This window comes from Helianthus annuus, chromosome 11, assembly GCF_002127325.2.
Source record: "Helianthus annuus cultivar XRQ/B chromosome 11, HanXRQr2.0-SUNRISE, whole genome shotgun sequence".
NCBI lineage: Eukaryota > Viridiplantae > Streptophyta > Magnoliopsida > Asterales > Asteraceae > Helianthus > Helianthus annuus.
In genome coordinates, this window is record NC_035443.2 from 21,340,420 (window position 1) to 21,412,508 (window position 72,089).

The window sequence follows — 72,089 nt, forward strand, 5'->3', positions numbered from 1 at the left end:
GAGTGAGATGACATGATGGAAAATGAGATGTTATAAATATCGACAAAAAGCAGGGATGGTGGTCATTTGTTCGTAGCACAAAACAAACAAACGACACACAATGACTAATCAAAGTAAATGGGTCATAATAATGTATCGCGAAGACATGTTTTGGCCTATAAGTGGACACTCACCCCAAGAGTTCCCAGGTAAGAGTGACTTGTACGATTATGTGGATTTGTACGAACACTCTAGCCTAGACAGAAAACTCGAGATACAGGCATCCACCCTTCTAGATTGCACGTGTTCACATTATTTAGACCCAAACTTTGACGAGATTTTGAAAACTTAGAGGGTTCAGAACCTTATAACAAATCATCTAAGAATAGATGATTGATTTTCAAAAATCGTTTTGGAAAATTGTGTTCTTGTCTTGGTAATCACCTAAAGATAGGTGACGTGTATGTTTTAAGATCTAAACATAAGATAACTTGTGTTGGGGTCCTAGAAAAGTTACAGTCTAGGTCAAAGAATTACTAATAACCTAATTCCCTATAACCATTGGCTCTGATACCAACTCTTCTGTCACACCCCGACCGCGTAAAACAACAAACCGCGGGGGAAATGTCGGGGAGTGGAGCGACAGAATTATTATTTCACAACCATGGTAATTAAAGTTTCATTATATTTGGAATAAAAAGATTACATTGTCTTGAAAACAAGGAAACATAACATAATTAAACTAGTCTTGCATCTTTTATTGTCACTAAGGCCCGAGTCCGCCTAAGTGTATCTTGATCAACCCTATGCATTAGCTCCTGAAAACACATGTGAAAATAGGTACGTCAGCATAAAAATGCCTGTGAGATACATAGGTTGTGTTTAAGTAGGATTCATGACTTGTAAGTTAAAAGAAATGTTTAACAAAAAGTTAGCCATGAATCTTGTAAAATGTTTTCTTTTATAAATCATATGAAAATTGATAAGAAAATCAGATGATATAAAAGAATATTTGCATGGTTAATTAAAAAACCAAGTAAAAATGAATTTGTATAAATTATGTCGTTTGTAAAACAATGTCTTGTGAAATTATGTCATTTGTATAAAATGTATTAGGTTATTGTATAAATTGAAATGATTTAGATAACGCTACGATATGTAATATCACAAAAGCACTTATATATAGGAAGTCCAGCGGCGTATCCACCATACTTTTATCATATTGCACGCATCTCGTTACGTAAATCACTTACCAAATAAACCACCAAATGTGTCTTGTTTAAACCAATGTTAAAATGTTTATGTGTAAGCAATGTCTAATGTCAATTGTAAATCATGTATGGTATAATCAAATAGTATGTATGGCAAGCGAAGAGTATCAACTTAAACCATATGTATAATGTTAATGTGTAAACAAGTGTGATGTATGGTGAATAATAGTATTACTCAACCCCATAGGTAAAATGTACAAAACAATGTGTTTGATATAAATCAAAGTTTAAGTCAAAAGTTATGTTTTGCAAAATCAATGCTTTACTGATACAAACATTTATGCGGTAATGTTAAATGCATACATTCAAGCATTGAGACTGTAGGATAAACCTTTAAACACATCAAAGGTTTATTAAAATGTTTTCGGATTTTATCATTCCTTACTTCCAAACAAACCTAGGATTCCAGGAATGGGGGTTGTCAATTCCCTATGGTACCACTACATACTACCGAGCGGCATGATCAGTGTTAATGAATGTATTTTTGTTTCATTAAACAAACCAAATGTTATACTAAATGTAAGCATGTTATATGAAAACAATGTACTAAGTATGCTAAGTAAACATACGAAGCAGAAATGTAGTGTAAATCAATGTGTCCATATTTTGAGTAAACATATGCAACAAAAGTGTTTATGAAATCAATGTGCTAGCATGCTTAGTCAACATACGTAGCAAAGCATAGTGAAATCATGTACTATATGCGTACTAATGAACATAGCAAGTATATGTCATTAAAGCACGAAAAGCACGAAAGTAACAAGTAGGCACATGTGTATCACCCCAAAATATTTGAAAACTGTAAAAGAGGGGACTATGTACTCACTTGATATTGCTAAAATGTCTTGAAATAACAACCAAACAAAGCTTGAAGGATCACGGAATCAATTGGCACATAATATAGGTAACTACGTTAATAAACGGGACTTAAATCGGAAGATCGGATAAAATGAGGTTTCGTAAACCAAATAAGTATTGGAACTCATGTGATATGGTTTAACAAAGCCTACATTCTAAATCGGAACCTATCCTAAGTGCTTATGGCCCGTTATAACCCGTTTAGGTAGCTTACGCTACTTTAACGCGTCATTTGCGCAAAAGCGCAAACGAGTAGCCTAACTAGTCCTATGACAAGTATTATATGCCCTAACATGTTTAATAATCAGTTTATGTGGCAAAATTTAAGTTACATATGCTTAAAATGGAATTATGCGTAAAAAGGGCATTTTGGTCATTTTCCTAAGGCATATAAACTACCTGTCATACAACTAAGTAAACTAAGTGACCATAAGGTTTAACCTCGGAAGGTTATTCCCTATACAACAGTGGTCACAAAATGTGTTTGGTCGGATCCTAATGATCGACCAAATGGGTCGGGCTCGAAAGTCTAAGCGGTTGTTTAGACCGCTTATCTTATGACCCTATATAAGCACTAAACTAGAAGTGATGAGTTAAACATGTTAAAACATGTTTAACTAAGTTAGAAAACAAGTTTGATATCAAAACAAAGTGTTTTGATACCCAAAGATAGCTTCGTTGCAAAATACGCATAAACACGTATTTTGACCGAAACTATGACTCGTCACTACGCCTAAGTAACGTGGTAATCAGTAGGTATAGTCACAAGGGACTATGACCATCGTGATTACGCTCACGTTACAAAGTTCAAACGAACTTTGTGTTGACCAAAGACTGGTCAAAGCAGGAAGTCAAACACTGTTTGACTTTCATGCTTGAAATGCATAAAAAGCATGAAAGAAGCTTACAAGATGTCCAAAGCTTGATCAAGAACAAAGAAAACTAGAAGATTGAAGCCTTCAACCAGAGGGATTGCTTCATAGATCAGTTTTGAAAGGAAATGAGCATATTGGAAATGAGGATTCATGGGTTTATATAGTTTTTCGACAACCGTTAAGATCGTTCCTCGTAATTTGAGCTTCGATCTGGACCATACAAGTGCGGCACACTGTTTTGTATACCATGGGAGCCTAAAACTAGCATAAAGTATTGAGAAAACCATGTCCAAACCCAGATAATCAGTTGCTGTTTGCTAAAAAACCATTTTTGCAAATCTGGGGGTCTTTCGTGGGCCGCGAAGGCTGAGCCTTTAGGCTTCGCGCCCCGCCTAGACTTCAGACCAGCAACTTTTAAACATTGGCAGAACAGGCCCCTGCATGCATAAAAGTTGATTTTTGACACGTTTAAGCCCTGTTAACCCATTTTCAAGGCTCAATAATGATGTCGAAGTATTGGAGGCATGAAATATGCTTGAAATTATCAAGGATGTCGTTTCATTTGGTCGTACGGCCTCGTTATTCGGTTAATTACGACGAAACACAAACGGACGCGAAAAACGATCCAAATTGCGCGATGAATGGAATTTTTGCATCCCTATCACTGAAATAAAATATTTTAATGATTACAAAAAATTTTTGGATGTCCGAATATGTTCAGAACGTGAGATATGCGTGTAAATAAAAACTTATGCTCTTTTTGACGCTTTTAGTCCCTGATTGACCAAATAAGTTTCTTTTCGCATACCGAACCCTTCAAATCCTATTTCTAAGCTATGTAAAGGATATTTATGGTATGTTTAATTTATGATCATGTTCCGGAGTGTACGTTACTATACGAATGGGCAGACTTTTGCAGTTTGTCGCAAATAGTCCATGCGATCGAATAAACTTGTTTATGCCATACCAAACCCTTCAAAACTTATTTCTAAGTTATGCAAAGGTTATTTAAGGTATGTTAACCATATGTTGATGTTCCGCAGTGTTTGTCGCGTTAAACTGATTATGTTTACGCATCAGTTTGTGTATAACTTTCCAGAAAGCGATATAGAGTTTGAAATCGAACAAAAACGTGCAAAATGTCAAACATAAATAAACAAATATTGGGATCAAATCACATTATTGTATTGATAATTGAACTATTCAGAGTTTGTAAAATGATTATAAGCACAGATGTCACAATCTTAGGTTCCATCTCTTGAAAATGATTTCACAAAAACATCATACTCAGGTTAAATTCCATCAACAAGATAGTACCCATACTTGTATTCAACCTCATTTACAAAAAAATGTTCCTTTGGGTCTAACACCATTTATTCGATCATTGAAAAGCGGCGAGTGCTGTATAATGTTTATATCGTTATCTGAACCGGGCATACCAAAGAATGCATGCCAGATCCAAAGATCTTGTGATGTAACCGCTTCAAGCATCATAGCCGGCATTCCATGATATCCACTTGTGTGAGAGCCTTGCCATGCAGTTGGACAAAGTTGGCACTCTCATTTCATACAATCTAAACTACCGATCATCCTGGGGAGACCATGATATTCAGCGTGATGTTCCAAGATTTGTTGTATATCACGTCGGTTTTCTCAAGTATCTTTTCATATATAGTTCAATGATATACACACAAAAGTTGTGAAGACTTTCCCTAGCCACTCGTGCCGACATTTTTAAATAGTCATCCATTATGTCGGAACTATTGTCGTAAGTCAATTGTCTTAGGGCAGCCGTAACCTTTTGCCACGAGGTAAATCCTAAATTACCACACGCATCTGGTCTTTGTCGGAAAAAAGCATAATTATCCTCTAAATCCTTTGATATTCTTAAAAATAAATTTTTACTCATACGAAAACGACGCCTAAACATTCTTTCATCATACATTGGTTCGGGTGAGAAATAATCGTTTACCAGCAAATCGTTTGTGGTTTCGCGTTCATGAACAATATACTTCCTCCGTTTGGGCTGGAGTTGGGAAGTCCATTCATCTGCATCTTCTATAATAGCTTTCACCACCATCGACATTGCTGATAATAATTTCACCCCATTGTCGGATGATGATGACAAAACAAATTTATCATACGAATCGCTTGAACTTGAAGAATCCATTTTATATATATTTTTTGGAGTTTGATAGTGGTTTTTCAATTTTTGGATGGTAAAAATGAGTAAGGAATGAAAGGTTTATATAGGAAATAATTAAAAGATTTTTTTAAATAGTCGCTGGCCAACGGCTATGCCTAACGGCTAGCCAAACGGTCATCAAATACTAGCCAACAATGGCCCGCCATTTCACCCATCCCCCACCCCCCGCCCCATGCCAAAGGGGCGATGTCATGCCCAATGCTTAGCCGGTATGATGTAGCCAGTGTTGAATCCAATCCGTTGTCCCAACCCACGTCCAACACCCCATAGTCTTAACTTCCATATCACCAATATGGGAAAGAGCATTAAAAGTTTAATGTGCTTTTTCAGTCCAAAAAAGAAGCCCATGGTTGTGGGAGTATGGAGTTTAAACATTGAGTGCCTCCATTTGCCTTGTCAATAACACTAACTTCCATATCTCAAATAAAATCTTACTTTAAAAATTGGGAATAGTATTAGTTGAAAAGAATCAACTATGGTAAAGACGAAACCACTAAAAAAATGGGAAGCCAATTTTGATATCTTTGACTCTCGTCAGTTTTTATGGAAAGCTAAATTTATTTCCATGAGGGAAGAGTTACCTTAATTAAATTAGTGCTTGGAAGCTTGCCAAACTATTATTTTTCACTCTATAAGACGTCGGTTAAGGTTTTAGAAGTCCTGGAAAAAATTTCAAAACTTTCTTCGGGGTGGTTATTTAGGTATCAACAAAATACATTGGTAGCTTGGGAGAGAGTTTCAAAGCTAAAACACTTGGGGGCGTGGGGATTTCTAAACTTCAAGATACAAATAACGCTCTTCTTGCTAAATGGATTTGGAATTATAGGATAGAAGGGTCATGCCTATAGAGGAGAATTATTGACGTGATCCACGTTAGAAAAAGGGTTGGGCGGTTCTCCCGGTTATCAATACTTTAACCGGGATGTGGCTAAATATTGTGAGAATGGAAGAAAATTCAAAATCCCAGGTGTCTATTTTCACGAATTTTTTAAAGGTGTGCTTGGAGAAGGTAAGACCATCCGGTTCTGGATAGACCTTTGGTGTAATAATGGACCGCTTAAAAATAGATTTCCTAGTTTGTTTGCTTTGGAAAGAAATAAGTCTTGTGTGGTTAACGATGTGCTCAGGTCCCATAGCTTCGTGGGTGAACAATGCTCATGAAGATGTAAACACCTATCACACCTGCATACGGAATTAGCGGAGGTACAAAAATTACTGGGAGAAATATGTCAATTCCCGACGTCTAATGTGCTAAACACGTGGACTTGGATTGGAGATAGTACAAGTAACTTCTCCCTCAAATTGGTGAGGAAACTAAAAAATTAAGAAATTGATTCCAACCATCTATTCGTTACATGTAGCAATTGGATCCCATCTAAGTGTAATATCATGGCATGGAGAGCGGAGATGGATCGCCTCTCGATGACTATGTCTCTTGGAAAACGAAACGTCCTGCTTAGGGATTCTATATAACAACCCTCGAAAACACCCTATAGCATTCCGTATATGAGAAACCAGACCCGTATAACACTAACTTTTATAAAAATCAAATAAAATAATGTTTTTACGTCGCTTGCGGGCCGCGACAGGGACCACTTGAGTGTGTTGCGGGGCGCGACGGCCTGTTGCTTACCGGTCACCTATTTCGCCACGTGTCGAGCCAAGTGTCGAGCCTATGGGGCCACCCGGCAACCCTAGCCGTAGCTAGGGTGCCCTCGCGGGGCGCGAAAGGAAAGGGGAGGGGGCGTCGCGGGGCGCGAGAGCCTCTGAATTCAACTATAAATAGAGCAGAGGCTACACATTTCAGTCTCGCTCAATTCTCTTTCTCTCGTTACACATATAGTGCGAAAATAGCATTTATAATACCCCCTAAAACATGAAGCTCTGCCCCGTTGTAAGTATTTTAACCCCAGTCACTAATTCGTTACCCTACCCGATTGATTTAGGACCCACCAACGCATGTCGAGGCTCTACCTGACTAAGTTCGTTGGGGTACTATCTCGTGTTGTATGGCTAATGTGATTTGGGTTATTTTACTAACACGCGTGCATTGTATGTTTTTCATAGAAACTCAAGAAAATAATCAAGAAATATTTCTAGGAAGCCCGTAGAAGTACCTAAGTCTACAATGTGAGTCATTCTCTTTTTCTCACAGTTTGTGAGCCATATTACTTAACATGCTTTACAAAACCCTAAATGTTTATCAATTATAATTACAGTGATTAAGTCTTTGTATTCTACAATTGCTGCCAGTATTATGGGGTTTGTATACAGTACTTGATAACCTTCACAATTGGCCACAGGTATCCAATGTGTGATATGACCATGGTCACTGATCCGTCGAGTGACAAGTACTGAATGAGTAATTGGGTATATATACACATTGTAATCGCTCTTAATACTTTAAAGTTATAAAAGCTCATTTTTATAAACTAGAATGTACTCGCCAGTATTTCTTGCTGATAAAATGTCTTTAAAATGCATTTCAGGTAACTTAATGTAAAGCTATAAGAAGCCAGCTATGGAGCACTGAAGGCTTAAAGAAAGTGGCTATAAAAGTTACCTAAATAAAAGTTTATGTTTTCAGCAACTAGGGTTTATCCCTATAAAGATATTATGAAACATGGGTTTTATCCCATTTTGTTTATTATAAAAGTTTGGTGTTTTGAAACTCTGAAATTTATTTCCTAACTACGATCCTGATATCTCATTTCCGCTGTCAAATTAATAAACACCGATGCCACCAGCTGTTGCTCGCTGCTCCCGCTCCCGGGGTAGGGGTCGGGGGTTGCAACAAAAGGTGGTATCAGAGCCACTGGTTTAAGCCGTTTAGGTGTTCTTTTAATACCTAAATTTTAACCAATTGTGTTAGGAAATAACTTATGTGTTATTCTGTGTAAAAATACATATTATTATTTTTTTATTTTGACAATTTTCTAGTTTACAGTATGAGTGATTAGGGTACTTCTGACGCTTAACGTCAAATACCTCATTCGTCGATGAATGAAGGAACATCCTAGCCAACTCCAGGATACACCGCTGATTCGGAGGATATCTTTGTTTTCAAAGCCAAATCCGAAGAACCTTTTTCCCCTAAAAAGAGAGGTTGGTTTAGTAGAGCCAAATCGGAGAGGAGAAAAAGGATGAGAAATTTTCAACAACAAAGAATAGTGAATAGAGAAAGAAATGCCCAGAATCCAGAGGCTAGACCCTTATGGGAAGAAAAATGGGATAGGCAACTAGCTGACTTTCATATGTTTGGAAACGTAGAAGGAAATTTTAATCTCAACCAAGTAGCAGACCCACAACTTCTACCATTATTCCCTAACCAACCCATGGAGCTAGAACAAAACCAGGAAAACCAACTTCCAATCCCAGCCTTTGATCCAAATTAGATACCTAGAATTCCAACACCAAACCTTTAGATCAAGATCCGTGGTGGGACGACAACCGGTCAATTCATTAAATATTGAGTAACCCATATCCTTACGAAGAACCAATACCACGTTACCCTGAACCAGTGCCAGCCCCAATGCCACCAATGAGTCATGAGAACATGGCAGAACTTCGCCAGTACGGTGAAGAGTTGGTCGAAGAAGGAAATCGAATCCGCCAAATCGGAGAGAAACTCGTCTGGAAGTATGACGAGAACGAGATGCTATACTAGAAACAACCAGTCGCCTAATATATATATATGTGTGTGTGTGTGTGTGTTTTGTACTTTGAAAAAAACTCAACTAAAGTAGATATAAACTAATATATATCACCTATATAAATATATTGATGCATAGTTAATAGTGTTTTAATTCCAGTTATAGTTGTAATAGATGCATATATGTATATGAAAAGAGTAAAGTCGCAACGTTCGACGTTTTTGGTTAAATATGCTTAAGTATTTGTTTGTTTAAATTTTATGATATTAATACCTGATAAATGTTTACAATTCAGATGTCGAACGAAGTACATCAGGAAATCTAGAATAACAATAATAACGGGAACCAAGTGGATAAAAGTGCTATCGAACACATAGTAGCCCAAGGAATCATGGATGCTATGCCATATATTATCAACAGTATTAAAAAGGCAGAAAATAATTATGTAATCGGAAGTAAACGTGCACCCACCGAACCAAGTCACAGTGTGAACGGAAATCACGGACCACTTATCCAAGCTCCAATTCTAAAAAGAAGAAGGACCATCTCGTATGGTTGTTCTTATAAAGAATTTTTAGCCTGTAAACCGATAGAATTCTCAGGCAATGAAGGAGCCATTTTAGCCTTGCGCTGGATAGAAAAGACAGAAGCAATCTTAAAAATAAGTAAATGTGCAAATGAAGATAAGATCATGTTTGCTTCTAATCTCTTTAAGAATGCAGCATTAGAATGGTCGAATACCATTCTTCAGTCCAGAGGAAGTGACAGGGTATATAACATGGAATGGACCAACTTTAAGGAGATAGTTGAAAGGAAGTTCTCTCCTCCTAATGAAAAGGAGCAGATTGCCAATAAGTTCTTAAATCATAGAACGAGTGGGGTAGATTGCAGGGAATATACTACCACATTCTTTGAATATGCAAGGATAGTACCAACACTAGCCTTACCAGAACCAGTATTAATCTACCGTTACATCTGGGGATTAATCAGTGAGATCAGACATGTAGTCAAGGCAGCTAGACCACAAACCATAGAAGAAGCAGTAGAACTTGCTAACACTTTGACAGCTGAATTAGTACGTACACAAGAGGAAAACCGAAAAAAGAACCTAGCTCAAAAGATTACCCAGGAACTACGTTATGGTAACTCCTATCAAGGAAAAGGAACAGGTTCTTCCTCTGCACCCTACTGTAAGTTTTGTAAAAAGAAGCACTCAGGAAAGTGTGCAATGTCCTGCAACTTTTGCAAGTTCCCAAGACATAAGGAAGAAGATTTTAGGAAGAAAGCTAGTGCCAGAATATGCTACAATTGTGGAGAAGCTGGTCATATTAAACTGAACTGTCCAAAACTAGCTCTAGCAACAACCAACAAGGCTAAGGCAACCGAAGGACCCAAGAAAAATGCCAGAGCGTTCGTTCTGACAGCTGAAGAAGCCAAGATGATTCCGGATGTGATTGTCGGTACGTTCTTAGTTAATGATCTTTATGCTAAAGTATTATTTGACTCTGATGCAAACCAAAGTTTCATCAATACTTCTTTTTGCAAACTTCTCAATCAACCATTAACTAAACTTCAACAAGACTGTCTGGTGGAAACGGCCAATGGAAGTTCCATCAAGATAAGTGAAATCCTGCAGGAAGCAAGGGTAGAAGTTTTAAACCATAACTTTACTGCCAATCTTTTTCCAATGGATTTAGCCGGATTCGATGTCATATTAGGAATGGATTAGTTGGTAGCCAATTATGCCAGTATTTTATGTGATCAAAAGTCGATACAAGTGAGTACACCAAATGGTGAAAAGATCACAATTAAAGGAGACAAGCCAACGAAAACCACAAAGTTCATCTCTGTGATGAAAGCTGCAAGTTATGCAAGGAAAGGAGGAATGGTGTATATAATTTCAGTAATCATTAACACCAAAGGAAAAGAATTAAAAGAAATTCTTGTAGTATCTAAATTCTCAGAAGTTTTTCCAGAAGAATTACCTGGATTACCACCAGATCGAGAAGTTGAATTTAGAATTCACCTAATACCAGGAACGACACCGATTGCCTAAGCACCTTATCGACTACCACCAACGGAGATGCAGGAATTGAAGAAACAGCCTGATGAATTACTAGAGAAAGGTTTCATACAACTTAGTTCATCACCGTGGGGAGCACCGGTGTTATTTGTCAAGAAGAAAGATGGATCGATGCGTATGTGCATTGATTACCGAGAACTGAATAAGGTTACGATTAAAAATCAGTACCCATTACCGAGAATCGATGTTCTGTTTGATCAACTTCCAGGAGCCCGATTCTTTTCCAAGATCGATTTACGCTCAGGATGTCATCAATTAAAAGTACAGGAAGAGGACATTCCTAAAACTGCTTTTAGAACAAGGTATGGTCATTATGAATTTATAGTCATGTCATTTGGTTTAACCAATGCCCCAGCCGCATTTATGGACATGATGAACAGGAGTAAACTATACCTGGATAAATTCATAATTGCCTTTATAGATGATATTCTAATTTATTCTAAGAGTAAGGAAGAACATGCGGAGCATTTGCATATACTTCTAACATTGTTAAGAAAAGAAAAGCTTTATGCTAAATTCTCAAAATGTGAATTCTGGTTGCAAGAAGTGCAATTCCTTGGACACTTGGTTAATAATGAAGAAATTCATGTGGATCCCACAAAGATCGAGGCGATTACCAAATGGAAAGTCCCTGAGTCACCAACAAAAGTAAGAAGTTTTCTTGGATTGGCAGGATATTATAGATGTTTTATTCAAGATTTCTCTAGAATAGCCATTCCATTAACCAAACTAATTTGCAGATCAGTTAAGTTTGAATGGGGACCAAAACAAGAGGAAGCATTTAAGATTTTAAAACAAAGGTTAACCAATGCACTGAGACCCGCTTTGCAGGAAGGAACTAAAGACTTTATAGTTTATTGTGATGCATCTAAGTTAGGATATGGATGTGTGCTGATGCAACGTCAAAAGGCAATTGCTTATGCCTCTAGACAGCTTAAGAAACACGAAGAGAATTATACAACCTATGATCTAGAGTTAGGAGCCATAATTTTTGCCCTTAAGATTTGGAGACACTATCTTTAAGGTAGTAAGTTTGTTATTTTCATGAATCATAAGAGTTTAAGATATGTCTTCAGACAAAAGGAATTAAAAATGAGGCAAAGACGATGGATGGAAATTCTTAGTGATTATGATTGTGATATCCAGTATCATGCAGGAAAAGCTAATGTAGTAGCTGATGCTTTAAGTCGAAAGTATCATGAAAAGCCAAAACGAGTACGTTCTCTCTCAGACTAAATCTGCAGATAGATTTAAATGAGCAAATTAGAAAGATACAGGAAACAACAATCAAGGACGATACTGAAGATTTGAAAGGAATGATTAACGAATTAGAAAAAGGAGCAGATGGAATTTGGAGATTCCATGAGAAAAGAATCTGGATACCTATTCAAGGAAACATTCGAAACCGAATTCTAGAAGAAGCCCATAAGTCTAAGTGTACAATACATCCCGGTAGTGATAAAATGTATCAAGACCTAAGAAAGAATTTCTGGTGGATAGGAATGGAAAAGGATATAGCAAATTATGTTGCTAAATTTTTAACCTGTTCCCAGGATAAAGCTGAACATCAGAAACCTTCAGGACTACTACATCAATTGGAGATGCCAATCTAGAAATGGGAATTAATAACAATAGACTTTGTTACCAAATTACCCAAGACACGAAAAGGTAATAATACAATTTGGGTGATTGTAGACAGATTAACCAAATATGCTCATCTCTTACCAATGAAGGAAACTTTCAGTATGGAACAATTAGCCAAGTTATATGTAAATGAAATAGTTTCATTACATGGAATTCCTTGATCTATTTTGTCTGACAGAGACAGCCGTTTTACTTTTCATTTTTGGTCAAGTTTCCAAAAAGTAATGGGAACTAGATTAAATCTAAGCACAACTTATCATGCTCAAACGGACGGACAAAGTGAAAGGGCAATTTAGACAATGGAAGATCTGCTTAGAGCCTGTGTAATTGATTTTGGAGGAAATTGGGATGATCACTTACCTCTCATAGAATTTTCTTACAACCACAGTTACCATAACAGCATTAATGTTGCACCATTTGAAGCCCTCTATGGACGTAAATGCCGAACGCCAGTATGTTGGGCAGAAATTGGAGAAAAGCAACTATCTGGACCAGAGATTGTGCAAGAGACAACTGACAAAATTATTCAAGTCAAGGAAAGACTGAAAGCCGCACGAGATCGTCAAAAGAGTTATGCGGATAACAGACGAAAACCATTGGAATTTCAAGTTGGAGACAAGGTATTATTAAAAGTTTCTCCATGGAAAGGAGTTGTCAGATTCATTAAAAGAGGAAAGCTAAGCCCAAGGTATATTGGACCTTTTGAGATTATCAAAAGAATAGGACCAGTAGCTTATCAGCTACAATTGCCAGAGGAAATGGCAGGAATACATGATGTATTTTATGTATGTAACCTCAAGAAATGCTTGGCAGACGAATCACTGGTAATACATCTTCAAGATATAGAGGTAAATGAGAAACTTAAGTTTATAGAAAAACCGATTCAGATTGAAGATAGAAAGATCAAGAATCTCAAACACAAGAGATTAGTTCTGGTCAAAGTAAAATGGGATTCGAAAAGAGGACAAGAGTACACATGGGAGCTAGAGTCAGAAATGCAACGGAAATATCCACACCTCTTCCAGTGAATCTCAAGGACGAGATTTAAAACAAGGCGGGGAGCATATAACAACCCTCGAAAACACCCTGTAACACTCCGTATACGAGAAACCAGACTCATATAACCCTAATTTTTATAAAAATCAAATAAAATAATGTTTTTACGTCGCTCGCGGGCCGCGACAGGGACCACTTGAGTGTTTTGCGGGGCACAACGGGCTGTTGCTTTCCGGTCACCTGTTTCGCCACGTGTCGAGTCAAGTTTCGAGCCTATGGAGCCACCCGGCAACCCTGGGTGCCCTTGCGGGGTGCGAAAGGAAAGGGGAGGGGGCGTCGCGGGGCGTGAGAGCCTCCGAATTCAGTTATAAATAGAGCAGAGGCTGCACATTTCAATCTCGCTCAATTCTCTTTCTCTCTTTACAAATATAGTGCGAAAATAGCATTTATAATACCCTCTAAAACAAGAAGGTCTGCCCGTTGTAAGGATTTTAACCCCAATCACTAATTCGTTAACCAACCCGATTGATTTAGGATCCACCAAGGCATGTCGAGGCTCTGTTTGACTAAGTTCGTTGGGGTTCTATCTCGTGTTGTATGGCTAATGTGATTTGGGTTATTTTACTAACACGCGTGCATTGTATGTTTATCATAGAAACTCAAGAAAATAATCAAGAAATATTTCCAGGAAGCCCGTAGAAATACCTAAGTCTTCAATGTGAGTCATTCTCCTTTTCTCACAGTTTGTGAGCCATTTTACTTAAAATGCTTTACAAAACCCTAAATGTTTATCAGTTATAATTACAGTGGTTAAGTCTTTGTATTCTACAATTGCTGCCAGTATTATGGGTTTTGTATACAGTACTTGATAACCTTCACAATTGGGCACGGGTATCCAATATGTGATATGACCATAGTCACAGATGTGTCAACTCGTATTTCAAACCTCTATTTGTGTGCTTCGATGTAACTTGTTTGGATTATACGTGACTAGTTGACGTGTTTGATTGTAATGGAATACTATGTTTTGTTATACTATATGCTACGTAATTGTAGATCCCAAAACGTATCCGGATCACAGTGGTTGGTTGTTTTAGTTCAAAACACCTATTGATTAAGTGTTTGAACTATGAATAGTCAAGAAATGTCAAGAATGAAGATGAAGGTGAAGCTAATGGATTGATGAATACAACTAGTGTTGTATTGAATCCAAACAGAAAGATATAACAATACACAACCTTGGAAATCAGATTAAAGCTCAATAAGAATGTAAACAACACTTCTATTGCACCAAGAGCCAAAAGCTTCAATGTGTTACAATGCTTGGGGTATTTATACTAGCATCCTGACTAACCAGCAAATTTATAAATTTGCTGGAATCTTAACTACACTAGGTCAGGAATATTACTTCTAGATAATTACAAAACAACCCCTAAACATTCAAAAGACATACAAACTACAATTGAACTAATCCAGCACAAGTACCAACGATCTCATATGCTCTAACAATATCCCCCCTAGATCGTTGCGTGCTTGTCTTCTCATTCTTCTGCGGTAGTCTTTGGATCTTCAGTAGTAACCGCTGGATCTTCTGTTGTAACCACTGGATCTTCTGTAGTTTGTTTCTCTGGCTCGGTGGGATTTTCTTCCACAATGATCGTTTCTGGTGGTGCGACAACCTCCGTTGATGCTACTGGAGGTTCTTGGTTAATGACAGCTTCACTTGATTTTGGATCCTCCTTGGTGGCCTCATATGTGGATGAGGCCGGAGGTGTTGGTGTGACTTGAGATTCAGTGGTGGTTGGATTTGCAGTTGAGGCGGAGCTTCCTTCCATGGTTTTCTCATGTTTCTTTTTCCTTCGACCTTCTTTCTTTTTCTGCTCTTTCTCTTTTCGTTTCTCTATTTTATCTACCATGTCGAGCATATCCCTTTTTAGTCTCCAGGCACGCTCCACTGCTCGCTGAAACAGTGCTGCCTCTTCAAGATTCGCATTTCCAGCTCCGACATTGATACGACTCGCATTCAGCATGGTGAGATCAGAGAGCCCGAACTGAAACACGTCCATAGGATCCAGTATTCGAATATCAACATTATCGTTCGACCTTATTACAGCTTCACCGGTTTGACTATCGTAGAACCATTTCTTGAAATCCTTAAGAGCCACAGGGATTTCTTCCGGAAGCTTGACTCTGGTGACTACTTTAGCAGGGTTAATAACCCACGTCACCTTTCCCTTGCCTGTTACTGGATCAAAAGAAGTTTTGGACACTCGGCGTCTTGGGCGCTGTGGGGCATGATTAGGGAAGTTCTTGTCGCATTCGCTTGTAATTAGACGTTCAAAGTCTCTTCCGATGCCCCTGTCACCATGGTTGAGCAAATTCAGACGCCCAAGCTCTCTTAAATCCCACCTTGGGAGCGAGAAGAGATCAAACCCAGTTGCGAAATATTGTATCACACCACCCCGTCTCTTTACAACGAACATGCCCCTTAGATTGTCATACATCCAGCTTATTATTTTCTCAGTCTCTTCCGATTTATCAATCTTTATCACTTGATGCAGATCAGGGAGCTTTTCTCGTTCTTTTCTGAACCACTCAGGATGTTCAGGAGCGAAAGTCTTGCCATCTTCTTGCTCATATAAAACCTCGTCTTCTAGCCCCCATTCAACGAAGGTTGGTGGCATAATTTCTCGATCTACTGCCTCTTCGTCGCTTTCGTTTCCCTCCAATGCCTTGTCAACCGATTCCAATCTCTTTTTCTTCGCTTCGGCTTCTTTTTCTTTTCGAGCCGTTTCTTCTTGAATGAAAGCTTCAAAATCGAAGATTTCATCAAATGTAAACATCGGCTCAATGTTTGCTTTTTCACATATTCCCCTCATCATTCGGTAGAGCTTCTCTAAGCTGGATTGTTGAAATCTGACAAACTTGGCTTGCTTGGCCATGTATTCTTTCATTTCCTTGTTTTTCTTTCTTTGATCCTTGAGTTTCTCTATTAGGATGTTTGTATCATTGACTTGATTCTTCAACAAGCAAATTTCTTTCGCCACAGAAGGCCCGGTGTCTTTTATGAGCCTATCATACAGATCTTGAAATGGACGTAGTCTTTGAGGAACAACGGGTGGTTTTGAGATTCTGGTGGGTTTGACTGGGGAAACCTTTGAAGTACCTTCGCCTGCTTGTGTCTCGTCAGGATCAACAAGAATTTGATCAACGAAATCATTGAGGTCTTGAACTTCTTCAGGAACTACTTCGGGCATCTCGGAAGAAGATATTTCTTTACGTTTCAGGCTCTTTTCTCGTTTCTCTTTCTCCTGCATTACATGCATGGCTTTTAGATCTTGAATATTTTTGCGTTGCTCTTCAGTTTGTGCCGCCCTGATTGCAGAACTCATTAAACGTTCAGAACCTCCTGTTGTCTTTTTCTTCTTAGGAGGTTCTTCACCTGCAGGTTGCTTGCCCTTTCGTTTTTCTTTGCTACTTCCTTCTTTGGCGGCTGCTTCGGCCTGTGCTTGTGCTGCTCTCTGTTGTTTAGCTTTGACCCCTTCTTTGTACTTCTGATATGCAGCTTTCACGATGGGTAGTCTTTCAGCTCTGTACATCCAGTCGTGCAACAAAACCCATTCGTTGGTTTTGATTTCAGTATATTGTCTACTTGTGGGCACGTGGAATTTGTAGGTATTTCCGTCATTGGGGAGGTCTTTGTGCTGATCATTTATGAGCATCTGAATAAATCTCGGATACATTGCCCAAGTCGCTCCATTTGCATTTTCTCTCATATAATTAAAAATTAATCCGGAGAGATTGAATTTTTGATTTGTGCATAGGCTCAGCATAGCTGCAGACCATTCCAAATTTAAGCCATCAAACCCGCCTTTTCGATGCGCTAGACTTGTCGAAATTACATAAACAATAAACCTCCAATCCTGAGTTAGACCGCCCCTTTTAATCTCCTTCTTATTTCTGAAATCCCCTGCGTATCCCATTCCTTTGAAACCGTCAAGAATATCGTCTTGACTCATGCTTTGTGGTTCATTATCGTTGTCTTTGAGCTTCAGAACTTTACGTACCCTTTCCTCTGTCACTTCCACTCTTTTGTTGCGTACTGTTGAAGAGATTCCTGGTTTGTTGTTTATTGACTCCAGCTTTACGTTCTCCTAGAATTCTCGAATGTGAAGAGGATAGACAGGAACGGAAGTCTCTACTGCATGACCAATTCTGCTATTGCGAACCCATTTCGATACATCTTCGAAGTCAGTTGGTACTTGATCGAGATTTATGCTCTGGTTATGCTTGAGGGTTTTATCCCATTCGAGCACTTTCACCATTCTGCACAGAAAACGAAGCAAGTTAGAGTGTGCGGATACCGGATAAACTATGTACGAGACAAGAATTTACATAAGACATATATAATTTAAAAAGAAATCAAAAAAAATGAATATATACAATAACTTCGCTACCAGATCAGATTGTTTCATCGCTAATGATGGCCATATACACAGATTACCGGATAGATAAGCCATATTCGCTGGCGAATTTAACGAAAACAAGGTTTTTGACCCGGAACTGATCTGACAGCGAAGATCATGATCTATCTCGCCATCCGGGCGAATTAGATCAATGACTCGGTGCTTGAACTCGCGTTCAAGACTTGATATCCACGATGACTTCGCCAACACATCTGATATATTCGCTATGTTCGCTGGTGGATCAATTGTGATTTCAAGTCAATTCTTCGCTAGCGAACATAGGCGAAGACAGCGTCTCATTACCGGAAATGATTGAACAGCGAGAGTAGCGAATTTGATCGCTATCCGAGCGAATTAAACCGCTCGCTGATTGCTCGAACTCGCGTTCGAGACTTTTGGATTTCCCTTAAAATCGCTAACATCGCTGTATTCATCGCTGTGTTCAACGTTTTCTTGAAAAACCCTTTCAAAACCCTTTAACTGATTTTGTTCAATGTATTCTTTTATTTACCCTTAGATCAGATTATATATGCAATGGATGAAACAAGAACATACGATAAATAAGAATCTGACCCTGAATATGCATATGTCTAAACAAAAACCAACAATCCACACAATCGATTCTTCAATGACAAACTTAACCACCCCACAAGAACCACCCAAACATTAACAATCTTATGAAGTTTGTCATGAACTGAGATTTAAACATGTAATCATTTAAACAATGAACTATAAACTGATCAAGTAAAACACACCTGAAATTCTTTGATTGAATGGAAACTTGTGTTGATGATTTTGGAAGAAAGATGATGATCGAGAATGTGAAGTATTAACACCGGCGATGAAAGTGATGGAGTAAAAATTTGAAAAAGGACGGTTAAAGAGGTATATAAAGGTACGGTCAAAAAGTAACCAGCGAACTTATATGTTCGCTGGTATCTTATCTTCGCCGGCTTATATATAATTTCAAAAATTTTGGTTTTTGCTTGAGGATTTCAAACGTTCTCGAAAAACGTGCCCGTTTAAGTTTGAAAGCCTGTTTATTTTGGGTTATTTACAGTGATGCTAAAAATTGGGCCATTTTGACTCCGAACTTCAACTTTCTTGCATTGCGAGGATTCATTTAACTCAGATTTTCTTGAAATGACTGACGCTTACCAAACTTACCTGCAGAGAATCATATTGCCAACACTCGCCAAATTCTTATGACATGAGCATTTTATTACTAACTAGGGCACAAGAAAAATTGTCAGTATGTTTGTCCGCTTAAATCCATGCATCCTTCTTTCAACATACCTTCGGAGAGCGTGTTTTATCATGTTTTCGGTAATTTTGACAAGTCTTCGATGGCCCCCACACAAGCTATTGAAAATAGAATCATTACGCCCTCGTGAGTCCCACATCAGGACATACCCCCGCGATCAGGGTATGCACAAAGATTCCTCATAACAGGTGAGTATATTGGATTCATTCTCTTCAACGATAGATCGGAGATCAGGTCTGTACTTTCGTACAACAGAGATTCCAGGAACTATCGAGGGTTAAGATAGATGGTTCGGCAAACAGGTCAGTACCATCGTACAGCAGAGTTGCCTACTGATCTATCAGAGAGATTGGCCAAAGATGGCACTTATTATGGATTTTTGGCCAATAATGGCACTTATTATACAGGGTTTGGCCTTTTTTTTTTTTTTTTTTTTTTTTAATAGGCACTTATTGGTAAGAGAATATCATAGTATTTGCGTCTAGGTCAGTACCACCGTACAGCAGAAGAGCAACTATGATATCCTCCGAATGAAATCCCAATATAAAGACCCGAAATCTCAGATTTTGGCAATCCGTCAACGCAAGATTCAAGACCATTAAGCCATATGCCGCAACGTGTTACCCACTGAGGTGCGTAGTGCCTGAGAAAAGCCAGAATTCTTGTGTAGACATTATGTTCGGCTCCCTACCAGCAGTTTACTCGTCGGTGTTGCTGAATCTACCGACACATCGTTGCTTGGTACCCTGATTGTATATTGTATTCTGTTCAAAGAAATGACAAAGTGTTAGCAATTTTCTATCACTTCCTCTAACAGGAGTCTGACATAAGCATCCTGTTTCAAGGATTTTCAGAATATCCCCCCTAAAATTTTCATTTTCGTAAGTCCATTTGCCCGAAAATAAAATTTTAAACAGAAAATCTTTTTGGTAGGCGACGTCCTTCAATATCCGTTTTATTTTCAACAAGCAAAAACGTTATTATTTTATTAATATTTAATTAAAAGTTTTTTTTTTTTTTTTTTTTTTTAATCAACACAAGCTTCATTTCCAATCAAGGAAATTGACCATCTCTAACCAGGTTACCAACTGGTTAAAACGAGTTTTGTCAAAAGCTTTCGTAAAGATGTCGGCACGTTGCTGTGTCGTATCCACTGGCACCACTTGAATGTAACCCTTTTCGTAAGCGTCTCGAATTGCATGAATGCGGATTTCGATGTGCTTGGTTCTGGAGTGGTGCACGGGATTCTTCACAATTCCCAGACAAGCCTCATTGTCGATGAATATCGGAGTTTTCATGATGTTGATTCCGTAATCCAGCAACTGATTCTGTATCCAGAGAACTTGTGAACAGCAACTGTATGCTGCAGTGTATTCCGCTTGAGCTGTCGACGTGGACACTGTTGTTTGCTTCTTGCTTTGCCATGAAATCAGCCGATTTCCCAGAAATTGGCATCCTCCTGAAACCGACCTTCGATCCACTTTGCAACCTGCATGATCGCTGTCAGAATAAGCAATTAAGTCAAAATTACTATCTTTAGGATACCAAAGCCCTAGTTTTGGTGTTCCTTTCAGATAGCGGAAGATGCGCTTTACGGCAATCTCATGGGATTCCTTTGGATTTGTCTGGAAACGAGCGCAAAGACAAACGGCCCACATGATATCAGGTCTGCTTGCTGTCAGATACATCAAAGATCCGATCATTGAGCGATAGAAAGATTTGTTCACCGACTTTCCCTGAGGATCTAAAGTGAGCTCTGTTTGGGTGGCGAATGGCGTGCTTGCCACTTTGCAGTCATTCATGTTATATTTCGAGAGAATGTCCCGAATATATTTAGCTTGACGAATCAGAATTCCATCCTCCCTTTGCTTCACTTCTAAACCCAGAAAGAAGTTCAGTTCTCCCATCATGCTCATTTCAAATTTTGCCTTCATGATAGATTCAAATTCTCTGCACAAGTCCTCGTTTGTTGACCCGAATATGATATCGTCCACATAGATTTGGACTAGCATAACATCTTCCCCTACCTTCTTGGTGAAGAGTGTCATGTCAATCGTTCCTCTGGAATAACCACAATCCAGAAGGTATGTGGACAGAGTTTCATACCAGGCGCGTGGGGCTTGATGTAGGCCGTACAGTGCTTTATCCAGCTTAAAATAGCGCCCTGGAAAATGAGGATCCTCAAACCCAGGAGGCTGACACACGTAAACTTCCTCCTTAACTTTCCCATACAAAAACGCACTTTTGACATCCATTTGGAAGACCTTGAAGTTTCTGTAGGAAGCATACGCCAGGAATATTCTGATCGCTTCCAATCGAGCGACTGGAGCAAAAACCTCTTCGTAGTCGATCCCTTCTTCTTGTCGAAAACCCTGCACCACCAATCGAGCCTTGTTCTTGATAACCACCCCACGATCATCCATCTTGTTTCGAAAGACCCATTTTGTACCGATAGGAAACTTTCCTTCAGGTAGATCTACGAGTTCCCACACTTTGAGTTTCCTGAATTGAGACAATTCTTCTTGCATCGCTTGAACCCAGCTGGAGTCTTGAATAGCGTCTTCGATGTCACGTGGAACTGATTGTGAAAGAAAGGCTGCGAAGAGACCTTTGTTGATGCTAGCTGACTGCCCTCGAGTACGTACTCCTTCTTCTACTGCGCCGATTACATTTTCAAGAGGATGATTTTTGTTTGTCTTGTAACCTGCATTTGTCAGAGATTCGATTTGCTGCGGAAGGTTGGTGAAGTGTTCGTCGACATAGATTATTGGCGGATCATCGTCTTGAGTTGGCTCATTCACATTTGCCTGTGAAGAAGAAGCACCATTTTCTTGGGTGTTCTCAGGCGAAGTGTGACCATTTGATTCATTCACAGCCATAATCGGATCAGCAGATGATGGAGATAATCGAGTGGTGAAAGGAGTGAAACCAATGTCAGACGAGTCAAACAAGGGTTCAACTTGAACGTCTTCAACTGACTCAGGGTCAGACTCAGTTTCCGGAATTTCAAAGTTATTGAAGATCACACTCACATCATAGAACCAGTCAGGAGTGCTTCCAGTGTTGGTGTAATTTCCTTCTTGAAAGTCCACATAGTACGATTCAATCACCATCTTTGTTCGTTTGTTGTAGACACGGTAAGCCTTCTGAGTGGATGAATACCCCATGAAGTAGCAGATATCACCCACAGCTTCAAACTTGACGAGATTTTCTTGAGTGTTCAACAGAGTGCACGAACATCCGAATGGCCTGAAGAAATCTATAAGAGGCTTTCTTTTGAAGAGAAGCTCGTATGCTGTCTTTCCATGAGGTTTCACGATGAGCACCCTGTTCAGAACGTAGCATGCTGTATTAACTGCTTCAGCCCAGAAGATAATTGGAAGCTTGGAGTCCACCAGCATGGTTCTTGCAGCTTCAATCAACGTTCTGTTCTTGCGTTCAGCGACTCCATTTTGCTGAGGAGTTCTGGCTGCACTGTATTGAAGATGAATTCCTTTTTCTGCGCAAAATGATATGAAGGTCTGATTTTTGAATTCAGACCCGTTGTCGCTTCTTATGGACTTCACTTTCCGTTTGGTTACGTTCTCTATCAAGGGAATGAATGCCTTCAATATTTCAGCAGTCTCGCTCTTTGCTTCAAGAAAATATACCCACGAAAAACGAGAGAAATCATCTGTTACAACCAAACAATAAGAGCTTTTAGCAAGACTTTTAACACTGATAGGACCAAAAAGATCCATGTGCAGTAACTGAAGTGGTGCAGAAATCGTGTTCACTGCTTTGGTCTTGTGAGGTTTCTTATGCTGTTTTCCCTGGGCGCATGCAATACATTTTTCAGAAAATGGAAATTCTTTAATCGGAAGACCTCTAACTAAGTTTAACTTAGATAGTTTATTCATATTTTTGAAATTGACATGGCCCAGTCGTCTATGCCAAAGCAGTGACTCCGATTCTGAAGCTTTAGAGATAAGGCATGTTAGATTGTCATTTGTCTTGGCATTCTTCATGTTGAGCACATATGTGTTGTTCTGTCTTGGAGCAGTAAGCATGATCATTTCTGCAGGAACAACATAACCCGGCTTCAGGAACAGGCATTCCATGTCATTGAACAACACTGAGATTCCTTTATCACACACTTGAGAGACGCTCATGAGATTATAGCATAACTCTGGAACATAGTTGACATTTTCCAGCGTGAGAGCTTCGGATACTACATCGCCTACTCCAACAATCTTCCCTCCCTTTTCGTCTCCGGCAAAGGACACGAAGTCGCCATCAATAAAGCGGAAGTTCTTCAATAGTTCTTTTAACCCCGTCATGTGTCTTGAGCATCCGCTGTCGACGTGCCAGATGTATTCCATGAGCATTCGAAGCCATTTCTGGAGCTTATTCTGATATATACAAATATACAAATATACAGATTAGTTTGATTTAGGAACCCAAATCTGTTTCATTTCAAATCTATCGTGGTTTTGACCCACTTTGACCTCTTTTTGTTTCCAAAGATACGCAGTTGAATCAACCAGATTTTTAACAGATTTCTTAAGATAATTTAGTTGCTGCGTGACGTTTGTAATAAAATCATGTTCTGGTCTAGGAAACTTTTTGGTTTTACAATGTTTCGCTGTATGTCCTAAATGACCACAGCGAAAACATCTTTTATGTCTGGGTCTTTTGGTGTGAGAAGATGATGTATGTGATGAGAGTCTTGAACTTTTTGCTTTCTTCATTTTCTTGTCCACTCTGCTTTCATCTTCGGGAAATTCTTCATCACTGTCTGAATCGAGTGAGCTTTCAGACGTGTTGTCCTTGCTTGAATTTTGTTCTTCACTTGCTTCACAACTTGAACATTCGAAGCTTTCATCACTTGTTGCTTGATCTTCAGTTGAGATTTCTGAATGCGAACTTTCTGATGTCTGTTCGTCTTCTGTGGTAATGGCGCTTGATTCTACATTATCTTGATGTTCAGTAGCTTTCTTTTCTGATTCTGTCATACCTGTTCTGGAAGGAATAAATTCGGGAATTTCCTTTGTAAGGAATTTTCCAAAGCTATTCCTTTTTAATTCTGGCACAAATACAGGAGATTCACAAGCAACATTATCATCACGACACGCATAATTCAAACCATGACATTCAGACACATAAGGTTCATGATCACGGGTCTCAAATGTAGGCACATGGCCCTTACAGTCATCCACAGATTTAGTTTTAGGCACTTGGCCATTACAGTCATCCATCCTACTTAAACTATTACATTCATCCTTATCATTGTTTTTAGAACAATTCCAGACGAACCAGTTAACGGTGGAATAACTGTCGCCTGAATAACCAATTCCTATTTTTGACCCTCCGCAGTCTCCATCATCATCGCACACATCTTCTTTACACTCAATGGAATCTGCATTGCTTTTAGAACAGTTAGCAGTTGTCTCATTTTCATAAAATTCATTTTGTTCAACTGAGGCCTTTTCATTTATGAGATCATTTTCGGGATGAGGAGTAGGCATAGGCACGTAGTTTTTGCTGTGAGGCGGAAAGAAAAGTTTTCTTTCATTTCCGTGCCTATCCTTATAACCAATCCCGTCTTTCACAAACGTTGGTCGTTGGCAATTTTTGATGTCAGTAAAGGCCTTTTGACTGACATTCCATTTATCTATTATAATCTGGAGTTTGTTCTTTTCATTTAACGCTTTTTCTAACCTTTCAGTAAGATCATTTATGATAAAATCTTTTCTAAACACAAATTCTTTAAGAGTTTGCATTTCAGCCAAAGTTGAGTTCAACTTTCTCTGATATGCAGCCTCATTTTGTTTAAGCTCATTATTAATTTTCAAAGCTTTGTCCTTTTGCCTTTCAAACTCCAGATTTAGGAATTTATAATGTGCCACGACATCAACGCATGCTTCGGAGCATAACTTCTCCTTGAAACTAAGTGGAATACTATTTACCAAGTCTTTGTCAGCCTTCTCTTTTGATGCATCTGCTTTCATGGCTGTAGCTTGAACTTTATCCTTTCCTTTCTCAGCATCTTTTTCAGCTTTATCACCAGACTCCACTGAAGGCAGAATACCTTTCAATCCCTGGTCAGCATCATTGTTTCCAGTTGGGATTCCCGTTGTCTGCTTCTCAAAGTGCTTTGCAGATGATTCACTAGAGATTTTGGCCATCAGTGCTTTGTTGACTTGTTCCTTAGCTTCAGTGATCTCTTCGCTCCAGTCATAGTCTTCAACAACCAAAGCCTTCGGCGTGCTGGGAGAGGCGTTGCTTTTGTTCTCTTCGGCAGTGATCTGTTTAGCAGCAGGAGTAGCTTCACTGTTTCCCTCTTTCAACATCGGACAGTCACGCTTGAAGTGTCCAAGATTCTTACAGTTGTAGCACCTCAGCTTAGACTTGTCAAAACCAGCTTTTCCAAGACCTAATCGCTTGCCTGTCTTGTCTTGAAACTTCTTCAATCTCAGAGTGATCATGGCCATTTGCCATTTCAGATCCATTTCTTCCATATCATCTGGATCAACCTGATACATGTCTTCGGCAGTAAACATCTCCTTCCTCAATTCCCCAGACATTAGGGCTTCATAGCTGCTTAGGAAAGTGTTGAAGAGTGCCACATTCTCGGTTGAAACTTTCAGTGCTTGAGTATCGACAGTGATCGTTTTCTCAACAACTTGTGGGGCTTTAGATGCGCTTGCGGAAGCATTTGCATAAATTAGATCAGAAGCTTGTGGAGTAATGCCCCCTGAAGCGAGAAACGCTACATTCTTCAGTCCTGCTGAAGGTTGAGTTGCTTTAGGTTGATATCCAGAAGTGTTCATCTCTCTCTTGTTTACATCCATTTCAAATGCCCTTAGAGTATTGATCAGATCTGACAGAGTAACAGGATTAGGATTGTTGAGGAAATCCTTCTTGATCATCATACACTGCAGGCTCCATTCCTTGGGGAGCGAATCAAGCAATTTCTTTATCGCAGCACGATTGGTTACAGGATTTCCAGCTTTCTTCATTTTGGTCATCATGTTTAGGAAGCGGCTAATGTGATCAGACAAGCTCTCTCCACGGACTCCGCAGAACATGTCGTATTGCTTCTGCACCATATCTCTCTTGCTTTCGATCAGTTCTTCATTTCCTTCATAATACTCGATCAATGCATTCCAGAGTGCATTTGCATTTCGGTGTTCTTCAAACATGTTGCAGTCGTTTGTTGATAAAGCCATGGTTAGAGCAGCGTGTGCACGACGATCACGTTGAATGAGGGCTTTGTCTTCGTCAGTGAAGGTGGTAGCATCGTTGTTAGGAACCACTACATCTCCTCTAACAACCGTTGGAACGTGAGGTCCGGCCGTAACGGATAGCCACAGATTGTAATCCGTGTACTCGAAGAACGATTGAATGCGAGTTTTCCAGGTGCTGAAGTCTTCCGCTCCTTTCAACTTTGGTGGGCGAGTTGTGGTTCCAGTTTCAAGTTCCGCTTGAGCGATTGGACTTAGTTGATTTAGTGACATTTTTCTTAGTTTTTGAGGAACGTTGGCTGAAACAGTCTTTAATTCGCTGACAAACCAGTTAAAATCGCCGGCGAGCGATGTAGATTATGATCTCTGAAAACTTGTTCGCTGTCTTCGCTGATCTGATATCTGGCTAGTTCGCTGTCTTCGCTGTCGAGATGCTAGATCCTGCACGAACAACTACGCTGTCTACGCTGACAAATCAAACATCAAACGGAGTTAGATTATAATTGCAGGAAACCGTGATAGAACGCTGTGATTCGCTAGCACGGTTCTCGAAGTCGCCTTCGATAAAATCGCTAATGGGTCAAATGATGCTATATCGCTGATGATCAGCAAATTCGCTCGAACGATAGTCGGCTAACTTGCTGATTATGCGATGAAACAGACAACGATTCAGACAAAATCGCTATCTTCGCTACGTTTAATGATTATCTTCGCTATATTCAAAATTATCGTCGCTGTGTTCAAAAATATCGTCGCTGTATTCAAAAATTTATCGCTACATTCAAGTTAACTTCGCCAACCAGAGGGTTTATCACGAACTAAAACCCTCTAATCACTCAAAAACAGCCCAAAAACCATGTTTTGATGCATCAAAATGACCAAAATGACTCCCTAACCAAGTATTAACAACAACCTATCAATTAAACACACCAAATCAATCCATTTTAAGCCCAAAAATTTTAAAAACCTTGAAACTTTGAAAAACCTTCAAAAGCAATGAGAAATCTTAACAAGAACACAACAACCAAGAGCACAAAGGCTCTGATACCAAATTGTAGATCCCAAAACGTATCCGGATCACAGTGGTTGGTTGTTTTAGTTCAAAACACCTATTGATTAAGTGTTTGAACTATGAATAGTCAAGAAATGTCAAGAATGAAGATGAAGGTGAAGCTAATGGATTGATGAATACAACTAGTGTTGTATTGAATCCAAACAGAAAGATATAACAATACACAACCTTGGAAATCAGATTAAAGCTCAATAAGAATGTAAACAACACTTCTATTGCACCAAGAGCCAAAAGCTTCAATGTGTTACAATGCTTGGGGTATTTGTACTAGCATCCTGACTAACCAGCAAATTTATAAATTTGCTGGAATCTTAACTACACTAGGTCAGGAATATTACTTCTAGATAATTACAAAACAACCCCTAAACATTCAAAAGACATACAAACTACAATTGAACTAATCCAGCACAAGTACCAACGATCTCATATGCTCTAACAGTAATTAAATGTGAATATTATAAGTTCGGTTGCACAACACTTGTCCGGTCACACGAGCCCTCTTGGGCCGCACACTTCCCTTTCTCGGCTCACTATACTTGGCCGACTCGAGACCAAGGGCAGCCCATCAATGGGTTCGGCCCACTTCTTATGTGCATACATGAACCTTTAGGGGGTTTAGTTTTCTCACTTCTTGCAAATCATCAACACACACAAACCCTAAGCTCTCTCCTTTTCTCTCCCTTGGAACCAGACGGCAGCCCCACTCGAAGCCTTTCTCTTTCGGTTCAATCCAACCCTCTCGAACATCACGGTTAGTGTTATTCTGTTGATAGTTGTTATGCGTCTGATGTGGTATTGTTATATGATCAGCTAGGGTTTCATGCTAGTAGTTATGTAATGAATTGTGATCATGAATGGAAGATATGTGTTGATTTTGGTTTGCATATGATGAAACTGTTTTCGTGTTAGCAAAACTATTAGAAGAGATTTCATGATGATCTAATGGATGGCTAGGGTTGCATGTTAGTATTAGAATCTGCTCGCCTAATGATCCGATTAAATGATTGAATGATGATGGTTGATAGTCTATGTTTTGGGTTACATGTTAGTTTTGGAATTAGTTAATCAGATGATCCGATTGAGTGCTTGATGATTGTTCTTGAGTTCGTGATGATTAAGATAGTATGATTGTGTATGAATTCCGAATTCAATACTGTTTAATTTGTTGTGAAACTGCCAAACTTGTTAGCAATTGTTACGGAATTAAAGATGCTGTAAATAAGGAAGTTTGTTACATTCCTGATCTCGACACGGGTTGCGAGTCGAGAACCCTTAGTCTCGACTCGAGACCACGCATCATCATCACACTGACAAGACTCGAGACCATGATTTCGGGTCCTGTTGCGACTCGAGACCGTCTAATCTCGACTAGTTCATACATGACTCGAGACCTCCTTAGTGCGACTCGAGAACGATGAGACAATAACCCGAGACCACACTGTCTCGACTCGAGATCTCTAGTCTCGACTCGAGACCATCTAATCACATGTTCTGATTTGGACTTGCACACTGTTACGAGCCCAGCCACTTGGGCCGCATACTGGGACTTTGTTTGTTACGTGATTTCTACTGTTGAACATATAATGTATGAATATACATGTAAGCCATGATCAATACTTGTATGCAACTAGATGGAATATGTGTAGAGAACATACGTGCACTACTTGATTACGAACCTGACTTGTATGGTAACCATGGTAGGACGTGGTTGACCACCAAATAGCTTGATTGACTTTTTTGTGTATCTGCCGAGCAAACCAAGGTGAGTTCACACCCATACCAAGGCATGGGATTCCCAGCGGGTAGGGAATGGGATTTGAAGGAATGGGATTGAACAATTACTTGGACTTACAATGTTACTAGACTATCTACCATCGTCCTCGGATGCGAAGGACCCATACGTAAAACCTACGTATACATGTACTTACCCCTGTCCTCAGGTTGCGAAGGACACTTACGTAAAACCTATGTAAACTTATACTCACTACTGCCTCGGGTTGTGAAGGGCACTTACGTAAAACCTACGTAAACCCCCGCGTACCACTGTCATCAGGTTAAGAAGGAAACTTACGTAAAACCTACGTAAACCACGTACGTACTCCCGTTCTCGGGTTAAGATGAACACTCATGGTTACAACTAGTCTAGTACATACAACATGGGAAGCCCCCACTAACTGAACACACGGCATGGGAAGCCCCCACTAATTGAACATACAAATGGCTTAGTTAATAACGCATAGTTATGCAACGAACTTACTTACTGTGAACTTGCTCAACTAGTTGTTGACTCTCTGTTACATGCCTTGCAGGACCATAGGTACTCATAGAGCTTGCACGGGAGGCGCGGTCGTTGTGGGCACGAATCGAGGATGTTTGGTTTTGAAAACACCTTAGTACTTACGCTGGGTTTTTACATTATTGCTTCCGCTACACTTGATTATGTTTGGTTTTGAAAACACCTTTCATATTGATGAATAACTTTTACTATTTACTTATATGTTCAATATGATTGGTGGCTTGATCCTGGTCATGTCACGCCTCCAAGCGGTGGTATTCCGGGTGTGGATTTTGGGGGTGTGACACCAGATACGTCGAGTGACAAGTACTGAGTAAGTAATTGGGTAGATATAAACATTGTAATCGCTCTTAATACTGTAAAGTTATAAAAGCTCATTTTTATAAACTGGAATGTACTCGCCAGTATTTCTTGCTGATAAAATGTTTTTAAAACGCGTTTCAGGTAACTTAATGTGAAGCTATAAGAAGCCAGCTATGGAGCACTAAAGGCTTAAAGAAAGTTGCTATAAAAGTTACCTAAATAAAAGTTTATGTTTTCAGCAACTAGGGTTTATCACTATAAAGATATTATAAAACATGGGTTTTATCCCATTTTGTTTATTATAAAAGTTTAGTGTTTTGAAACTCTGAAATTTATTTCCTAACTACGATCCTGATGTCTCATTTCTGCTGCCAAATTAATAAACACCGATGCCACCAGCTGTTGCTCGTGGCTCCCGCTCCCGGGGTAGGGGTCGGGGTTGCGACATTCTAGGTGCCGGTTTTGTGACTTCTAGGATGAATCAACCTCACACCTGTTTACTTCGTGTTTGTTTCATCAATTATACGGAATCACATCAGTAGATGGTAGTAGATGGTACGACATACCTCAAATCTTTGCGTTTGTGGTTAAAGACTTGCTCATGATGCATGACATGGTTAAGACTGACAAGAGTTCTAAGAAAATTATTCACAGTATTATCATTTCAACTTTATAGTGTATTTGGAAAGCAAGGAATAAAAAAGCTTTGAAACAAGGAGGTGAAGCATGAAAATATTATTTAAAACATCACGAGGGTCGGGTTTCTTTGTCCCAAACATAGGTCCAAAAGCAAGTCGGTATCCTGGGAAGATTATGCAAATTCAAAATCATGTAATTTGTATGTCTGGTTTTCTTTTGGTTGTAGTTGGCGTTGGGTGATTTTCGGTAGTAGGCTCCCTTTTGTGAATGAAGTTTACTTCTAAAAATAAGATAGTTTCTTGTGTTGTTCATTCCACAAAAATTAAATATCAGAATTCTGATCACTAAACAAACTACTCGAATTCTCGAAAAAGCTTAATGGATTTAACATAATCATGCTATTAAAGATTGGGTTAGAGAAGCAGGACTATTTGGACGGATATAACAAGTTCCGTCGAGATCGATAAAATTGCCTACCCCATTGCATATACCCAAAACAAGAAGTGAACCTTTTAATTTCTACTTTCTACAAATAAGCATGTAGAAAGAAAAATTAAGTTTAAAGAAAGAGGGATAGGTTGGTAAAAGGGGAGTTTATAGAAATATGGATAGATTGGTAAAAGGAAAGAGAACGTGAAATCAAAATTTCCCACGAGAAAGAGGGCAATTGACACTAAAAATTCCTACCGAAAGAAAATGGTAGAAAGGAGAGTTTAAAGAAAGAGGGATAGGTTGGTAAAAGAGGAGTTTATAGATAGATGGATATATTGGTAAAAGGAAGGAGACCGTGAAATCAAAATTTCCCACGGGAAAGACAGCAATTAACACTAAAAATTCCTACAAAAAGAAAATGGGAGAAAACTAAACAACAATTTTCCTGTGATCAACATAAATTTAAATTTACCCAAAACTAAACACCTCCAATCAATTTCAGTGAATGAACACCACAATCTTCCAATTAATTTTCAGAGGTGAACGACGACTCTCAAATCATAAAATCAAATAATCAATTGAGAGGTGCATTTCACTCTCAGATCGATGTTGTTTATACCTACTTGATTCGTTCCACTTTCAGATCGATGCAACGTACAATGTATTAGGGTTTATGTAAATCATGTGTTACAGAGCATGCAAATTTGGATCTCTCCTTATATTCTGGTCGAGGTTGTTCATTCGTCGCCTCAAAGTTATCCAGAAACCACCCATAGCAGATCGATTCCACATATTAGGGTTTAGTAAGGTATGATTCTCGATTCGATCAATTAATTAGGGTTTGCTGAAATTGACTCTCTGATAAACCGTTTATATGTATAATTTGGAAGTGATTGTTGCAAATTTCTACACTGAAATTGATTTGTTGTTTTTTGGCTACTAGATTGATTAGGTTTTAGGTTTAACTAGTATTAAGCATCGCCTCATCCCCCGCATTGCGCCGGGGCCACCTGTAATGCTTCACATATTTATACTTTCCCAATTTAGCAAGTATTGTTGTACATTCTATTTTTAGACACTTGTACTCTTGTTGTATTCTCGTCTTGTTCATTTTGTAATCCGAGACTATCGGTTATATTGAAAACACAAGTATTTTATTCATATTAAGGTTATTCACGTTAAACTTATATGCATGTTTGTACTCACAATTGACATTTTTAGACACTATATCATACATGTTTCAATACACATTTATGCTTGTTACACGTAAAATCAGTCGAAACGCATAACTAATCGAACTTGAACCTCGAAAGAAAGGGAAAGGACCCTTTCGTACGGATGCCCACTTCGAACGAATGGGCCCATCCGTCCCAAACGCGCATTTGCTCAAAATTGTCGGAAACCTTAATTTCACCCGAAGCCTATAAATAGGCACACTACTCCACCATTTCTCTTGCTCACTTCTTCACCAACTCTCTCAACTTTTCCCTCTGCAATCAGAAGCATTTTATAAGAATTCCCCCCATTTTTCCATTACATTTCATTACAAACAACCAATTCATGAAAAATTAACAAAAATTCATGATTATATTTTTTGTTCGTGTGTTTTCTGGCTACGTACAAATTATTTTTTAATAAAATACTAAATCAGTTTGAGTTATGACAAAAACAACTTTAAAACTTTTTTAAAATGATAAACCCTTTCTACCCAAAATGGTTTAGACTAAACCCAAATGGCCAAACTTGCAAATGTTCTCGTTAGATGACGCGTGACATTAATCGAGCCTATTGTTACCTAATAAAATATGCGTCCAAATGATATGATGTCTCTTCCTATATTGATTAGATGACGGTTGACATATCTCAAATTTTGACATGAAAATCCAAAGCGATTCACTTGACATACATGGGAATTTAACATAAGAGTTCAAGAAATAAGGAAGCCAAGGGTTGAGTAGTCAATGGTGGATTAAGAGTGATGACCCATGTTCCACACCACTTGACTAATTCAGAATTACCCATTACGCCCTGAGAAGCCACAAACAAATCATGATCAGGAGTTGAGTAGTCAATGGTGGATTAAGAGTGATAAACAAACCAATGTTCAGACTTAAAACTTTTTCAATTGGTTCTAAATGAATATAATCAATCTCTGAAATGTCAATATTAACTTCCTTTGCATCTGCATCGCGAATTACTTATCTGGACAATCAAAGAATCATCATTTACATTATAGAAGCATCCAAATGCTCCCAGTAAGTATGTTATAGCCTTTGTGTTAATAAGGCAAGTGATTGACACTAGGATTAATAATCTTAGTAACTATGGGGAAGATCTGATTGTTCAAGGCACTCAATATGGTGAATGGTCCGAAATCTGGTAAGTGAATTCAATGCTCAAAAACCAATACTCTGGTAACATAAGGAGAACCAATAATCAAGAAATGTTCTATATACGGGGAATTATGGCAGTTGATGTAAAAACGAATGATCACACACTTAGAATTCCTAGTGTATTGTTTACACCAGATATATATATATATATATATATATATATATATATATATATATATATATATAGAAACGTTTTAAGTGTGGATCAATTGACAAAGCAAGGGTTTGTGATCAAAATGAGTGGCCATACTTGCAACATTATTCCAAGTTTGAAAGGATGATTTGAATGCATTATCAATGTCAACTAAGAATGACGAGGGCAACATTCGTGAAATAGAATTAGAAAAAGCATTCACATAAGAAAAGAATGAATTGTTTGAAAATTATAAGGAGACACACATGAATGCTTCTAATGTAGAACTTGATAAAGATTTTCAACATAATCTTGAAGTGTTAAATCAAGTTGTAGGACAAAATGTCTTCAAAACTTTTCCAGATTGTGTGAACTTCATAGATTCATTAGATGATAATGACTATGTTTTAAAACATAAATTCGAATTGAGGGAAATACCAAATCACCAAGATCTTCCACCAGTTACAGAATAAGGGAATGTAGTAGATTTATTGGATTTAAATCTAGTGATAAAAAACATAAGGTGGGTATAGAAAAGTTAACGAATACAACTTACAGACTATGGTTTTGAAAGATCTGGGGTTTGGCTGGAATGAGGGATATGATATGAGAGTAATATATGCAGAATATTTAGATGTTTTGGTTTATAATTATATGAAGAATAAGACATTTATGGAGACATCACAACAACAAGAACAAGTACGGGATATTAGAGGACAGAGAAGGCGAAAAAGGAAATGCAACAATATTTGTCAAGGAACAGGAACAAGAGGTAGAAAACTACGCATTGCACGTTGGTTCGGATTGGAATGGTATGAAAAAGCTTATGAAGAGACAACTTTCGACTTGAAGAGCGCTGCAAAAGTTGTGCAGGAGGCAAATCACTCGGTTATCACACATGCCATGATGCAACAAGGCCACAACACCTCACCGAATCATGTTTAGGGGAGAGTCTCGGAAATATATACTTAATTCTATGTTTATTTGTATTTGTATTTGATACATATCGTATGTTTGTATTTGTAACATGTATTATGTATTAAAGTAGTATATAGGTTAAAGTAGTTTGGGAGGGTAATCGGGTATGGGACCAGATTTAGGATTAGTTTTTATCTTTTAGCAGGTTTGGGACGGATTTGGGATTTGGTGATATACTCGTTTACCTAACTCGATCACCCAACAAAGTGTACTCGTTTACCTAATTATATACTCGATATAATTTCCTATACTTTTTGAAGTATGTTTATATAAGATATATCAATTTTTAAAGTATGTTTATATAAGATATATCAATTATTGTCAGTGACTATTTTTGTTATCTATGCATTTTAGTATATGTATTTATATATGATTGGTAATTGGTAATTACCAGAAAGTTATACCCAACAGGTTTTGGTTGGTTACACCCAACGAGTAACTTTTTTTAAATTAACTGGGTTACCCGAAACCCACAGGTATACCCGATACCTGATAGGTAATTACCTGATAGAAACCTGACGAATTTTGTGACGGGTTTGAGATAAGCTTATCAAATCGGGTCTGAGTATAAGATTATCTAAACCCGTTCCAAACCCGACCTGTTGTCACCCCTGCGCCTTCCTGATTACGATCGGCACAAGTAGATAGCAAAGAAAAAGTTAAGTGGCTAGGTTCCGTGTTCGTGTAAATTACTATTGGGCTTTTGTTTGAATTGGGTGTGTTTTTTTTTTTTTTGGTTCTTGTTCTGTTCTTTAAATAACGGCCCAAGTCATTGTCCAAGACAAAGTGTATATAATGTAAAAGAAGAGAAGATAAATAGTAGTACATCTAATCTAATGCATGTTTTTATAAGTTTATCAATTTTTTTTTTTTGTTTTTTATTCTATTTCGTCATGTAGTGTAAGCTTTTTCATTTATAACCTATATAGTTTAACTATTGTATTTTTTTTTCTTTTACTTTAATCAAATTACTTCTCTACACATAAATAGTTTTTTTTAACGAACACGTTAATACCATTTTAGACATATTTTTTATTTTTTATTTTTCTTTATTATAACGAGTGTGGTAAAGATTTTTTTAGTTTAATACTTTTAATGAATACGACGATGCTCTTTTAAACATATTTTTTTAACTTTTTTTCCTTTGCTACAACGAACACATCGAAACACTACTAGAAAAGTGGTCATTTTACTACGGAGATTTGCTACGGAAATAAATGCGTCACAAATTTTGACAAAACTGTGACACATTTATGACGACAAAAAAATCCTAGTTTTTGAAACAAATTTGCTACACAATAGTGACAAAAACAAAAAGACATCTAACTTTGTCACAGTTTCGTCATAAATTTGTCGGATATTTTTTTAAATTATTGACTAATTAATTAGTTTACAGTTATTAGATACATACTACTACTTTGCAACACATTTCCTACGAAACCTATTAACTAATTTTATCTTCAACTATTCCGTTAGAAATGCGTTACAATCTTTGACACATTTATGACAAACAACATTACAACCTTCCATCCTTTAATTAGTTTTTCCATCCCCACATTTACACACCATGACACCCAACACACCTTTTAAACCATTCAAGTCAAAGTCTTCCATCCAAAACCCAAAACCCAAAACCATTCAATTCTTTTGTTTCATATTAGACTTTTTGCAAATTATGTCTCCAAGTATTAAATGATTTCTTATTGTAAAAGAAGCAATAAATTATATACCATATGCACCTAAGATACGTTTTATTCTCGTCTTTCTAAGGACACAATTGTAGTATTATTCTTTTGAAATGGACATTGTAATAAATTGGAAAATTGGTTTTTAATAAACTAACCTTTGTCCCGTTGGTAAATAATAATCTTACCTACGTAATTGGTATACAATAATCCTACCTATGAACATGTTGGTACTCAATGAACTTCCGTTAATTTTTTTAATTGAAGTTAATTTTTAAGTTTTATTTATTACACAAAAGTCCTTGTAGTTGTAATCTACTAGTTTTAACTATTTTATAAAACAAAAAAAAACCTCAAGGGACTGTAATTTACTAGTTTTAAAATAGTTAAAACTAGTAAATTACAACTATAGAGACTGTTTGTGTAATAAATAAAACTTAAAAACTAACTTCCGTTAAAAAAAATTAACGGAAGTTCATTGAGTACCAACATGTTGATAGGTAGGATTATTGTATACCAATTACATAGATAAGATTATTATTTACCAACGGGACAAAGGTTGGTTTATTAAAAACCAATTTCCCTAATAAATTTCAGGAGTAGATTCCTCTCTCGTTTTCCCATTTTCAATCACATATCATTTGTTAAAATAAGATAATATTAATAACACATAAATAAGATGAAGTCATTTTTTAAAATAAGATAATAATAATAACATATAAATTACATGAAGAATCCTTTAGTAAACTTGTCAAATTTAAACAGTAACATAATACTTCGGAAAATATATAGAGGTGGTTTTGTTTCAGTCAATTTTTATCTGTAAATAAAAACTCATTAGTAGTTGAAAAACCCATTTACAATTGTTCTCTTGGGTAACCTTCGTATACTCCTCAAAACCCCAAAACCCATCAAAACCTAAGATTAAGTCACGCATACCAGATCTCAAACCATCTCGCGCATACCAAATCTCGTACTATCATTGGTGCCCTAATTTCTATGAAATTGATACCGTTAGACGATTGAATCTGTTTGGATTGGAGCTAGAAATCGATTGAATCCGTTTCAATTGGATTCGTGCGAGCGAATCTGTTTCAATTGGAGTCTGCGAGTGAATCTGTTTCGATTGCATGTGTTTCGATTGAAAACCTAGATTCGATCTTCGAAGAAATCTGATAAGGTACATAATGAAAACCTAGATTTGAACTTTGATCTTATATATATTTGAACATTCTGACCTATTTAAACCATCGACTAATCAAAACGTTGGTTCATATAGAAGCTGAAATGAATCTGATTTTGATTTTCATCGATTGGATCAACAATTACTGAAAATTTGGAGAATAATTGAAGATTAAGTTCTATTGGAAGAAATCGCTTACAAAGATTATGTCCATCTCGTTATTCTGGTTGTAGCTCTGCTAAACGCGGTAGAGATCTCGGTTTGTTCTAGTTTTTAACTTTCTAGGGTTTTGTTTTTGTTATCTGTTAGAGATTTGATGCTTTCTTTTATGATATTTGATGATTTATAGATGTTTAGAGTTATATGATGTAGGTGTTTTATTAGCAGATTGTTTTAGTTCCGGCTCCCAGTTCCGGCGACGCCAGTTCCAGCTCCCGGACATCGCTTTCATGTCCCCTGCTCCTTGTTCCACTAAGGTCAGATTGTTTGTTTGATTGATTTGTTCCGGCTGCTGTTGTTTCTGTAAATCAATTTCTGCTTTTGTTTGTTTAATTTGTTCAATTTGTTGATTGTTTGAATATGTTTTACATCATGACTCACTGGTAGATTGTTTACGATCATTTTAGCGTGTTTGTGATTGCTTGCTGCATTAAATTGTGACGAAAATATTGAGCTGGCATCAGTTTAATTGTTTTAGGAGTATGAATATCTTATGATATGTATTATCTTTGATTCTCTGTTATCTCATGTGCTTCATTAGTTGCAAATTTCCTGAATTTTGATGACTGTTAGTCCAGTAGCTTCACAATTTTTGATATAGTCTAGTAATGTGATTTTCGGTTTCAGAACCAAGGCCTGTGACCTCCTGCAGGTACCCATTTGTTCCTTCTTTAGGTCAACATATTCTTGTGTAATTGCATTGCCACTTTCAAATCTAAAGATCCTTAGAAATCGAATTTAGGAATCTGAGATCGGAAGATGCTACAGTTGAGTTGTGTCGTGAATATGTAGAACTCTTGTATATTTGACTCAAATTGTCGATTGTGTGTTTTTAGGTCAAATCTGATGGTTATGTTGAATTAAACTATACTATACTACTGAATATTCTGGTGAAATTAAATTTGAACATGTAAGTACTCTCTAGGTTTGATCTTTCGAATAAGGTTATCACAATTATTCTGGCCTTTACCATAGTTATCAAAGGCGCGAAGCGCACTCTAGGCGCATAGGCACCGACTAGGGCCTAGGCGATAGGCACAAAAAAAGTGTGGGCCCGAGAAAAAAAAAGCGCACTTAAAAGAAAAAAATTAAAAATATATTTCGTAATGAAAAATAATATTTTCTTCAAGTAAATTAAGCAAAACTTGAATGTAACTCCAAAAAAAAGAATATAAAAATAAAATAACAATAAAAATAAAATAAAATTTGCCTATTAAGAATTTACTTGATAAAAAAACATTATGTGTGTCTCCTAATTTACTTTCAACAAGAATGTGGGTCGTTCAAAAAGAAAACAATAATTGCCTATGAAGAGTTTAGGCAACACGAACTGAACAGTCTTGATATTAAGGACTGAATAATCTTGGTGATAATGTGATATACGAACTTAAACTTACAGCCCTATAAATACTGCAGAAAAAGTGGAAATTACCAATTAAAAAAAATAAAAAGCATAAAACAATAAATACGCATGGGATGAAATGTCTGCGCTATAATTACCTAGGAACCATAAGCGCATTTAATGCGAGTCGCCCAGAAAAAGCGCCTAGGCGCCAAAAGCGCTCGCTTTTGACAACTCTGGCCTTTACATAGTTTAGATGGTTGACTGGTTGTATCAAAGTTTTTTTCTCTCTGAAGATTGAACCTTCATAGAGAGACTGCAATTGTTGAACACTGAATAAAGATTACAAGTCCCTCAGTCTGTCTTGTTGGAGAGCATTTCCGAATAATATGTTATAAAATGCTAGGAGATTCGAGAGTTTTGTTGCTTTGGTGAAGCTGAAACAAATAAGTGCATTATGCGATTGATTGATCTGTTATAAATGAAGAATGTTTGTTAGATTGCCAATGATACCAAGAATAAGTACCAAAGGACTATAATCTTTAGTGCATGTTAGCGGTAGGTATGCTTAAGTGATGATCTTAAAAGACAATTTTGGTAAGACATTCATTGATTCAGTCAGGTCATACCAGACCATTCTTGTAGCTGGACTGGATGTCTTGATAGTCATGTAGGTAAAGATAGTTTAAGGCGTTGGAAGAACTCATGGAGGTTTTAGGTATGGAACTGGGAACATTAAGGAGAAGAAATCTTTAGTTTTGCAGTAGCTTGTGATTTGTTGTTTCTAAATACTTGATTTAGTTGAATGAGATGGTGTGAAACTTGGACTAAGAAGGTTTTAGCCTTTAATAAGCTCACGTAAGTACCATGGAATTCTAGGATCCGTTACACTAGTACGCTAAAATTCTGGTATTCTTGAACTATCCACTTTAGTTCACATTGCCAATGCTGAATAAATCAGTGCATTTGAATATGTGATATTTTTTGTTGTCATTTGTCATTACTTATGTTCCATTTGTGATGCCTCGTATAATGCTTACTGTTACTGCTAACCTCTTGAACTGCTCCGTCCATGTTTTGTAATACTGATTAGCTTTCTTTCTCTTCTTCTGAACAGAGACTATATGGTTTTGCCATATGTTTGGTTGCTGGTTTGACTTGTAAACTTATGGTAAGTTCAAATCCAACATTACATCATTTTGTTATTAGTAAACTTATTTTTTCTTGCAATTGCTATATATGAAATAAACTGACTTCTTTTTCTATTCTTTCGTTATATTTTATACTTTTGAACACATTGTTGGGCGAATTGGTGTGGAGGCCCGATCAAGGGAGGGCGGCCGACCCTAGCTTTGAGTCGGCCCACACGTCATTTCGGAAAATATAATGATATTGCAGAGATGAACATGATTAGATCTAAATAGCAATACCATGCGTGGGATACATTTACTAGTTCTGTTATGATTTAAGCTTTGGTTTTGGTTTTGGCATCTTATTTTCTTATATGGTGTGTCCTCTCTGCTATTGTCTTTATATCGATTTATATTTTGTTTATTGATTTAGGTACAACCTTAAGAAGCTAACTTACGAAGAGAGGTAACAAAAGCTTATCGAGAGGTCGAATGCTTTGAATGATGCTGCTGGAGAAAATGATGATGACGATTCAGACGAAGATTGATGATTTTTGGCTTTAGTTAAATGTTTGTTAGTTTGTGGTTTAACCATGTTAGAAGTATGTTGAATTCAAAACAGAATTTGTAATTGTTTTTGGTGATTTTTCTTGTAAGCTTTTAGCAAAAAAAAAAAAGTTGGAATTTCTGGATTTTTTTTGTTTTTTTTTTTGTTTTTTTTTTTTTACGTTTTTTCAGTATTCCGTCACATATTAGTTGCAATTTTTTATAATATTCCGTCACAAATGCGTTGCAAAACTTTAAACTGAATAATTAAGAAATGGCGTAGGAAATGCGTCACAAATTTCCGACACCATATTTTTGTTGCAAATGTGTTGTAAGTTGCGTAGTAATTGCGTAGTAAAAAGTTTCCGACGGGGCTTTTTCCAACATCAAAGTCTTGTTACAAATGCGTAGCAAATCTGAGTTTGCTACGCATTTGTAACGGAAAAGCTTGTTAGAAAATGCTAAATTTCTAGCAGTGAAACCAACCAAAAAACCTAATTTCGCATTTATAAAAAGCCGGTGGTGTTATATTTATAATTTATAATTTTGTAGAATTTGTAAACAATTCCACGTCAATGGCATAAAATGTCAACTTTGAAAGAATCAGTTACATCGGCGATTTTTGTTCGAACTTAGTTTCGCATTTGGAAAATCTGTGCCATAATATATATTTAAAATCTATTCTTAATAAATTAGTTTAAACCATTTGAAAAGACATTATTATAATCTATTGTTTTATAATAAATAAAGGCGTTGACAATATTTACACAAAACTAAAAAAAAATCACCAAAATACCATATTTACCATATTGATCATAACATCCACAAATATACTCATTGGTTTTTTTTTTTTTTTTTTTTTTAAATTACAAAACTAGCTATTAATCACACCTTTTTAAAATACTAGCCATCTCATGCGTCTTTAGAGCTACTTTCAAGCACGGGATGCATTTTTAGAATGACGCAATTGATTCTTTTAATTATGGCAAATACGAGCTTGTTGGAGGCGTGTCACTAGGACCGGTTTGGAGGGGTTGGTCCGCTCAAGTGGACAGGTGTGGTTTGGATTGGGTGAGACCATTCATTAACAATATTTTTTTAAGTGTAAAAAGTGAGTAAAAAGTGGGGTGTGATCATTTGGAGGTTTGAAGTGGTTTATTATTGGAGGAAAATGTGAAGGTTTGAAGATGTGGTGGTTTGGATTGATTTAGCATACTAACTAGGCAGTCTATTAGTTGGACTTGTTCCATTGCTGTAGGTGCTCTTAACTCGCTAAAGATGCTCAAAATCTGGCGATGATGTGGCAGGACTATTGTATACTAGTGCCGTACAAAGAATCCACTAATTGTGCCATAATGGCAAGAAACACGTAGGTTTTAGTTCTTTTGAACCGGTCACACCAACGGTACCTAATTTAGAGCGGTAGCACCGACATGAAATAGTGTATTCGAGTGAATTAAAGGTGATCAGAATACAAATCCTAATATAATCACACATCTTAATAATAAACAACTATTATTATAGAAAATACGAGTTGACAATGTTTTTGCATGAAAAAAGTCACAAGATCAAAACCATGATTCCCAAGGTTTTATACACTTGCAATACTAAAATATCTTCAATTCCCTCTTTTCATATTTTCGAGTTGTGTTCTTTGCATATACATATGCATACACACATATATCGATATATATATTGGTCTTTCAAGGCTTCAAAACACCACCAAAAATGGCTTCTCATCAACTCATTTCTGCTATACATCTTATCTTCTTATACATTCACATACTTTCCACCATCTCTCAAGCTTCTGTTCCTCCTTCAGAAACATTCACTTACGTTAATTCAGGCGAATTCGGGATATATATCGTAGAGTACGACGCGACATATCGTGCTCTTTCTCCTTATAGTAGCCCATTCCAACTTTGTTTCTACAACACCACCCCTGACGCATACACTCTAGCTTTACGCATGGGCACCATGCGGTCAGAATCCCTCAGGCGTTGGGTATGGGAAGCAAACCGCGGAAACCCAGTTAACGAGAATGCGACTCTAACACTTGGTAAAGACGGAAACCTTGTCCTGGCTGATGCTGACGGTAGGATCGCATGGCAAACGAATACCGCCAACAAGGGTGTGGTACGCTTTCAGGTGCTCCCGACCGGTAACATGGTTCTTCAAGATGCTAAAGGTAATGAAATAATTTGAAGAAACTTAACAACTGTTCAGGGCCGTCTCCGAAAATCACAAAAAAAAAATTTGGCCCTGTTCGAGATAAAAAATTTGGGCCCTATTCGCAAATCTTTATATAATATAAACTCATCAATCATTCAATCAAATATATAAATACCGGTGTTGTAAAAGTCGCTAGGCGGTCCCTAGTCGGTCGACTGGGAGTTGGGAGTAATCGGAGTACTCGGGGAGTACGCGGACATGGTAAATATAAAGAAAATTAATTGTTATATTATATATATATATATATATATATATATATGTTAAAATAAGCATAATTAATGTCAGATGAGTATAATTTAAAATGAAACATATTTGAAGTTCAAATCTCACCGAGTATAAGGTCGAGTAGTCCGAGTACAAGGCCGAGTAGGCCGAGTACAAGGCCGAGTAGGCCGAGTACAAGGCCGAGTAGGCCGAGTACAAGGCCAAGTAGGCCGAGTACAAGTCCGAGTATTCTAAATGCAAGTCCGACTAGTCTGAGTACAAGGCCGAGTAGTCCGAGTACATGGCCGAGTAGGCCGTTGTTGACCGATTTTGACCGCCGCCGACTAGTCAAGTCCGACTAGGGTAAACTCGCCTCAGAGGTGGTCCGAGGACCGAGGCGACTCCGAGTACAAGGCCGGGTAGGCCGACTTTTACAAATTAAGAAAAATAGTGTAGCAAAAATGATCAAGTTATCGAACCTACTTGCTAAGCGAAAAGTGTGGTTCTTCTAGACGTACCAATTAACAAAAATAGTGTAGCAAAAATTGCGAATGATATTAGGAACGAAAACGATCAACCGTCAACGACTGAATGAATCACAGTGATATACTCTTAATTAGACGTGCAAGCTTTAAACAAAACAACTATTTAATTGATATTTAACTTGATGATTGATGAAGCATGTATTTCAAAATAAAAAGCTTACCTGGTTGGTAGTTAACAATTAAGATTTAGAAACAGTGATATACTCTGATCAACGACTAACGACTGAATGAGAGTCCGGAGTCGACCTTTTGTTTCCCTCCTGTGCGTGCGATATCAGCATTCAGCGACTTTTTGTTTCCCTCCTCCTGTGCGTGCGATATCAGTCATTGCAGGCCCTTATTTTTGTACTTGGGCCTATTTCAATTGAGTTTTATTGACCTGACCTGGGCCTATTTCAACTTACAGAATTTATCTCTTATAAAAACATACAGAATTCTTTTAAATATATATATAATTTTCGTTTTTTTGGGCCCCATACTGGTTTGGGCCCTGTGCACAGGCCCATTCTGCACCTTGGCTTAGCCGGCCCTGCAACTGTCACTAGTATACAGATGGTTTTATGGAATAGTGAAAATGGTTTTATGTTGCGTTCCTGAAAATAACCGCTCGCCCCCATCGTCATCTTTTACATTATTCGCGAAATGTTATTGATTAATAGTTACTTGATTGATACCCGACGAGTTTGGGTCGGTATACCAGTACTTTGAATAAGGTAATGGGTTTATCTGAAATTCGCAGGTGTACCGATACCCGACAGGTAATTACCCGATACATACCCATCGAATTTTGGGCTAGGTTTGAGACAAGATTTTATGAAGTATGGGGATGGATTCACCCAAACCCGTCCCAAGCCTCCCCCATTGCCATCCTAATCCTTGTAGGCGATAGTAATTCACTTCAATAAATAAATAAATAAATAAAACGAATTTTCGGATTATTTTGTTTTAGAACGGTTTTTAGGCTTTTTCCTATTGGTCCAGTCTTTTTCAACTGCCTATAAAAATGATTTATGCTCGGAAAAGAATTTTTTTGTATAGCGAGATAACAAATGAAATAAATATTAATAGGCTGGGTCTATTCGCACACGGCTGTTGTCTTTTTGCACATCCAAAGCGCCTCGCTATGGCCAAAGCGGGGCGCTTTGGCTTGGTCAACAGACAAGGACTGATGTCAGTCGTTGTCTGTTGACCAAAGCCAAAGCGCCCCGCTTTGGCCATAGCGAGGCGCTTTGGATGTGTAAAAAGACAACAGCCTTGGTTGGGGTTGATTTGGGTTGATATGGGTTAGTTTGGTAGGGATTTTTGGTTGAATTAGTTTGGTAGGGATTTTTGGAGGAAAAAATTTTTATGTGGAAGTTGCCGTTGTGAATGGGAATTTGTTTTTGAATGATTGAATGTTGCCTTTTTGAATTAAAACGTTGTTTATTTTGTTAAATTAATGTTGTTTATTTTTATGTGAGAGTTGCCGTTGTGAATGGGAATTTGTTTTTGAATTACTAAATGTTGCCTTTTTGAATTAAAACGTTGTTTATTTTGTTAAATTAACGTTGTTTTATAATTACGTCATTACGTCATTATTTTTATAGAATGTGTATAATATAAGTTCTTAACGTTGTTTACTTTGTTAAATTAAAACGAACACGTTAAATAAAATGTACAGAAAGCCATAAGAATTAAACGTAAACAATCCAGAACCAACGTGATGTAAATAGAAGATTAACTGCAATATATACATATATATATATATATATATATATATATATATATATATATATATATATATATATATATATATATATATATATATATATATATATATATATATATATATATATATATATCAGTTTGTACATACAATACACAACAAAAAGGTACAACTAAGTACATAATACATAACAAAACACTAAACAAACAAAGTAATGTACTAATCCTCGTGCGGTGGGGACGGTGGGAGGGGAAGTGGAGGCAACGCAGCGAGCTCTCGTAGATCAACGAGCGTCTGGACGATCCAGTCAATGCGTGCGCCCTGACGTCTGAGGCGCCGGTCGAAGTCCCGAGCCACCTCACGCGCTGCCGGAGGCAGGTCAGCGTAAACGTGCTGCGGGTACTGTGGCGGCTCAGGAGCTGGCTGAACCTCCTCGACCCGCTCCTCCTGCGCCGGATCATCCTGAGCCTGAGCCTGAGCCTAAGCCTCAGGCTCATCGATGCCCAGAGCCTGTAGCTGAGCCCGTCGAGCGGCCCGCTGAACATCAGGAGGGGCTAACATCCCAGGCCTCACCTCAATAACAACCGGGATGACCTCCGGCAACACCTCTGGCTGCCAAATCAGCCCGTCAGCACCCCTGAACCTCAGACCGACATCAAAGGTACGGGTGATCTGCATAGCGGCTACTGACGCGCGGCCCAACCTGGATGACGGGACCGGATCGGACAGCAGCGGATCATGCTCGGGCACGATCCCTAGCGAGCGTGCAATGGCGGTGATAAATGAGCCAGTGTGAAGAAACCCGCGGAGCTGCCGGTGGTATGCAGAAGAAAAGTAATCTGCCAGGCTGGCTGCTAGATCGCAGGGCTGGCGGCGTAGTAGGCAGTATAGAAAGAAAAGGTCACTGAGGTTGACCTTCTCCTTGCTGGAACCCCGCGGCACGATAGTCGAGCGATAACATGGTGCAGGTATCTGTACAAGGGGTCTCTAATGGTGGTGGCCTTTTGCCAGGATTTCCCAAAGGGAGCCCTGGAAATGGCCCTCCAGAAACTGATAAGCGTCTGCCTGTCCATCATCGTAACCGCCTGCGTATATAAATCAGTATCAAGCTCAGGCTCAGTGTACAAACCTGTATGGACAGCAAACTCCCGCACACTCATCTCAAACTCCTGACCGGCGAGACGGAATATAACCTCGTGGACTGGAAAAGCAGGGTCCTCCACGTAATCCACCGGATGCGGCGCGTATGTAAACGTGGAAAGAAACTCGACCGTAAGCTCAGGGTACGAGTCCTCCATCGCTAACTCAAATAGGCGCGACCAAGGAGTATCTAGCCCAATAATCTCACGCGCCCGCTCGACCTCCCCCACGGTACTCAGCAGCTCCCAATCTATCCCTACATGCTCCCCAATCTCTATGGTGCGCAACCTAGCGCATCTCCCCCTCGCCCGTGACCCCAACGGAAACTGAAGATACGGACATGCCGGCTCCTCCTCGTCCCCCACCTCTACCTCAGTCTCCATATGCTCAATCTCCTCATCGGATAAATCCATCTCTGCACGTTGATCAAATAATAATATTAATTAAACAAATAATATTAAATAAATAATAATATTAAATAAATAATAATATTAAATAAATAATATTAAATAAATAATAATATAAAATTAAAAATATTAAATAAATAATAATATTAAATAAATAATAATATTAAATAAATAATATTAAATAAATAATAATATTAAAAAATAATATTAAATAAATAATAATATAAAATTAATAATATTAAATAAATAATAATATAAAATAAATAATAATATTAAATAAATAATATTAAATAAATAATATTAAATAAATAATAATATTAAATAATAATATTAAACAAATAATAATATTAAATAAATAATAATTAAACAAATATTAATAATTAAATAAACAAATATTAATAATTAAACAAATAATATTAATCATATAATATTAAATAAACAAATAATAATATTAAACAAATAATAATATTAAACAAATATTGATAAACAATTAATAATAATTAAACAATTAATAATAATTAAACAAATAATAATAATTAAAAAATAACAAAAAAAAAATAAACATGAACCAAAGCGCCCCGCTATGGCCTCGGCGCGGCGCTTTGGTTCTTCATTCTGAAGAACAGATCCAGCACAAAATCGACATTAACAAACAACCAACACAACAATCAACATGTATATTGTAAAGGAACGATTAAGGGTTTGAGATCATACCTTTTAGCGGTTGAAAACCTCGAAAATCTCCGAAAATGGTCGACTGTGTGAGATCGCACCTTTGGTGTGTGTTTTTTGGTTTTGAGTGAAGTGGGGGAGAAGCTGCCCCGCTTCTGGGTATAACGAGGGTCCGAAGCGCCCCGCTATGGCCATAGCGCGGCGCTTTGGTTCCAAAACCCAGCGTTATGAGCATAGCGGGGCGCTTTGGGCATTTTTTAAATTTTTTAAAATTGATTTTAATTCACAAACGCGTCGATAAATAGTCTAAATTTTCCGTTTTTTTCATTATACATCATTTTTTAATATATATGGACTATACTGCAAGTTCCGGATCAAATCGGTTACGTGTGATGTCTTATTCCGTTATCTCGTATCATTTAGGTTTGAAAGCACAAGTTCTCCTGTGAGAAGTGTTATGTGTATCAGCCGCCTACCGTACATGAACATGACGTATTTTTTCATTAATTGTAGTATTATGATCTATATTGTCATTTCGGGTCGTACAAGTGCGTATTGAATCTGATTGGGTCGTGTCGGTGACATTCGGTTTTTAACGTGATGTAACGCGTATATTGAACAAACATAAACGTGATTATTATTAAACACATTTAAGATACATCGTGAACATATGGGGTTACATTAAGGTCAGGGGCACGATACGTAAGCATTTCGTACGTGTTGATCTGATCCCTGTATAATGTATGCCAGGCTGCTGCGCGCTCTGTTCTGTTCGCTGTCCAGAGTAGGTTTGGGGGAGGCATTGGATAACAACCTCCAAGCTCTACATGTATGAAATGCCCATTGTCGACGAACACAACCGCAACTACCAGGTGAGGTTCCTCAGCTTCGTTTGGGCCGCCCAGCAGAGGGAAAATTGTATCGCTCCCACGAATGTCGAAGGTGTGAACAATCACACCGTATCGTTGGGCAATAAGAAACCCCGTCTCAGGCATCGACATGTAATTTTCGATACCTGCTCGTCCCACCCCCTTGAAATCGATCCGTTTAACCAGCGCATCATAATGTCCTATGTTTTCCGGATCGAAAACCTGCCTCCAAAGCGATTCGTTCATACGTAACTCCTTTAGAAGTTGTTCCCGGATCTTCAAATATGAATTTTGTTTCACTCCAAACCCAACAGCCACCGATCGAAATCCACAATGACCATCTTGTTTCACGTCCTTTATTCTAACGATGTATGGATGGATCACTTTGGGAATCTGAGATGCGTAGTTGCGGATCGCTATATCCGTCTTAGGACCGAGCTTGATATTCGGGAAATCAGGGTGTAGGTTGAGCGGTTTGGTATTCTTTTCTCTTCTAGAATCTTCGGCTGATATGTACGAGCTGTGACGGGGAAGATCGTCTGAGGCATTGACCCAAGTTTCTTCTGACGGAATGTAAGAGCTTTGTCTAGCGGTTTCAACCTTTCTTTCTTCCCGCGTTTTCAACGTTGGGCGACCACGAGTTTTCTTCAGAACAGCAGGAGGTTTTTTGTTACTGTTCCCTGGATTGAGGATTTGCTGAAACTTTTCAAAGAAGCTCCTTTTCACTTGAGGGGGTGTTGGATCGATCTGTTTTTTCAATTTTTCAAATTCCGCGTCTACATCGATATCCTCTATGTTATTCCTTGCAGGCTTGAAGTCAAGCTTCTTCCTAAACACGTCTATGTGTGTGATCCGGATTTGCTGACCTGTGGATGAAAACAAATTAGGTGGCAAAATCATAACGAGAAAGGTCAAAAATATTAATTACCTTTATTTTCCAACTTTTCCAAACGACAGGCACATGGCAAACCACAGCTAGTAAAAAGTTGGCAACCACAGCTTGCACCGTAGGCTCTCAACCCGTCTTCCTTACGTTTTAGTTCCATACTCAAAAGCTCAATCGCATATATTGAAACCTTTCTGAGAATATATGCAAGCATGGGCTGATTCTTGTGGTGCGTCATCACTTTTCGGAGGCTTGTTTCAAAGCTACTTCTAATCTCGGCGTATTGTTTATCAACAACATGATCAACATACAGTACAAGTTTATCCAGTGTGTTGCGATGACTTGGAAAGTGACTTTTTAATGTTGCATGCATGCTCTCAACCCTGTTGGTCGTAGTGTGGTGAAAGTTGATAGTTTGGTTAATCCAGCAAGATACAAACTTTTCACGGTACGGATCCAACCAGGATTTCTTCAAATAATCAAAAACCTCTAAAATTAAAAAACGTAAATAGTCAGTTTTTGTTATTATATAAAATTTGAACATAATTATGTAAGAAATACTCACGTTCACGGTCAGCTTCTTTCAGCTGTGCTTCAAGGTTTTCCAAGTTATACCTGTATATTTCCTCGGTCGTAGACTCGTACAATGTCCAAAATGTACGTACGAATTCTTTCCACTCCTTGTCAGAGAATTTCTTCTTGCTGTTCTTATTAATATTTTGTTGAATATGGAACCGACAAAGATACTTATGCGCTTTTGGAAAAACTTGTTCACACGCGTTCATTAGCGCAAAATCCATGTCTGTTAAAATCACGTGCGGTTCCATACATCCTGCCAACATAGACTTGATCCTCTGCAACACCCATAGGTAGTTCTCTGACTTCTCAACGGAAATTACCGCACAAGCAGCCGTAAACGATTTGTTTGTCGACGTCATGCCTACGACCTGAACAAATGGCAGGTTGTACATGTTCGTTTTGTATGTGGCGTCAATCATTAGCACATGCGGGAAGGCACACCACATAGTGAATGATTTTTCGTGAACAAAGAAGACGTCTTCAACTTCGTTCGATATCTCATTCGTGCGCATGTAATAAGTGTAATTTTTTTCGATAAGAATGTTTTCAAGTTTTTGCATCGGAGACTTACCGACATTTTTTTCGGCGTTGATCTTCTGAACAGCGTTGTGTATATCTTTCGGAATAAGCTTTCTAGCCGGATTGTTTTTTGTCAGCGTTCGCCAGATACTTTAGTTCGGAATATCTTGCTCTGCCAACTCCTTAACCAGTTTTTTGTCCTCCGAAGAAAGCCTTCTCGCATACGCGTGACCCTCAAAGTTTTCAATAGGAGTGTGGTTATGCTTCGCCTTCGTCACCTCGATCCTCCAAACACTTCCGGATGATTCCGAAAACCCGATCATCTCGAACGGGCAGCCTATTTTCTTGCTACCCGTTTTTCTCTGTGTAGCTACACTCTTATGCTCCCCACCAAAAGTACATTGAAACCAAATCTTGTAATTCTCTCCTCTTTTATTCGACCTCTTAGTCACAATGAGGTAACCATTGTCTTTTGCCGTGTCTTGTACCCAACACACCAACTCTTTACGTGACGAAAAGGTCTGCGTTGTATCAAACGAAAATGTAACCGGGTAACAACCTTCCTCGTCAACAGACACATCCTCCGGCTCACCATCGTCACCGAGGTTCGAATAGACTTGATGTTCAAAGCTCTGTTCACAACCGTAACTCTGGTTTGGATAACACTCCTGCTGTACAAAGCTTTGCTCGCCACCGTAACCGAAATTCGAATAACCTTGTTGACAACCGTAACTGTCGTTTGGATAACACTCCTGCTGTACAAAGCTATAGTCGCCACCGTAACCGAAATTCGAATAACCTTGTTGTGCGTAAGGGTCCTCCACAGGGGTATTCAAATCCAGCTGCACCGTGTTATCACAATAACGAATGCCAGATACAACCTCTGTCTCCCTCAAGTTGGACGACACCGGTTTCTCAAACGAGTCAGAAATAGCGGTCCCCTCGTAAGAATCAGGAACAACTGACTCGTCAGAATATTGACCGAAAAGATAGTTACTGAACCACGACATCGTTTTTTCAAAAAATGTAACTAACAGAGCAAAGAAGATCGATAAAAAACAATCCGAATTATGAATGTCGAGTCTGGCCAGGGATTTAAAGGCAGCATTTGGGGTCGAAGCGCCGCGCTATGGCCAAAGCGCGGCGCTTAGGGTTCACGGGGCGACTGAAACCTCGTATCACCTTTATGTCTGTCAGTCTGTCAGTCAGTCAGTCATTCGAAACCTCGTATCAACTTTTGTCGCCCTAAGCGCCCCGCTTTGGCCATAGCGTGGCGCTTAGGGGTGTGAAAATTATTTTGGCCGTGTGTAATTAGCATGATCCTATTAATAACCTGTTAATAACAATCTTACTATTCAAATAAATAAATAAATATAATAGTAGTACTATATATATAATTACTAATGATAAATTCAATTTACAGATAACTTCACTTGGCAGAGTTTATAGTATCCTAAACCTATATATATTAATCTAATAGTAGTAAGATATAATTATTAATGATAAATTCGATTTACAGGTAACTTCATTTGGCAGAGTTTCGATTCCCCAACGGACACTCTCTTGGTGGGTCAATCTCTTCGAGCCAGTGGCGTGAATAAGCTTGTGAGTCGCGGTTCAGAGACGAACAACGTGGATGGACCATACAGCTTGGTGATGGAGCCCAAAGGGCTAGCCATGTATTACAAAAGTGCCAACTCGCCTCGACCAATGCTCTATTGGTCTTCTATTGAATGGTTCACTATTGATAAGGGTAGTATGACTAATTTAACCCTTAATTCGAATCCAGATTCCGATTATCTTTATTACTTGTCGTTTGATTACTTTACCACAAAACCCTTGTCCAACCAAGGTCGTTACATGACCTACACGAAGTATGATAACAGATTATCGTTTCTTCGGCTAGAGATAGATGGAAACCTAAAATTCTACACATACAACGACAATGTGGATGGTGGTGGGATCGCGTGGGAGATGGACTACGCGTTTCTGGATAGGGATTCCATGGAAGGCGAGTGCCAATTACCTGAAAGATGTGGAAAATTCGGGTTGTGTGAGGATAACCAGTGTGTCGCGTGCCCAACCGAGAATGGGCTAACCGGCTGGAGCAAAGATTGTGAAGCCAAGAAAGTGTTTTCTTGCAAAGCTACTGACTTTCACTACTACAAGCTTCAAGGGGTAGACCATTTCATGATCAAGTACACCAAGGGTGATGGACCGATGAAACAAAGCGATTGTGAGAGTAAATGCACGAAGGATTGCAAGTGCATGGGGTATTTCTATCACACAGATGAATTGAGGTGTTGGATTGCTTATGATTTGAAAACATTAACGCTAGTTGGCAACTCGACTCGTTTTGCTTGCATCAAAACACCCAACAAATAGTGTCATAAGCACATTGTTAAGTTCTGCATAATCTATATTTATTTTCTGTGGATGTCAATAAAAAAGGCAGAACTAAATTATGTGGCGTTATGTAAATTGTTTGTTAGGCTATATTTACTGTTGAAAGTCATTGTATTTTGTAAGATTATATGTATTGTATTGAAAGTTTTATATAACCAACGGTTGTCAAATTGTAGGTTTTTTTCCTTCAATTCTAATAAACGGTTGGAATCAAATTGTAGTTTCTTTTTCCGGTCGATGGCAGAAATATATTTTAGAGGGTGTTTGGGATGGAGTTTGGAAATAACTTATTAATTTATTTGTTTTTTTAAAAACTCATTAAGTTAAAAAAAAGTGTTTGAAATTTATAAAAGTCCCTTTTCTTTTAGCTTTTTGAAAATGAGCAAAAGGTTTTTTTTTTCAAAAAACCAGAAAAACATAGCTTTTTAAATGGATTTTTTTTCTTTTTAAATACAAAATTATCAATCTAACCTTACCTTTTAAAATATCAACCAAATATATAAAGGGGTTTTCTAATAGCACATGTCACACCCTGACTTTTACAGAAACGTATGCGTGTGACTTGATCGGTTCTCATTGCATTCGATTATAATAAACAACTATATGATCAAAATGATGTTCATCCATTCATAAAGTTTAAATTATTACAAACACCAGTCATTTAAGTTTTAAACAACACAACCTCCGATTAAGTTACAAATCAACAAAAGTAGATGACATCTAAACTTGAAATTTACATCCTGAAACAACACCAGCGCCCAAGATCCAACTTGTTTCCTGAAATACATGTAATTTTGAAAACATCAACAAAAGTTGAGCGAGTTCATGCATTTTGTATGAGTACCGATAAACTTGTAAACATTTGAGAGACTCCTTTAAAACAAGTATGAAAAGCGTCTATGAACAAATCAACTAATGTTTTGCAAGGACATTAATGTATGTGAAGACATAGGGAGTACTCAACCCGAGTAGACAATTATCGGTGTCGAATCCCCTCGACTGTGTCGAATCCCCTCGACTGAGTTAAATCACCTTGACTGTGTCAAATCCCCTTGACCGTTGTCGAATCACCTCGACTAGGACACTAAAGCACTCTAAGTGGTCACATAAGGACCATGAGTGGGTCTCGGCCGTACCCGTTAAATCTAACCTTTATCTATGATTCTTATGGGAGTTATTGGCATTTCAGTTCTAGCCTATGCTCACATGATCTAATAGTTCATTTCATAGCCAAACCATACCATTTGAAACATATGTAACATGTATTTCACCCCCCGAGAGTTATAAATCCGAAAACAGTTAAGAGAAAAGGGGTACATGAACTCACAAGTTTGCGTCCAGCTGTCTCGTATATTTAAAGGTCCTCCTACGAGTCGTACAACTACCTACACACGTGCCATGTTTTATTAGACGTTTAGGTCGTGCAACGACTCTTTGTCTTCGTTGATCATTAAGACTTGTTTTGGAGATCTTGGTATACTTTGAGTTACATTTTTGATGTGCATTATATAATTCCTAAATATATAATTATTTGTTAAAATAATAATATTTTAACTTAAATTATATTTATCAATCGTTGGAATATTTGTTAAAATAATATATTTTAACTTATATTGTCTTGTAATCCTTCCATGAAGATTTTCCCAAATGATGGGTACTTATACTTGTATTTTTAGATTTGTGTATTTTGCCAAGTATTGGTGGCGTATTCCGGTGTGTATTTGTGCGTACGAGGGTACGTATTCTTGTTGTATTTATTAAGTATTCTTATACTTAATTTTTGTATTTAAATTTTCCGGAATATTATCTTTAACCAATAAAAATCACCAATTTACATTCTTAAAATATGATCATTTTAAGAAACTTTTATAGAAATTATCTATAGACTTTTCTTTGGCAAATATAATTATATTTTCATATAAACCTCAAAAATAATATATTTTCAAGATTAACTTAGAAAATATTCATAATTCCATTTTCACCCAAAATAATATATTTTTAGGTTGTTTAAGAAAATATATATTTTCTTCACAATAATATATCTTCTAATAATTCAAGATATATACATATATATATATATATATATATATATATATATATATATATATATATTTTCTTCACAATAATATTCTCTATGCAAAAATAATGTATTTTCTATTTGATAAAAATATGATATATTTTTGTAACACTTGTAAAAATTATAATTCCCGTTTCTTTGGTTTCCAAAATACCGATTAACTTATTTGTCAAAATATATATGAATTTAATTCCGGAATATATATATATATATATATATATATACATATATATATATAATCCATATTCCTTGTTCGGTTTGTCCAATTTTTGGGTATAAATTATATATTCATTTCCTTGGAATTTTGATGATATTTTGTATTTTAATTCTTGGTATTTTGGTAAGTTGTATTATTTTAAGTGCTAAAATAATATAACTAATACATATAATATACAAGTACACACAAATTGTGACTTCTAAATATATTTTCCTAAATATGTATTTAGTCACTTTTATTTATTAAAAACTAACCGCCAATATTTGTAATTTTTGTAACAAAATATATGGCAAATTTTATATGAAAAACCATGGATAAAATTTACTTAAAATACTTGTTTAAAAATATTTTTCTAAATGTTTAAATTCTACAAAAATTTTGCCATAGTTTCCCCTTAAAAATGGAAGTTTCCATGCTTTCAAAGCATATCATTTTCTTTTAAAAAAATCATCACCTATCAACAACAATTCAACCAACACTTACCATGAACCAAAATCATAAATTTACACTACATCATGAACTTGAAGTTTTGTAAAAATTTGTAGTAACTTAGTATGTTAATTAGTAGATTTAGTTACCCTTAAAAGTGTGGTTATTTGTTCATAAACATCATTCTTGAAAAATTTGGTCTTTCACAACTTATAAATTGATTTTTCTTAAAATAATCCTTTTGTATTTTTTTTCTTGTTACAAACATGTTTCTAGTCTTGATTTAACACTAAAAATATGATTAGTTTCTTTAAAAATCATGATCTTGTAAGTCTTGTAAATAATCTTGGTTTCTTGAGAAAACTATTTTTGAAATCATCCTTTTACAAGACTTATAACATGTTTCTATCATCATCCTACATAAAAACAACTTCATCTTTTAAGTTCATGTTTACATAAAGGATGATCATCTTGATTTACACAAGATTCATCCTCTCACTTGCTTGATCATGTGTTTAATCACAATCTAGGAAGTTTCTTATGATGATTAACATCATAATCACAAGAAATCAACAATCAAGATTCATACATACACCAAATCAACATAGATTATTATGATTTTAAGCTTTATGTTAGAGTTCATCTTCTTGTTTCTTCATGATCTTTATGTTAAACCTTTTACATATTCTTTTAACCATCAAAATAAGAAGTAAAAACAAGTTATAAGAGTCTTACTACTAGCACAAGGCTAGGGAAGAAATCAAAGATGAAGAAGATGATGAACAAGGTGGATAAAAGCTCTAGAGAGTGGTCCTTCAAGTTCCAATGCCTCCACCCTTCTTAAATGTGCTTGATACACCTCTAGATCACCTTAGAATGCTTGTAGATGGAATGAAAATGGAGACGTGTTGGTGTGTGAGTTGGGCCGTAGTTAATGGGGGGTAGAGGAAGTGTTTTTGAAGTTTAGATGATGATGATAATGAAGTGTGTAAAGGTCTCATGGTTATAAACAACTTTCTCCAACATCATGTTGTATAATGGTCCATGTGTTACATATCTTAGCAACATACTAAATAAAATATTGAAAAGAAATCAAAATGTGGGACCCCCATGTCTAACCGTCCCTAGAGTGGGGGGGGGGGTCTTGTTGAGTTTCAATTACTAGTTAAGCAAGGTAATTAGATTTCAAGTATATTAGTTACTGTTTTAGATGTTTAGGGTTTTTAAGATGTGTTGTGATGTTTGGTGCCCATAACTAGCTTCGTAACACTAAAACAATTCTCCTAGTGAAAATTTGGTGTTTCGGGTACTGTCCGGTTGTTTGGTTGGTTACCGGTTCGTTAAGGTGCTAAATTGCGCAGTTTAGTGTGCTTTATGTTGTCTTTTATGACGGTTTTGATTCCCAGCACTTTTGAAAGTATTCTGGACCATTAAACCATAATTCTGCATTATATTTTGATGTTAAAAGCTGAAAATTGCTGAATTTTGGTGTTTTCTGCAGAATTCTGCAGTTTTAGTGTGTTTCTGGCACTTTCTGGCACCTAAATCATCACTAGGAAGGCAGTTTCGTAATCCCTACTTTCCTACACACTATTCTAGTGTAACACTTGGTTCTGGGGCTCATTATGTGTCTTAACATCATGTCTATCTGAGTACTGAACTCCCGTCAGCACTTCTAGTTTGTCTGATAATTGTGCTAACTTTGTTTAGTGCACTAATTGAACCATATTGTGTTGCATGTAATAATGATGAACAATCTTGCAACATGAGATGCCTTTGTATGTATATGACAGTTATCAGAAATCATTCGTCTTGTTAATTCAATCATGCACAGTCATTAAAGCACAGATTATTGTTTATTATTGTACGGAATACATGGAAAAGTGCCAGTTGTCACATTCTTCCCCCATTAAAAGAATTTCGTCCCGAAATTCAAGCGGTGTTATTGGTTGTAGGGAAGTTGTGAAACATATATGAATACTTAGACTTAATTTGGTCTTCATGTTCCCAAGTAAATTCTGGGCTATGACGTGAATTTCCAACGAATTTTAACAAGTTTAAAACGACTTCCCCGTGTTTTGTGGACTTCTACTCCGTAACCTTAAAAGGTTCTTTAGTAAATTGGAGTTTGCCGTTGATGTGAATCTCGTTTGCGTGAATGACGATTGTTTCTTGAGTAGGACTCTTCCTGAGGTTAGACACGTGAAACGTGTCGTGAACACTGCTACGTTCCTTTTGGAGTCTTAGTTTGTATGTAACCGTTTCGATCCTTTCCAGGATCTCGAAAGGTCTAAAATACCGTGGGTTCAACTTCCACGCTTTTCCAAATCGTACTACGCCTTTCCAAGGCGAGACCTTCAATAAAACCATATCTCCATCCTCAAATTCCAACGGTTTTCCACCGCTTGTCGGCGTAGCTTTTCTGAATATCACGTGCTGACTTGATACAATCATGTATCTGAATGATCTTGTTTGTAGTTTCCTGAACCAACTCGGAGCCAATAAATCGTTTATGTCCGGTCTCCATTCAACACAACGGGAACCGACACTTACGTCCATATAAGACTTCAAAACGGGGCGGCCTGAAAGCCGGTGTGATAACTATCATTGTAGGGAGACTCCACTAAGGGCAAGTGAGTATTCCAACTTTTCATCACACAAACACGTAGCATGTCTTCCAAAGCCTGTATTGTCCGTTTGAGGGTGAAAGGCCGTGCTAAGATCCATCTGTGAACCATAAGCTTGCGGAGACGATTGCCAGATTTCTTGTTACAAAATGACCATCCCAGTCGGATAGGATAGGTATAGGCACTCCGTGACGCGCCACAATCTCTCTGAGATAAATCTCTGCTAGCTTCCTTGTGCTGTCTTACTCGTTGATCGGTAAGAAATGTGCAGACCATGTGAGTCGATCAATAATCACTAAAATCATATCATGTCCTCTTTGGGCTCTGGGTATCTTGAGATCGATTGAGATCTGTTCCTACTTCCACATGGGATTCCCAGGTTGTTGCAGAAGCCCTGATGGTTTCTGGTATTCTGCCTTAACTTTGGCACAAGTAAGACAGTTACCCACATAAGTAGCAACATCAGCTTTGATCCTGGGCTGCCAATAAAAGTCTTGGTACATCCTGTCGGACCCAGGATGGATCGAGTACCTTGACCTATGAGCCTTGTCCGAAATAAGCACACGCAAATTTCCGCGGAACGGAATCCAAAGACGTTCCATGAAGTATAGTGTTCCATCTTCCTTGGGTAACAATTTCACTTCCATACCACGCAGTGATTCTACTCGTAGGTTTTCTGGTCTCAGCGCTCCCTGCTGAGCTTCACAAATCCGAGTAGCGAGATTCGTCTGTGTGGTCATCTCTAAGGCTCGCACCCTTAGAGGCTTTGCGCGTTCCTTGTGGCTCATTGCGTTTTCCACAACGCTTGCTTTGTCCAGGTGATACTTGATTTCACAATCATAATCATTCAACAGTTCATCCCATCTTCGTTGTCTCATATTCAAATCCATACAAGTAATGATGCCAAATCTTCAACACGCAATACACCGCACGTAGTTCAAGGTTGTGCGTGCTGTAGTTCTTCTTATGATCTTTCGATCGACGTGATGCGTACGCGATGACTTTGTCTCGTTGCATCCACACAACCGAGACCTTGTGGAGAGGCGTCACAATAAACCGCAAATCCATCTGTACTGCCAGGTAAAGACAAGATAGGTACCATCTGGGTTAGGGTTGTTAGCGGTTGAGCAATCCTTGAAAAGTTTTCTATGAATCGTCTGTAATAGCCTACAATGCCCAGAAATTGTCGTATCTTAGTTGTGCCTTTGAGACTTCTCAGTTCTTGATTGCAGGGTCGACATGAATCCCATTCTTATTCACCACATGACCTAAGAATTTTTCCTTGCGAATCCAAGGTTCGCACTTCGACATCTTAGCATACAACTGTTCTTTCTCGAAGAGTTCCAAGATAAATCGCAGATGTTGCTCATGTTCTTCCTTGGTCTTCGAGTATATAAGGATGTCATCAATGAACATAACCACAAACTTATCCAGATATGGCCTGCACACCCTATTCATGAGGTCCATGAATACTGCTGGTGCGTTTGTTAAGCCAAACGGCATGACAAGGAACTCGAAATGTCCATATTGAGTCCTAAAGGCCGTTTTAGGAATACTTTCTTCTTGTATTCACAGTTGATGATACCCTGACCTCAAGTCGATCTTCGAGTAGTAGCTAGAACTTTGCAATAGGTCGAATAAGTCATCAATCCTTGGCAAGGGGTACCGATTCTTGATATTCAATTCCCTGAAGTCGATGCATAAACGGAAACTGCCTCTTTCTCTTAACGAATAGCACTTGAGCTCCCCAAGGCGAGAAGCTTGCTCTGATGAATCCTTCGTTCTAGCAATTCTTGTAGTTGAGTCGTTAGTCCTTGTATCTCGAACGAAGCTATTCGGTAAGTTGCCTTCGCCACGGGTGCCACTCTTGGCACTAGGTTTATCCTAAAATCCACTCGTTGCTGTGGAGGTAACCCAGGCAAGTCTTCGGAAAGACTTTTGGAATTTTCTTCACGACGAGGATGTCTTCTAGCTCCGACTCCTTGGTCTCCTTATCGACAATATGAACAATGAAGGCTACGCAACCCTAATAGGAGGCATTTCTGTGTCTCGATGACCAATGTGGGATGTCGCAATCTACCGCCTTATGAGGCCCAGTGCCCTCTTATCAATTGCAAGAAGGCTGTGTACTATAAGTGTTTCATCATTTGTGATAGGGATGCGAATGATTTTCTCATGACAAACAACTTCAGCTCTATCCTTGGATAATCATTCGTGCCTACTACAACATCATAGTTTCCTAAGTCAGTAGGTAGGAGATCAATAGAAAATTCCCGCTCTCCAAACTTCAGGGTACAACCCTTAACATCTTCATCCATTTTGATGAATTTTCCTTCTCACTCTATAAAATATGGGACGTCTAACTTACTTGAAACTAGGCCAAGTAGGTTCTTAAGTTCTAAGGATACAAGGTTAAAGTCGGCGCCAGTGTCAATCAAAATGAATGCATAGAGTTGGTTAGTAGGGAACGTACCCGCAACCGCATTTGGATCCTGACGTGCTTCACGAGCTCCGATCGTGAAGACTCTTCCTCGCTTGGTCCTTCCTAGGGCAATCTTTCCTAAAGTGCTCCACGTCACCACATTTGAAGCAACCTGGAACCCTACCATTATCGTTTCCTTCTTGGTTGCAGTTATCATCTCCCCCTTGTTTGGGATATTTCGCCCAACATGCATCCTTGTTGTGTCCTTCTTTTCCGCATATGTCGCACTTAGGCCTTAGACATCGACCTTTATGGTGAAACTTGCATTTGTCACATCTCGTCTTAGTTCCCAAATAAACCTTACCACCGGCCTTATTAGTAGCTCCATAAGCTTTCATGCCACGAGGCGGGTTCACTTCCCTTATTTTGTTTGTATTAGAGTTGTCGTAACTGACTTGGATGCCTGTCTTCAGGTTTGAAAACTTTCTTTTGTTGTTGCCTGAAGACTCCACGTGAGTCTCCTTCTTGTTTGTCTCGGATTCCGAAAACTTTCCCATTCGAAGAGCTTCTTTAGTAAGCGTAACACTCAAATCAATAGCCTATGCGATGGTTGGAGGCTTTGCGGCAGTAACCATGCTTAGGATTTGAGGCACAAGTCCCCAAATGAACCGATCGATTCTCTTGAATTCCGGCTCGACAAGATAGGGAACGACCCTTGATAATCATAGAAGTGCTGGATATACTCGGCTATTTTCGGACCATCCATCTTTAAGCTCCAGAATTCTGTCTCAAGTTTCTGAATTTCAGACCGTGAGCAGTACTTCTTGCGCATTAACTCTTTTAGCTTATCCCATGTTAATGCGTATGCAGCAGTTTCGCCCAGTGTCTGGACTTTGAGGTTCCACCACGAAAGCGCTCCATCCAGAAACAACCCAGAAATATACGTAACTCTTTGTTCCGGAGCACATTTGCTCATTCTCAATATGGAGTCCGTTTTCTCCACCCAGCATATGAAGGCGACAGCACCCCTAGTGCCATCGAAATTTAGGGGCTTGCAGTTCAAGAATTGTTTATAGGTACATCCGATTGGGGGTTGTTCCCAGAGGTACCACCGCTATGTTCGGAGCGGAGGGCCTCGTGCTGAGCGATGGCTTGTGAGATGCGCTCTTGTAGTTCGGCTTCTGTCCTTGGTAACGTATTAGTGTCTGTGTCACGTCTGGGCGGCATTTTCTTCTGGCAAAAGGTATGGGGTAGGTTAGACATCATTCAATAATTGTCTATGAGGTATATATCACCACAAACAAACATGTGGTCACCTAATATCACATGCATATATAATCAACAATGTATAAGTAAGAAAACAACCACTGAGCTTTCATATATGCTTGACAACTTGACTTAGTGTTTTTATCAGAGGAAAAAAAATGGACTCGAGGTTACATCACCTCGGTGATACAAGTTCCTTAATATGAAAGTAGTAGTTATTTTCCTCCTACATTGGCCTTCTTAGGTCTTTAGTTTCATAAAGACGGGTATGCTTCCCAAGAGATGGGGGTTGTGCATTTCTACCACATATAGGTGTGACAGAGAGTGTAAAGTTACTGAATCTTTCCCGAGTGTTAGCCATCTTTGCTTGCTTAGATATCAGTTCCCAAGCGACTCGTATACGGGTAGAAGTGTCAGACACGAAGTAGGCAGAGACAGACTTCCCGCTTTGTAGAGTGTTATACCAACTATCTCAGTATTGTTCCATTAGATGGGGGTGTGAACACTTAGAAATTTTTGGATGGGTGGTGATCATTAGCTTGACCCGTAGAGTCCACCAGGATTCCCTATGCACTACAAGTTGTTATTACGTGGGCACCCGTAATAATAAATTGTCTTGCATGGTCACCCCAATTTTCCCCCGTTCAAAGCAGATAATCAACCAAAGAGGGGACACTACTGTCCTTATACCTCCGACATGGAAAGGACCATTGTGGTGGTCCACACGCTAACATCCGTTATCGTTACGCGCGAATAGGCACGATGCTTAGGCGTAATAGGAATAAGGAGAATTCCTAGTAGTTGGTGGGGCACCTTAAAGATGAGTACCTCATCTTCCTTGCCTGGTCAAGATTGTCGTCAATATTGTTTCACGAGGCCACAGGGACCTCGTCCCACTGACAAGAGTGTTGTCCAAGATTGCCTCCTCCGCCTCGCCATCTCTACCGTAGTCAGGCACCTTCGCATTCGAGAGGGAAGAACAACCATCTTCTACGTAAACAAGCTCAGGATCTCGTTTGGTAATCACTCCAGCCATGAGCTTCGCAATAAATGCGAGGTCGATAGTCTCATCGTGCGAGTCAACAACAATAATAGAATTCGAAGTCGAAGGTATCTTGTTCACGTCAATAATTATTCCGTACACTTATACGCATATATATTAATGAATAAATATGTTACTTAGTATAAACAGGCAAACAGATGCTTCATGTCACATATAACAATCGTTTGTCCTTTCGGAGGGGGGGGGGGTCATTTTGTCTTTGGTAAGTCTATCTCACGTAGACTATACCTCAATTGGCACTTTAATTTGGGGTATTCTCCTCCCTACTAATGTCCTTGCCTTGTTTTTTCTTTGAAAAATGTTTGACTCATGGATCTTGGCGCTTTCGTAAATGCAATGAAAAAACCTTTTTGTAAAAAATGTTTTCGTGAGAAAGTCCTAGTGATTGTAGTCTAGACTCGAGAAGGAATCCTAGTTTACTACAATCGAAGCTCTGATACCAAACTGTCACACCCTGACTTTTGCGGAAGCGTATGCGTGTGACTTGATCGGTTCTCATTGCATTCGATTACAATAAACAACTATATGATCAAAATGATGTTCATCCATTCATAAAGTTTAAGTTATTACAAACACCAGTCATTTAAGTTTCAAACAACACAACCTCTGATTAAGATACAAACCAACAAAAGTGGATGACATCTAAACTTGAAATTTACATCCTGAAACAACACTAGCGCCCAAGATCCAACTTGTTTCCTGAAATACATGTAATTTTGTAAACATCAACAAAAGTTGAGCGAGTTCATGCGTTTTGTATGAGTACTGATAAACTTGTAAACATTTGAGAGACTCCTTTAAACAGGTATGAAAAGCGTCCATGAATAGATCAATTAATGTTTTGCAAGGACATTAATGTATGTGAAGACATAGGGAGTACTCAACCCGAGTAGACAATTATCGGTGTCGAATCCCCTCGACTGTGTCGAATCCCCCGACTGAGTCAAATCACCTTGACTGTGTCAAATTCCCTTGGCTGTATCAAATCACCTTGACTGTGTCAAATCCCCTTGACCGTTGTCGAATCACCTCGACTGGGACACTAAAGCACTCTAAGTGGTCATATAACCTTTGTGGGGCTCGGCCGTACCCGTTAGATCTAACCTTTGTCCATGATTCTTATGAGAGTTATTGGCATTTCAGTTCCAGCCTATGCTCACATGATCTAATAGTTCATTTCATAGCCAAATCATACCATTTGAAACATATGTAACATGTATTTCACCCCCGAGAGTTATAAATCCGAAAAAAGTTAAGAGAAAAGGGGGATATGAACTCACAAGTTTGCGTCCAGCTGTCTCGTATATTCAAAGGTCCTCCTACGAGTCGTACAACTACCTACACACGTGCCATGTTTTATTAGACGTTTAGGTCGTGCAATGACTCTTTATCTTAGTTGATCATTAAGACTTGTTTTGGAGATCTTGGTATACTTTGAGTTACATCTTTGATGTACATTATATAATTCCAAAATATATAATTATTTGTTAAAATAATAATATTTTAACTTAAATTATATTTATCAATCGTTGGAATATTTGTGAAAATAATATATTTTAACTTATATTGTCTTGTAATCCTTCCATGAATTTTTTCCCAAAGGATGGGCATACTTATACTTGTATTTTTAGATTTGTGTATTTTGCCAAGTATTGGTGGCGTATTCCGGTGTGTAATTGTACGTACGAGGGTACGCATTCTTGTTGTATTTATTAAGTATTCTTATACTTAATTTTTGTATTTAAATTTTCCGGAATATTATCTTTAACCAATAAAAATCACCAATTTATATTCTTAAAATATGTTCATTTTAAGAAAACTTTTATAGAAATTATCTATAGACTTTTCTTTGGCAAAAATAATTATATTTTCATATAAACCTCAAAAATAATATATTTTCAAGATTAACTTAGAAAATATTCATAATTCCATTTTCACCCAAAATAATGTATTTTTGGTTTGTTTAAGAAAATATATATTTTCTTCAAAATAATATATCTTCTAATAATTCAAGAAAATATATATATCTTTTCTCTATGCAAAAATAATGTATTTTCTATTTGACAAAAATATGATATATTTTTTGTTGGTGCACTTACGTCTGTCGACTACGTCTTTCATCGAGTCTTTGAGTTAGACAGATCGGAAATGGCACAGAAACCTAGAATTAGATGTTTATCATAGGTCCGCTTTTATGTACACTTCTAGGTTCGCTTTTGTGTCAAGTCTTGATCAGGTTCGCTTATTAGGTTAGGTAGTTGGTCCACTAATGTGTCACGATGTAGGTCCGCTTATACGTACGTGTACGTATAAGCGAACTAGCTTGTCTATAAATAGGTCCATAGGAGCGAACCATAAACACATAGTTGAAGGTGTTTTTGTTCCGGCATGCTGCTGAAGTGCTGTCAAACCTTGTAATCGCGTTCAATATCAATCATTAGTTTCCGCCTCTTGATTTGGATAAAAACTTCTCTGATCGACTCAAACAGGGCCGAGAACGATCCTACAGTTGGTATCAGAGCTCAGGAGGAGGAGTTCTTGCCATTTTAGCTGCATTTCTTCTGATTTTCTACACTTTCTTCACTTTTTCAAAATTTTTCACGGTAAAACAAGCTCAAAATCACACAGTGCACTCGGAATCATGAACTAATAAATCCTTGAAGTTTTCAGATCTAAAATCGACGTAGAAACTAAGATTTTTAGAGGTTCGCTAATACGAATTTGCGCTAAAGATGATGTCAGCAAGTGACTTGGTTCGCTTTTAGTTACATTGTTGAGTTTTGGTTCGCTTTTGTGACAAAATTTCAGGACAGGCTCGCTCCAACTCATCACTTTGGTCCGCTCCAACGACATAGACCGGTTCGCTCACTGATCCAATAGTTGGTTCGCTCGAACGGTCCACGTATTCGTCAGTTCATCCGGTCCGCTTTTTAGTCAGTTTATTTGGTTCGCTGGTTTGGTCAAAACAGGTCCGCTCAAAGGAGCAAAACAGGTTCGCTCGAATCAACAAATTCCGGTTCGCTTTTCTGGTCCAATAAAGAGATCCGCTCGATTGATTTGATTCAGTTGGTTCGCTCCAAGTGTCAACTTAGGGGTTCGCTTTTAAGACACTGATTGGTTCGCTTTTGGAACAGTTCGCTTATTTGAACAGTTTGTAAAAGTTAGGAAATTGTTGTGAATTTGTGAACAATTTGAACAATGGATACTGAATTTTATAACGCTTTTGCAACCCCGACTTCGATCACTCAAAGTGCTTTGATTGAAAACGAAACCGGAACGTCTCAGAAACCACCGAAACTCATGGATATTGACGATTACAACGTGTGGTCTGAACGGTTTGGAAATTGGGTCGAGGCGTATCATCTTGATGCGTGGGAACACACAGAAGAGCCATATGTTAAGCCCACAAAGAACGATGTTTTGAATGGTACTCCGTTAACACTTAGAGAAATGAGTACTGCAGATAAAAAGAAATATCGAGATGAGAAATTGATGGTTAGTTTGCTTCAGCAAGCAATAAAAGAAGATATTCTGATATTGCTTCAACATGATGGAACTGCACATTCGATTTGGACAGAGTTGGAAGCAAAGTTTACTGGAAGTGACGATATGCTCAGGAATAAAATGTCTCTCATGAAAAAGGAATTTGATGTGTTTCGGGGATTGAAAAATGAAAATACCAAGCAAATAATTGATCAATATTGTAACTTGGTAAGAAATATGACGAAACTTGGTGTTAAGAAAGATACTGATGAATTAATTGAAAAACTTGCAGATGCATTACCATATGAAACATGGGGAACATTTCTGATGATGTTGCGAGCAAACAAAGCAGATTATAAGAAAATGACACTGGGAGATTTCATAAAGCATCTTGAAGCTCATGAGATGGAACAGAGAAAGATCGCTAGGATGAAGAATTATGATGGTGAACAGGATATCAGTTTGTACTATAAGCATGGTGCTACTGATTCTACAAAGTATTCTCCGAAGATCGAAACTGCTTACAGTGTTAAAGATTCTCCTGAGAAGAAGGCATCTAAGGGATCAAGCAGCAGCACAAGATTTTCATCTTACGATCCTAACATTTCTGTAACAAAGAATGGTAGAAAACTTCAGTGTAACATTGTGTTAAGCCTTGAAAATGATCAAGACTACACTGAAGAAATTGCTAAAAATCAAATGTCTTTGTTAGGGATGATTTTAGAGTCTTATAGTTGCTTTGTTGCAGGAAAGATCGGAAATCCAATGCTTACGAAAGAGGATTACGATCAAATTGATGCTGAGGAAATGGAATTGATGGATATAAAATGGTGTATGGCGAGTGTGATGAGACGTGCTGAAAAGTTTAAACAAATTACCGGCCGTGATGATTTTCGTGATGCAAACGTTTCAGCTTTGGGTTTTGATAAATCTAAAGTTACGTGTTTTCGTTGTAGGGAGAAGGGGCATTTCAAGAGAGAGTGCAAAAACCGTGAAGCTCCCGGTGCCCAGAATCCTTTCGGAAACAATGACTATCACAAGAAGGCCATTTATCATCAAATCACACCACCAGCACAGCAGCAGGCACAAACAGCTCATGGGAGAGATGTGATGGATAATTCGAAAAGAGCATGTGTTGTTAGTCAGGGAAAATATGATAATTTTACCTGGGATAAGTATCTTCCAAAAGACAGCAAAGTGTGTGTGGCTGAACAAGATGATGAGAAGTTAGCAGAAGGTTTTACTTGGGATGATTTTTGTCCAGATCAAGATCTTATGGCCAAAGAGATGTCCAAAAACACTTCTCATGCTTTCTTTGCTAATGCTTATGATTTGAAATGTGCAGAAAGGTGCAGAAAAGTCATGGAAGCTGCTGAAGAAAAACGAAGAAGGAACAGAGAAGAGGCAGAAGAGGAAGAGAGATTGAAGGAAGAAGCGAAAGCTGAGAAAAGAAGAAGAGCTGAGTTTTTACAACCGAGCAGAAGTGTCAAAGAAGTTCCAGAATATGAAGTGAAGATTGATGCAGAACGAGTTGAAGTTTCTGAAAAATGCTTAAACTGTGATTCGTTAATCAAACAAAACAACGAGTTGTTGCATAATATTCACAAATTGAAAGAATCGTATGACACAATGAACAGAGAAATCAACAAATATACTGATTCGAATGGTGAACAAGAAATGGCGATGAATACTTTGAAAGTAGCTTATCTTAGACAACTAGATGATGCTAACTTTCATATCAAGAGATGTGCTGATTTAGAGTTGTAGCTGGCAACACAGAAGATAGAGACTGAGAAAGTTAAAAAGTTATTAGATAGTTACTCATGTTCTACTTTTGTTGTTGACAGGATTTATCCAGTGGTGAAAGATTTGAAGACGTTTGAAGAAATGAAGAAATCTGAAGAAGAAAAATCCGTGACAAAGGATGAAGAAAAGTTAAAGACTTCTGGTAAGAAACCAAGTGTGGTCTATAACAGATGTCCGCCCCCGGTCGAAAATGGATATTCGCCTCGAAATCCAAATTCCGAAAGAGTCAATAAAGCAATCAATTTACAATGGGAGTCTGGACCGTCGGATAACTTGCCAGAAAATATTGATGTCACGTATACGTCATCCGACACTGATCATGAGTCAAAGTTGATTAAAAGTGTGGTCGATCAAGTGTTAGATAAAGATGACAGTGAGGAGTCAAATCCGGAGTCCAAGACAGAGTCAAAGTCTGGGTCAAATACGTCAAAGCCGACAAATAAAAAGGACAAACGGGTTTATGATAAAGAATTTTTACTTTCGAAATCTAATTTGAATGATGAATCGGTCAAAGTGGCATATACTTTGAAAGGTTCTGACAAATTATATTCAGATGAAAGTTTTCCAATAAGAAGTGTCAGACTTGAAATGATTCAAAAGGTTTTCAAAATAACAGAAATTAATATTTCCGAAATAAAAGATTTTAATCTTAATGGAAAACCTAAACAATACACTTCGAGAGATCAACAAAGAATCAACAAGAAAATGGGTTACAATTGTGGTTATAGTTTTCGACAGAAACCAAACCATAATCGTAATTTCAAAAAGAAAGGTCTTGGTTTTGTCCCACCGAAAAACTATAAAAATGAAAAAATATATAAACCAAAAACTATGTTTGTTTCAGGGAAAACGTCAGAAGCTGAAAAAGAACAATCATTCAGAAGACAGACAAATCAGGAATTCCTTGCCAAGAAGCAAGAAGAATTAAAGAAGAATGAAGTTCCAAAGAAGATTGAAAAGAGAACCTGTTTTCAATGCAAGATTGCTGGTCATGTGGCAAAGGATTGTCCGAAAACTTTCAAGCCAAAACAGGAAGTCTCAAGTAAAATGAAAGAAAAAGTTGTTGAAAAGACTGAACTGTCAACCCGGAAGTTCACTGGCTTCGAAAATTCAACTTTTGAGAAAGAAGAATGTTCAAAGAGTGCTTCAAAAAGGAAAGATAATATGCCAAATCAAAAATGGGTTGTAAAAGGTTCAGGTAATAGTTCTGGTGATGAATCTGATTCCATAAAATCAGAGGAGCCACGTGTTGAGAAAAATGTTGAAAAGAAAATTCCGATAGTGGACGATGTGAATTTTCCGCCACTAAATGCTAAAAATTACAGATCTAAAATCGGAAAAGTTGAAATTTCAAATCAATTTTATTCTGACAAGAAGAAATTTGATGTTGAAAAAGCTTTCAATGGAAATGTAAAACGTATATTTGGAAAATGGTCAATGGTAAGGCCAAAAGCATCGAAGATTTTTATGCTTCCAAAGGGCGTGTTTACAAGCCTATTGAAAGTAAAGAGAAAGAAGATGTTGTTACACCCAAGGAAGGTCAGGCTTGGGTGGATATATTTTTTAAAGAATAAAAACCTGACTTGCCGGAGATCCCAAGTTGGTATTGTGGATCATGAATCGGCATCCTTCTAAATTTGTGTTTGAGGTATTGCAGGAATTGCCGGAACTCCCAGGTTTGTAAGTGAGGAGTAGGAATCGGCACCTTGAGAATTCAACCAAAAGATGGTAATTGGTTGAAAAACAGGTTTGAAAAGCTTAATTGCTAAACCTACAAGTGGTTGGATGTTTGTGATTGTTATAAATGGTTCAGAATAAGAACTAGTTGATCATACAAGTGGTTAAATCAAGGTCATTAAATTGAACTTGAGTTAACTATCATTCAGAAGATTGGTAAAACAATATGATGATTGGATCCCCAATTTTACAAGTGGTGAAAACAATCAAACTCATTTTCCGGAAAAACCATTTTGATTAAAACAAACTTATGTGTTTTGAAATCATTATGGGAAAATAGTTTTGTTGTGAGGGGGAGTTCTGATTGTTTAAGCCAAACGGATGGAGAATTGAAGTGTTTTTTTGATATTAGTTGTCATGTTCTGTATAGTGTGTTTTCAATTTTTTTTAGATGTATTTGAATTTTAGGGGGAGTAAGAATTTAGAAAATCCAAAAACATCAGAAAATTTGAAAAAGTCAAAAACATGATAAAATTGAAAAATGAGTTTTGTTGCATAAAAGAGGAAATGATAGTACATCAGCGGACTATCACAGCACGCTAAAGAATTGTAAAGCCAAAATGTGATAAACAATCTTACTGCGGATGTGTCAGTAGATTTTCACACATTTAGTAAATTGAAACGAGATATAAACCTAAGCAAGTTTGAATGAAGCTTAATTCGTGGGTAACTATTCTTGGATATATGGGTAACCCCCGAAATCTTGTTTGAAAGGTCCCGTATTCTGAGATACTAGGTCTTTATGCTCAGTGATATCTGGGGTATTATTCCGGGACTTCTGCTGTATGGAAATACTGACCTAGTCCCCGAATAATACTTTCTGCAAAAAGCTTTAAAATACAAGCTCGCCCTCAGCAATCTGATTAAACAATAAAATTGATAATCTTTGCTGTTGTAATAAAAGATCCTCTAAAGGGGACCCACCAAAAGTCGAGCCGTCATCTCTCTGCTGAACGGAAGTTCTGACCTGAGCTCTCACGGTTTCGCATCTACCCCTTTACAGATATCAGCTGTGGTATACTCACCTGTAAGACTGAATATTTGGGATCTGGATACGGGAGTATATTCGAGTGGAGTGATACACAATTAAGTTTTAGTTTCTAAAACATTAATATCGTATCTCGAATCAGTTGAAATTTGTGTGAAAATTTAAGTGGACAAACATACTGACAATCTAGGTAAATTGTTTAGAACTTAATACGTAATCAAGCTTAACGGTGTTTGTGATCTGTTTCATAACTGATATGATCCTCTTGCACAAACTCACAAAAATATTGTTTGTAAATAGTTGTTTTCTGCATTTTTTACTTTCATCCAGAAAATTCAAAAAGATTTTTGGTGTGTTTTAGCATAAATTTTGAAAATTCAAAAAGATTTTCGACAACTGGTGTTGAGATACTGATTTTCGAAATTCAAAGTACTAAACTTGAAGAACTGGTTTGGGAGAGTGTATATGAAGCTGGTAAATTTGTTTGAAAAGAGCTAGTAATCGATTCTGAATGCAAAATCATTATTATAGCTTATCAACATAGTTTCTGAATTGTTGGAAAGTTTTAATTTTTAATAGAAACTTATGGTTAGGTAGAGATTGTGCAGGTTTTGAGCCAGGTGACAATTATGTGCTGAAGTGCTAGGTTACGATCTTGAACCTGATGAAGTTGTGAATTCCAGACTACGATCCCAGCTGTGTGAGAGGGGGAGTCTGAAGACACCGTGTCAACATTCAAGAGAGAAGAGTTTGTTGATGATGAAGATAGAGAACGAGGATTCTTGAAGCGACAGATATTTCAGAGGCAGATTGTCGACTGATGAAGATTGTAGATTGACTTGTGCGAACACTCTATGAAGACTCTGTCAACATCCGAGGGGGAGTCTGTTGGTGCACTTACGTCTGTCGACTACGTCTCTCATCGAGTCTTTGAGTTA

At 37.8% G+C, this 72,089-nt stretch overlaps 2 protein-coding genes and 1 long non-coding RNA gene across 8 annotated transcripts; 2 read left to right on the top strand and 1 right to left on the bottom strand.

Annotated features, from left to right (window-relative positions):
• The first annotated feature begins 37,264 nt into the window (after positions 1–37,264).
• Positions 37,265–41,021, top strand: LOC110922045. Of its 6 annotated transcripts, none has more exons than XR_002582828.2 (5): positions 37,265–37,632; positions 37,732–37,894; positions 37,993–38,111; positions 40,314–40,367; positions 40,760–41,021. It is a non-coding gene; the product is annotated as an uncharacterized LOC110922045 (long non-coding RNA). The 6 variants fall into 6 exon arrangements; XR_002582826.2 differs by having other exon boundaries at positions 38,008–38,111; XR_002582830.2 differs by having other exon boundaries at positions 37,732–37,882.
• A 1,579-nt stretch (positions 41,022–42,600) lies between these two features.
• Positions 42,601–53,118, top strand: LOC110922179 (epidermis-specific secreted glycoprotein EP1). The gene is made up of 2 exons (XM_022166488.2): positions 42,601–43,060; positions 52,150–53,118. The coding sequence occupies exons 1-2, from the start codon at positions 42,601–42,603 to the stop codon at positions 53,013–53,015; spliced, it is 1,326 nt and encodes a 441-aa protein (XP_022022180.1). The 3' UTR covers positions 53,016–53,118.
• Positions 53,119–58,742: 5,624 nt separating this feature from the next.
• On the bottom strand, positions 58,743–59,276 carry LOC110924788. Its single transcript, XM_022168781.1, has one exon. The coding sequence runs from the start codon at positions 59,274–59,276 to the stop codon at positions 58,743–58,745; it is 534 nt and encodes a 177-aa protein (XP_022024473.1).
• Positions 59,277–72,089: the final 12,813 nt, after the last annotated feature.

Coding starts and splice junctions, on each gene's coding strand:
- LOC110922179 (XM_022166488.2), top strand. CDS start 42,601: ATGGCTTCTCATCAACTCATTTCTGCTATACATCTTATCTTCTTATAC. Junction 43,061..52,149: donor GGTTCTTCAAGATGCTAAAG/GTAATGAAATAA, acceptor TTCGATTTACAG/GTAACTTCATTTGGCAGAGT.
- LOC110924788 (XM_022168781.1), bottom strand. CDS start 59,276: ATGGATTTGAATATGAGACAACGAAGATGGGATGAACTGTTGAATGAT.